The sequence below is a fragment of the Macrobrachium nipponense genome, chromosome 40, assembly GCF_015104395.2.
Source record: "Macrobrachium nipponense isolate FS-2020 chromosome 40, ASM1510439v2, whole genome shotgun sequence".
In the NCBI taxonomy this organism is placed as follows: domain Eukaryota; kingdom Metazoa; phylum Arthropoda; class Malacostraca; order Decapoda; family Palaemonidae; genus Macrobrachium; species Macrobrachium nipponense.
This window is the reverse complement of record NC_061101.1, coordinates 3,347,332-3,406,066: the sequence shown is the minus strand read 5'-3', so window position 1 is coordinate 3,406,066 and position 58,735 is coordinate 3,347,332. Positions and strand designations below refer to the sequence as shown.

Here is a 58,735-nt window from a genome sequence, read left to right as displayed (position 1 = left end):
ACCTACACTAGATAAAATTTGAAGGGATCATAATATCAAGTTAAATTCTCTAGAAAAATTCATACCCTAATATTGATTACAATTCGGCAGTTGCCGTAGGCATTCAAAGAGTGTAATAAAAAATGTGGAAAATTTTAGACACAGGGTGCGGTCATCTTGCTCTCTTGATATCGTCTTTACTTTGTGAAAATCGGGTTTCATCACAAATCATTGACGAAAAAAAGCTGTGTAAGTAAAAATATTTATTACACATAATAACTCAATATGTATGCACAGGCAATTCAATAGTTTATATCGCGGAGATACCTTCAGCCCGCGGCAAAGAAAGGCAGTGTGTATGGCTGTAGAATTACTCGAAACGATTTGTAATGGGAGCATATAGCCAGAAAATCTTTGAGCTGACATGTTACTTTAACCTGAGTAAGATTTATTTTTAAAAGACAGTAGCTTTGTAAACAGGAACTAGCATTCGATCCATGTCAACGTCCAAAGTAACAAAGTGTGAATCTGGTTACGGTTAGTCAGTATCCAGTGACTTGCGCTTTCCGATCGAAGTTCCTAGGGCCCTCCCACATGATAGACAAAAACGCTCGTGCGGATGCAGCTAGATTTGTTCAAATACATTTAGTTGTGTTCGCAACATTGATGCCATGACTGTCAGCTAACTTTAATCGATTTGGATACACAAACATAAGTTGTAGAAACTAAAATAATTGCATTCACCACCTCTACGATGATGCAATTATCCCCGTTCATGAAGCAAAACGAGTAATTTGTCGTCGTGATTCATAGTACTAAAACAGAAATTCACATTCTATCTACAGATCTCTATGAACGAATCATCTGAGAAACTCAATCACTTCGGACATATATAGGGGTCGTTTTAAGTATCTGAACGGTTTTTGTTTGCAGTTTTACTATATGATATAATTTGCAGATATTTTCATATTCCAGAGTAAATTTACCGATATTATGTCTTTCAGTAAAAACAATATGGAAATTGGATGAACGAAAGCTAATGAAAACTGTATCCTTCAGTTTTCTTGTTGAGTGTACTCTCTACATTTGCTCTGTAAAAAAAATTTTCTAGCTTTTGTTGGAGTTGCCCTTTTCCTGAACCATCCAGGTATGATATGCATCGAAGCTTTTACGCTAAGAAATAAACTGTTAGAACCTATTTTATATCATGACTGTGAAAAAGGAAGAAATGAATATCATGAGTTTGTATGTGTGGCTTTATATATGTGCTGAATTCAATCCTGTTCTTTTCTTTCTATGAGTATGCTAAAAAGGGCAGTTATTATTGTTACTTTTATCTAAAAATGAACTGGATTATTGTTATCAAACTATGAGGTGTCATCTAGCAAAAAGTTTCTATTTCATTTTCATCACCTTGCAGGAATAGCAAAAAAATATCATTCCACAATATCTCCATCCGTGCAGTTTTAGGTTAGGGACATAACATTGGGAACTAGATTAGTGTCGAATATTCCTATAGATGTTAGCGAGTATAGGTGTAATGAGGACCCATGGCTACCCATATTCTGTTTGTAAACTCTGTCCCTCAAAAACGTGAAATGAGTCATCACTGACACACAATTTAAACTTCAAACCAAGGGAAGGACGCCTATTTCATGTTGGATTGAAAAACCCTCATTATGTTAGTCTGAAGTCTTGTCATACAGAAGGTTCTAAATATTGTTTGGATTTCTTCGTAATCATTTCGAGTCTTCTGAACTACATATTGTTTTATTCAGCGTCCACTTTGCACGAATAAATTGTTTTTTATTACGAATAAAATCGCAGTAACAAAGTGTATACTAGAATTTGTGTTTATAGAAAAGCAACTAAAGAAAGGGAAAGTATATATGTCACTTTGGAACGCATGAGAAAATGTGTAACAGCCACGAACTGTTTTTAAAATTAAAATACTAAACACGAAATAGGCAGATAAACAGTTATCTCTCTCTCTCCTCTCTGTTTGAAATGTATGTAAAAACCATTTATAATGGAATAAAGAAATTTTACTTTCTTTTCGCCTCTCATGAAAAGTATGTAATATGAATAAATTTCATTGTTAAGTTCTTCTCTCTCCCTATCTCTGTTCCAGTCAATTTTTATTTTAAGGGACTCTGAATTTTTTTCAGCCGTTCCGCACATCAACACACACACACACACACACACAAACCACATATATATATCTATTATATTATATATATATAATATCTATATATATAATTATATATATAGTATGTAGTATATAAATATATATATATATATATATATATATAAATATATATATATATATATATATATATACTATATATTATATATATTATAAATAATTATATTATATAATACTCGGTACGTTCCGTAGCTATTCGTCAGCAGATACGTTGACTCAAAAACACGTGTTCTTACGAAACACCTGTCGTGCCTGAATAAAGCAAGTATGTTTCAATTGCACCCACCACACATGACACACGTGTTACACCAGGGGATGTACGTAAACGTGGCTTTATCTCGACTTAAGGTACGCTACTATCCAGGTAGAGTCAAACACGTCATACAAAGTAATGAACGCCATTGTGTGTGTCTATACTCTGTTTTTTCCATCTTGTCCATCGCCTGTGGTTGGTCGAGATGGTAACACTGCGTCCCGGGCCTTAAATAGTACGCTATGTGTAAGTTTTAGGTAAATTAAAGGATATTAGGTGTACATTTGCAATCCCTGAAAAGTGTTTATAATTTACTGTATGCGAAGTAACACCGTTAATATTCGAAAATAGGATATATTTAAAGACCTGGACTGGACGCCAGTGTTACCATGCCCGCAAACCCACAGGCGGATGGACAGATGGAAAAAACAGAGTATAATTACTCATGTGCTGTGAGAGAAATGTGGGGTTAGTAATTTCATGCACAATACACCCATATATATTACGTTATATATACATGTAATCATATATGCACGGGTTCGGAATCACGAGAGAAGACGAAATCATTATCAGCCTAAAAAATTCCCCTTCGTTAACATATATGAAGTAGGATCAGAGGTAGAGCGAATGGATATTAAAGGCCATTCGTAGCTTAATGCACACACACCACCACAAATGATATATATATACTATACTATATATAATATGTATATATATATATATTATCACATACATATAGATCTCTACATATATATATATATGATATATTTATACATTAATATTTGTGGTGTGTGTGGAAACAAAATGTTTTAGGATCTAGTGCAGAACAAATATAAGAAGGGTAAATATAATTACAAAATGGGAGGGCAAATGGACCGAGAGAGAGAGAGAGATGAGAGAGAGAGGAGATCGACGAGGAGAGAGAGAGAAGAGAGAGACATTGTTAATTTTCCAAAACTGCGGTAACATATATAGCTACGTACAAGCTGTCATAACAGATACAAGTCTAACGTAACACATGTTTTTGACATAAGATTTTTATCTCTCATAGGACCAAAATGAAAGATTATTCGATTATATATTTATTGTAAACAAAAAGCATAAATTCGAGAACATCTATAGCTTGCATATGTAACAACGGGACCTTTTAAACACTAGGCACAAAGGGTTTTTGAGTATCAGTCAAAGTTTTGGCATTTAAATCTAAACTTGAAGATAATAATATAACAATGTGGCTATTGGATATAATCATATCAGCCTATCAGCGCAGAACACGAAAGAGGTAGAGTAAAAAGGTTAGTCTAAAGTCAAGCCACAATATGGCGTTGAATTGCAAAGTTCTATAAAAACCAAGCAACATTTAGATTCTTTCTGTAAGTAAAACAAAGACCATTAAAACCCTATATATATATATATATCTATATATAAATTTTTTAATTATTTTAATTAAAAATTTTTTTTATATATATATATAGATTATTATATATATATATATATGTGTGTGTGTGTGTGTGTGGTGTATGATATATAATATAATAATATAATAATATATATTATTATAAAAATTATATTATAATATATATATATATATATATATATATATATATATATAATGTGTGTGTGTGTGTGTGTGTATCCTTGAGAATATCTTATATCATCCACGGTATAAAGGGAAGCGAAACAGGGACTGGAGGAACAAGTACTTCCTTAGTTATATTCTACTTTCAAGATCACACGGAAGATTAAAAAAAGAAGTGTCAGGGCGTTATATACAAAACCAGAAGAGGTTGGGGGGGGCGGGGGGCTGTTAAAGTGTATTAATCGGACGGTGTGTTCTCTAAGCCAAAAGAGATAATAGGAAAATGAGGATCAAAGGTATAATCCTTGGGATGTAAATTTCTATTGTTGAGTGCCTCATAGAGATGGGTATCCTTTCTGTACCGTGGATATATAATATAGAAGATATATATATATATATATATATATATATATATATATATCTATATATATATATATATATATATATATATATACACCAAGAAACAAACGTCATAAGGAAACATATACACCAACAACAACAGCTTCACTAAAACGTAGTCACCGATTGTGTGGTTTTTACATGTTATCACAGGTCAAGAACAAAAACAACATTATTATTATTCATTATTATATTATTATTATTATTAATTATTATTATTATTATTATCAGGCAGATGAATCCCTGTTCATACGGAATATTGACGTGAAATTCAAGCTTCAAGAGAACACGATGTTCATTTGTTCATTAGGAAGAAGTCAAAGAAAACCAAGGGAAATACATAAAGAAGAGATACCCATCTTTATCAAAAAAGAAAAAAAAAATTCAAAATAATAAAAAGCATGAAAAATGCAAGAAAACGTATTAGGGTCGCCAATGCATGCATTTTCGCTTCACCTTCTGGTATCTATACTCGTTTTTTCCCATCTGTCCACCCGCCTGTGTGTTGCGTATGGTACACTGAGTTCCCGGGATTTTTTAGATAATTACACTGTGTAAGTTTTAGGGATATCTTGGTGTACATTTGCAAACTGAAAAGATTTGAAATTTATTGTATGCGAAATAGGAATTGTTAGTAGTTGAATGTAGTTGAATGTAACTATCTAAGCCCGGGACGCAGTGTACCATACGCAAAACACCACAGGCTGGTGCGACAGATGGAAAAAAACCGAGTATAGTTGATCAACTGCAATGTCTGAATGGATAGTATGCTCTTTGGACAGAACTGATAACTTTGAGAGATTTTAAAGATCTCACATTAAAAAAAAAAAAAGTTAGTTTACAGCGAACAAAGAGTTTTGTACTTACAACAGATAAAGTGAACTGAGTCTGCTGTAGTACGAGAATTCCGATTACCGAAAGTGAAAGTCTTATTTATTTATTATGAATATATGAATACATTTTAAAAAGTATAAAAGTTTTTTTTTTCGCTTTTGCTTAAAAAGTAGATTTCTTCAGCTGAAGATTTACTGCCGGAGTAAGTGAAAGCTGGTGTATATCTATGGAATATATTTCGTCGTGTGAGTATGTCTTCAATCTTGTCTCAAAAGCTGCGACGTGGAAAGCGAATTAGCTAGTTTAATTTAATATTTTTAAGTAATAATAGACAATGACAGTTTTATTTAAAAGCAGATTAGTTTTCTATTTAGCTCTGATTACTCATGACTATTAGCCTTTTTTTTTTTTGCATCAGAATTACATTTACTAAAACTTTAACCTAAGGCAACAGAAGGACTTATAACAATAACTTGCGTGAATATAGAACTTTAACAGAGGCTAGACTTTGATATAATATAAACAGACACCGGAGAAAGATGTAATATATATATAATATATATATATAGATAGATATAATATATATATATATATATATATATAAATCTGTGACGGGTATACTTACTTTTCTCGTACCAGTCTAAAGGTAAACGTGTGCCGTGGAAGGCTGTACTTTGGGGATTTAGCAAAAAAAGGGTTATCGTTTTGGATGAGAAATGAAGATTGATATTTCTTAACAAGTTTTATTCTTCGTGGGGTATTTAAACGTTTTCCACCTTCTGAGGTACTGGGCTTTGGACTGATAAAACTTAATTGGCACTGTTGTAATTACGAGTTATAAGGCCACAGGGACTTTACTGAGTATGTCTTGTCACTTTCACTGTCTTGATTACTTTCGCACACCACACTTTTGCACCTGTTCTTCTTCTGGGGATTCTTCTGTCTTTTACTCTGTTTCACGGCCAGCCACGCAGTTTCCTCCCCTCAGGCTCCCCGGTTGTCTCTCTCTTGGCTCTCTATTCCCTTTTTTCTCTGACTCCCTTTTCGCGCTTGATCTCTCTCTGTCTCGCTTTTTGTTAAGTTTGAAATCTCCTTAGCCCCGCTTTTGGTTTTGGATTTTGGACTGGGTGTGGGCATTTTCTGAAAGACTTCCTTGTGGCCTTAGTGGCTGGAAAAACATTATACAGACCGCCTTCCTGTCAGGTCCTTCTACCAGTAATTCGTAGGCTTTGGATTTGTATACGCTCTCCTTCTCATGTCCTGGCTCTTAGGGGCGTATTCCTTGGTAACCTCATAGTTCATTCGTTGAAACCTTTTGGGCTCGGTCTTATGACAACACTCATGGATTTGATTCGTTCGATACTAGGAGGCTATATTGGGTGGGTGGAGCACTTAAAGAGTTTGGTACTTCCCTATTTCTAACAACGAGGTCATAGAATTCCTTTTTAACGGATGCCAGATGGCTCTCTCTGACCTGTTCACGACAGGGAACGGCGTTAGTCATAGGGCGCTAACTAATGAGAGTAGTTTCCAATTTCTCGAATATGCCTGAGCGATATCTTCGTCGCACCATACTCTCTTGTTGGTCACTAATCGCTGTACGGCAGAGGCTTTTTGGGAGGAGATTGAAAACCAGATGTCTAATGGCCTAAAAGCATAATGTTTGGAGTAACAAAAATCCCTTACTAAGAGAAAAATCATTTATTTCACACCTTTTCTCTTTTCTTCCTCTATATGTCGTTCCGCCTTTTCTTAAGTATTATCTAAGTTATTGTCTTTTGGGAATAAAACGGACACTGTGGCCACACTATTACAGTCTCGGCCCGCTACTGCTGACTCCGACAGCGCGTTATCTAAGCTGAAGCAAAGATATACTACCAATGGAGGACTCATAACTTATGCTTCTTGGAAATCATATTGGAAACTTTAACTCAAAACATCAAAAGTGAATTGTAAACATGAGCAAATCATTGATTCCCAGTAAATTAAGGGCAACAGTCAAAATTGAATGTAAACATGAATAAAATTCTTGAGTAAGTAAACATTCAGAGAAACATAAAAATGAATATGAACAAAATATGATTAAGTAATATTAAAAGGAATCATCAAACTGAATTCAAATATGAGTAAATCACATTAAGAAACATGAAAACTGAATTGCAAACAAAATAAATCACCACAACCAAGAAACAAATGAAAGTTAAAAATACATATAAAGCCCTTAAGTCACAAAAGTTATATAAATGCATGGTAGAAGCAAAAAAATAATGGTAATATCAAGTTTCACCAGTACATGATTGGTTTCAGTCCTCAGTCCTATTCTATTCTAGGTGGATATGTCGTTTTTCCTTTTATGGAAAATAAATTTCGTTCTTCGTTGACGACACTGATGGATTCTTGTTGCTGTGGCGCGGCTTGGCGAGAAAGTCCTGGGAGAAAATTATCCTTGTGTATTTGTAAGCAATAACACAGGTGTGTCCTTGACTTCCTACTGAGATGGTGTTTATGGTGTTTATGCAAAAATTTTATTGGAATTCTACTGTAATTTCTGAAGAACCTTGTACATTAAACAATATAACTGTTACTGCTTGATACTAAAACAAAATGCACCTCGGTTAAAGGAAACCGGTTTAGTTGTTAATACTTGTAGGTTTCTTCTACAGTGACAAACAATTGTAAGTTTTCACCCTATCAATATTCGTGTAGTAAGTTTTCAACAATACTATCTTGATTAATGGAGGTCTTCATCCATTAACGTCTTGTTAGTGAGTCTTCATCGATTAAATATCTTATAGTAAGTTCCATGAATCAAACATCTAATGGATTTGAACAAAGTAAGTTATTAATTACCCCTTCAAAAATCTTGATCATTTCTAAAAAAGAAATTCTCTTATCTTAAAAAACTCTATTAATGTCGATCTAACCCGTCTTATTTATTTCTTTTTACTTCTAAGAATTCGTTCTATGACCGATTTAAAACTTAATAACGTCTTAAAATTTTATATTGCGCATTGAACTGGTTCTTACATACCCAAATCATTTCCCTCAAGTCAAAATTATTTTGAAGTTAGTGCACATAACTCCAAAAAAAATTGCTACAAACCCAACTAATTAAAGTAAGATTGCAACATAAAAGATTATCCTAAGTCGACCGAGGGGCGGGTAACTTAGCAATAAAAGAAATCAAATAAATACATGGGAATAATTGGATGAATTAATGGGTTTTTTCTGTTTCACTGAAAAGTGGGACTATGCTATTTCTTAGGTTATATCTAGTTCCTCTTCTGGAATTTCTTCTGACGTCTCTGTCATTTCGGATTCTTCAACTTCTTTGGTTCTCTTGACCTTGTCCTTTGTTTATCCAAATCTTCTTCTTCTAATGATTCAGCATATGTGGAAGCATTTGGTTATTCATTTCTTAACCTTTATCTTAGATTCTTGTACGTTCTTACGCCTTGTATGGTCCTGTGAATTTTGTGGCTAATCTTATAATTAATACCACTTCTTACTTCCTTCTTAAATATAGAACCCATCTCCTTTTTGTAGTCTACAGGCCTTAATCCTTCTTGATGCTCTCTACTATTCATGCTGCGGCTTCTTCTAGATTCTGTGCAAATTGCTTGTGTATTACTTTAAGTTTACGATCTTATCTCATGATATCTTCAGAGTAATTAGGCTGTATGGCTGATTCAGCATGCATAAGGTAATCTGGCGTTCATATCCCATCAAAGCTTTATGGGAGTTGCCACGAATACTCGTATGATGCCTTGCATTTTAATGATAATGGACTAAAGGTAAATGACGTCCAGTCAGGATCCTGTCCTACTGTGTGACGAATTACGTTCTAAAAACCTACTTGTTATCCTTACTACCAAGGCCATTGCTAGCTGGGTGATACGCTGTATTCGCCTACCGTTTCTACCTTAAAGGCGTTACAAATTTCTTGAAACTAACGAGTTTTTGAACTCGGACCATTATCAGAAATAATGTGCTGTGGGGCAGAATATTGCCAAATATCTTATCGAAGAGTGCGGTTGCACAATCCTGCACTTTACTAGTTAGTGGTACAACCGTATATCTCGTGAGGCGCGTCGATACATACAGTATATTCTTATTCCCCTTTACTGTGGTATGGAGATTTGTGATATAAGATCAATAGATACTCTTTCGAAAGGAGTCTGTGGATAGGATATTTCCCTAGTGGTACTTCCTGTTGTTCTTCCCTTGTAGTGTTGGCATATATTGCAGCTCTTAACATAATTACTAACATACTTTGTGAAATTCCTTCCATGGAAGTTCTTGGATAATCTACTTGTTCATCCCTTCTGGGTGAAGCTTCATGGTCATCATCGTGAATTAGCTCAATGCACCTATTTCTTAGACTCTTAGGTAACAAACCTTTTGTGCAGTACCCTAGAAATTGACCAAAGGGGTCATATTCGTGACACATCCAAATTAATGACGCCATCTATGTCCGTTCGTGCATCTGTTGGGACATCCAACCTTCCTACCTAGTTCTGTCAATTCTTGTTGGCTGTGATTCCTTCGTTTTCTAAGTATTTAAACAGTTCCCTTATATCTCATCTCTTTCTTGTTCTTTATGAAATTTTGCCGGGAAGATCTCTGTATAATGCATGGTGAGTACATACGTCATTGCACATTGTTTCATTTTTTTCTTCTTCATGACTTATCATATTCATACTATCACTGTGACACATATCTTGATAATGCATCTGCTTACCTTATTCGTCTCCCAGGGACATATTTCCCTTCTATATCAGAATCTTGGGGCTGTCTATGAACCACGGGCTCTTCGTCCAGAAAAATAGGGTCTTAGAATTTACTACTGAGCTGAATGATCCGTGAAGACGGTTATCTTGTAACCAAAAATATATATCTGAAATGCTTAAAGCTCTATTAAGCTAGAGCTCGAGGTTCTGTTACTGAGTAGTTCACTTTGAGGGCTTTAATTCCTACTGTAATAAGCTATGCATTATACTTATTATCTTGTCTTTGCATAAACATGCTCCTATACCAATGTGGCTGCATCCGTGGCTAAAAAGGAATTCTTTGCAAAGTCTGGAAGCTAAGACTGGGGGATGTGTTAATCTTTCTTTCAATTCATTCAAATGCTTCTTGCTGCTTGTCTGTCCATACAAATGAAGTGTTCCTTTAAAAGTTCAGTTAGTGGATCTGATATGACTGCAAAGTTTCCCTACGAACTTGCGGGTAAAAACCTGCTAAACCAAAAATGACTTTACGGTCCTCTGCACTGAGGTTTTTTGGTAGGATATCCATAATCGACTTAATCTTGCGTTCGTTTACTTCACGCACTTTTCCACTTAGTGTATGCCAAAGGTTAGTCTATGTTCCTGTTAAGGAAGTTACAGCTTTAGTTTAGCTTTCAGGTGTGGCTTTTTTAATCTCTTTAGGATTCTATGACTAAGTCATGTGTTCCTCTAAGTGTCTGTTGTATTACCAAATCATAATGTAACAGTGTACGTCCTTCCTGTAAATCGGCCCAAAATTTTATCCATTAATCTTACAAAAAGGTTACCGGCTGACTTTAGACCAAAAGGGGCATTTTACATACTGGTATCTGCGTTACTAGTTGGAAAACAAGCGGTCAAAGTTTTACTTTCTTCAGTCTAGAGGGATTTGCAAGAATCCCTGCAATAAAATCTATAGTGGTGAAGTACTTTCTTGGACCTTTTAGTGGCGATAAGATCCGCATTGACGGGCATGGATAAAGGATCATTTTCATAAGTTGGTTCAATTTTCTGAAATCAACAACTATTCTGTAAGGTTTTTGTCCCTTTTAGTTAACTAGAAAAAAAGTGGAAAAGAACATGGGGATTTAGTTGTCTATTATTCTTGCATATTCATTCTTTGTACTTCTATTTCAATGATGCCTTCTGGGATGTGCTAACTCTGTAAGCTGTATGTAAAGGCTTGGTGTTTAATGGAATGTCTAATCCTTGCTCGTTATTTCGCATGTATTTACCAAGGTTGTCGCTGTCTAGAGGCGCGGACTATATCATTATATTCGCCAGTAAGTCTTATGAATTCTTCCTAACATGTTTTCCGTAATGTCCTTTAATGAGATCTTATCTTAGCTTCTCAGTTTTATGTCCTGACGCGTCATTTTCATTTATCCTTTACAATTCTGTACCGTTGCCCTTTCTACAACTCGTATAGTATGGGAGTATACTTTTGCTAGGCCTATCTCTGTACCTGGTGCTAACTTAACCTTTCCTCCTCTGTTATGGTAATCGTACGCTCATTTTGCCCTGTCTGACTTCCATGTAAACTAGAATAAGATAAGTATTCCATTTACTTGCGACTTTTCAGTAAGCGTGAGAATTTCCTTCCCTTCAAAAATTGGTTGGATTTTACTGTACATTCTACACCAAGTACTTCTCCTGGTTTAAGTCTTAATTCCCTTTCTAACTTTAAATAGTGCATTGACTTTGATTATACTAGAGTGTTAATGTCTGTTGTGAACTCGTGGTGCATTGGATATCTTCCCTCTGTCCTTATCCTTATTTAAGATACCTTTCATCGTGGGTTTCTCTGAGGTCGGGGTTCTTGTATTGGCTTGATATTGGTATTCTAGAAATCTCACGGACCGTTTCACTCACTAGTTGTTCTCTAGGGCATCAAGCTGATCCCTGTCTAGCCTAGTTGGATAACCTATCAGGCAAAAGGGCAAAAGCTTAATTGTATATCTCTGGCATACCAGAACATTTCTCTTTAAGAGCAACTCTTTCCTAGCCTAAAGGGAAAATCTAACTGTCCAATACCGTGGATATCATTACCTGAGTCTGTGATTTCTACATCTACCGCTGTGTTCACTCTTTAAGTGAGAAAAACACAACCGATTACCCTTTTTGACATTATATTCTTAGGACTACCGTATTTCCAAAGAATGTAATAATAGTTTATTCTAAACCGACATGGGCGGGAAATAATGGTCTATAATTTAATGTCATTTCTACATCAACTTTGCTAACCTGTTGTAGCTGGGCTTAGCTGACATTCCGCACGTCTCTCTGTTATAGAGGAAGATTCAGTAACAGTAAGCAGAAAAATTTCCATTGCGTCGTTGACATTGACTGAAATGGTTGATACATATACTTGCTGTTTGATTCGATATAATTTCGGGACGGAAATCCTATTTCTCTAGCTAGGCGGAGATTGGACTTTGGTTTCTACCTCTGCCTCTCGACTGAGATCTACCTTAGGATTGAAAACAAATTTATTTCTGCATTTCGACACTAGGTCATGTCTCTTATGGAAAGACCAGAAGGCTATCCCTCGGCAGTCACTGGCATAATGTCCTTCTCTTTCTGACAGTTTAACACGTGAACTGTCGAAAACCTCCTTGAGAAGATTTACCTTGCATCTATTCTGATTTCTAGATGGTGTTCGTAATCTATTTGGAACCCTTCTTTTTGTCCTATAGCGGATAAAGTTCTGTATATAGGATTGCCTTCAGGTCTTCTACCTAAGGATTTTTGTTTATTCCTCTTCAATCTCTGCTACATCATCGGATGTTCTCCCACTTAAGTGTCCATTCCTGTGCAATAATTCCGTAGGCAGGTTCCAACATTATTGCTAGTTGCTAAATATTTTTTAACATGACTCATTAGCATTTTTTGCTTGCCTCCTCTACCTCTATCAAACCTGTGGATTCCATGAAGTTACCCCATCATTCATATTGTTATACAACTGAGAGCTAAACTCTGATAACGTCTTCCGTCTAACTTAAAGTGACGCACTATCCTTGGCAACTAGTAACTGGATCCCTTTCACAACTGCTGGAAAAAACCTTCCTAAAATACCGTTTCAGTTCTCAAATTCTTAAGGATCTCGGTAAGTTCCCGAGTGGACGTTAATCGTCTAAGTCTCCTCGGCTTCAAATAAAGATAACTCTTGCTTCAATAGCTTTTCTCTATCTGTTCCTACGTTATGCTATCTAGGCGTGTCTCCACTGCTCTATCCAGTTCTACTAAGTTACAAGCTAACTGACATCCTTCTTCCACCAAAATTCTAGCTATGTGATTAATTACCTGTTCCCTTATGTGTTCCCATGCTGATGGGCTCGGAATTCGCGGACTGTGTACCTTCCGGCCTGGTTAATTTCCTTGTTTGACTCTCGTTGAGCACGGGGCGTTCAAACGTTCTGATAAGGAGCCGGTCTCCCTTTGACCATCGACTCGTTAATGGAAATTTTTTAAGCACTGAGTATCATTAAACAGTATCAAAGTTATTATGACTGTTAATCATCCGAAAAGAAAATGATAATAACAATAAACTGTTTTTACTTACGTATTCCGATTTACCCCAAAAAAAAGAATTTTCCGAGAAATATTCTCAAAGTCTTACGTTACCGGAGTAAGCGATTCTTAAATAACAACAAAAACCATCTTAACTGTAACTGGTAAAACGATACTGAATGACCATAAAGTTACGATAAACGATGAGACCTCCCTGTGAATGACCTTGTTATCCTAAACAAACAAAATACAAACAAGTAAAACATCATTCGACGTAACGAATAAAAGAAAAAGCAAAATACTAAAACAAAAAAAAAAACAAAGTACAAGAAAATCACAAAACAACCAAAAATCACAAAAAAATAAAACATAAAATGACACAATCAAAATAAAAATAAAATTTAAATTAATTGGTTTAGTAAAATACAAATGTTCGGAAAAGGTTTTAGTAGTGCATTAGTTATAATTATAAAATGACGAAATATAGTTTCGTTGCCAAAAAAATAAAAGGTTAGAGTGAAAATCTTTAATCTTGAAATACCAGAAATTGTCTAATGAAATTTTAATCGAGTAAGTAATTTCCTTTTATAAAGTTTAATGTTATGTTAAGTGTGGGGACATCTTACTTTGGACTTAACCATTTTTTCGTCGTCTTCGATATTATGGGTTACGTCTGACAGCTTGCGTTCGCCTACCAGAGCGTTGAAATGATGTGTTGGTTCCCCCTCTCTCTCTCTTCTTTCCTTCGGGAAAAAGGGACCTCTCTCTCCCTCTTCTTCTCAGAGCAGGATTGCGGTTTGACGATGCGTTTCGGGATTGTAATTTCTTCCTCTGATATTTTTCTTAATGCTTTCGACATCTTGTCTTCTAGTGGAACGACCTGTTCTTGGTCTTCGGAGTGGGAGTTTTTCTTCGCCAAAGTGGGGTGGCTCTTATTGTTGACAGGTCGTTAACTTCTTTGTATTTGGGGAAGCACTGTTAACTGTTCTTTGGGGAGCACTTTCTTTTTGCGCGTGGCGTGAATGAATGGAAATCTCTTATGCCCGACACTAAACTTTTGATTCTGTTCGCTGCGCTGTTTTAAACCTGTCATGTGCTTCGTCTCACGTCGATAATCACAATTCTTTGCTGTGTCTTTTGTCTCTTCCTATCCTTACGCCTCGACAATCAGTTCATCTTGTGACCATATCAATCTTATCTCATCCGTATCCCGTCGCTCTGCCACCAATTAATTTGTTACGATACATCCTTTAATCTCATCGTATCCCGTTCGCTCTGCACCAATTAGACTGTGACGTACATTACTTTCTCGTACACAGCTTAATGTAACGTGTGCCGTGGAGCTGTACTTTGGGGATTTAGCAAAAAGGGTTATCGTTTTGGATGAGAAAGAAAAATGAAGATTGATATTTTCTTAAATAGTTTTATTCTTAGCTGGGGTCAATTATTAAAGTTTTCATTTCTGAGTTACTGGCTTTTGGACTGATATAAAACTTATTTGGCATTTGTTTGTAATTACGAAGTCTAAGGCACGAGGAATTTTCACTGAGATTGATTGTCACTTCACTGTCTTTGATTATTCGCACACCACACTTTCTGCACAACATGTTCTTTTTCTGGGGATTTTCTGTCTTTCTTGTTTCACGGCCATGACACTGCAGTTCCCCTCCCCTCGGCTCCCGGTCGTTTCTCACTATTTGGCTGCTTATTCCCATTTTTTCTTGACTCCTTTTTGCGTGCTCTCTCTCTGTCTCGCCTTTTTGTTCAGTTGAATCTCCTTAGCCCCGCCTTTGGATTTTGGATTTTGACTGGGTGTGGCATTTTCTGAAAGACTTCTTGTGCCTTAGTGGCTGCAAACATTATACAAGACCGCCTTCCTGTCAGGTCTTCTACAGTAATTCGTAGGCTTTGAATTTGTATACGCCTCCTTCTTCATGTCCTGGCTTCTTAGGGGCGTATCCCTGGTAACCTCATAGTTCATTCGTTGATACCCTTTTTGGGCTGTCTTATGACCAAACACTCATGGCTTTTGATTCGTCGATACTAGAGGCTATATTTGGGAGGGTGGAGCACTTAAGAGTTTGGTACTTCCCTCTTTCTAAACAAGGGTCATAGAATTCCTTTTAACGTATGCCAGATGGCTCTCTCGACCTGTTCACGAAGGGAACGGCGATTAGTCATAGGCGCTAATGAGAGTAGTTTCCAATTCTCGAATATGCCTGAGCGATATCCTTCGTCGCCCATAATCTCTTGTTGGTCACTAATCGCTGGTACGGACAGAGGCTTTTTGGGGGAGATGAAAACCAGATGTCTAATGGCTAAAAGCCTAATGTTTGGAGTAACAAAATCCTTCACTAAGAAAAATCATTATCTTTCCCTCTTTCTTTTCTTCCTTATTATCCGTTTCGTGCCTTTTTCTTAAGTATTATTAAGTTATTGTCTTTTCGGAATAACGACACTGTGCCACACTATTACATATATATATATATACATATAGATATGACAACTGAAAAGGTCTTTAAATGACGTCATAAAAAAACAGACGAAGAACCTGGCAGATCAGAAGACGTCACTGACACTGGTAAATGAGTTCCTCCAATTCGTTCATGGGCGGGTGATCGTCATCTCTGGGCGTGGGCGTGTCCAGCGCATGCCCAGATAAGGTGGCTAAGAACGTGGGCGAGTACCCGCGGGCGTTCGTCAAGTTGGTGTCGCCTCCCAAACTATAGAGCAGTCTGGCCTGAAAGTGAGGCGGGAGAAAGAGAGAATAATATGAACGGAGGTACAGTAAAAGGAAAGGAAGGTGTTGCAGCTATAGTAGATTCACATCAGCCGTGCATCTGATGCCTAGGCCAGTCCCTTACGACGCTCCTGATTGGCTGTTGATAAGCCAGTCACAGAGCTGGAAACTCTCAGTCTCTCACGAAAGTTCACATAGGCAGGATGTACGTTCCGCCTCTCCTGAGGGATACTTTTGAAAGAGGTATCCCTCAGGAGAGGTGGAACATACATCCTACATATGTGAACTCTCGAGAGAGACTGAGAGTGTCCAGCCCTGTGATTGGCTTATCAACAGCCAACCACGAGCGTCGTAAGGGACTGGCCTAGGCATCAGATGCACGGGTGATGTGAATCTACTTTAGTGTAGCCAAGGGGACGCCGCAGAGAACCTTATACGTCATGCCTACAGTGCACAGCGTGAGGTGCACTGTTGGTACTAATCCACTAAAGAATCATCCAATCAGTAACTTGTGAAATTTATGACCAAGAAGCATTATTATCAAATCACGGGCCAAATGGTAACACATTTGATCAAGTACAACACGAATGAGAGAATTTGGTATGCTCAAATTATAAGTCTTTTCCCGGATACGTAAAAACTAAATCACTTTACTGATCTGGGGGTGTTATTCAACGTTTTCCTTGTGGAAATTAAGTTTGCTTTACGTTATAGGGGTGTCCATAAGTCCGAGTACCATTGCAAGCTATAAATACTTGTAATGGTGCTGGGACTTTATGGACATCCTGCACGTCTTTCGTTTCACAATTCAAACATTTCTTTGTTCATTCTTTGCGCAGTTGCTTGTGCATCATTCAGACTGTTCGTTTGTTTAATGTACATATATATATATATCTATATATATATATATATATATATATATATACATATATATATGTATGTATGTATGTATGTATGTATGTATGTATGTTTACGCCAACGACACAGGAGTTAAGAGAGTTAAGTCATCAATAATTACTGGATTAATGTGTCTGCTCTTCGATATGTAAACAAACTCTTCTTCTTCTTCCATCAGCGATATAGGAATCCAGAATCGCAGAAGATTAAAAGTTTCCTACAGATGAAGAATTTTCCTTTTGCAGGATTATGAGTCTTAAATACGATATCGCAGAGGCTGATAAAATTCTGCAGAATGTGTTGTAGTTTACTGCAAAAGAAAACTATTACTCCTGCTTTGTTTTCTGGCCCGTGCCGTCAGCCCCTCGAATCTTTAAAAACTACTGCAACTAGATGGCTGCAAATTTGTCTATTGATCATCCACCCTCCGATCATCAAACACACCAAATTGCAGTTCCCTAACCACTGTAGATTTGGTTATATTTAAGGTTAGAGTTACCTATAATCGTACTTCTGGCAGCACTATAGGACCGTGGCTGAGTTTCACGAGCTGAGATGATTCATGAAGACGTATACAACATAAATTTATAAGCAAGAGGCTGAAGAGTAGAAAGGGTCACGGAATATACCTAATCAATAATAAAAATTATTCCGCAGTAACGGAATCATACTGGTGAATGTATATTTAATTTGAATTAGGAGAATAAGTACTGGCCTTCAAATTCTCGGTTTCCTAATTCTTAATGGGCAGGTCTTCTTTGGAAACCGGCCTCACCCTCGCTTACTATGCGAAGCGTCGGTTCCAATCTCACCGAGGACTTGCGTCAGGATTTGGCCATTTGAGATTATGGTCTCTAGTGTTTCTAAGAATCGAGGAAATTGAGATGTTGTGAGTTCACTGAGGATATTACACATACACACACACACACACACACTCACATGCATACATATTTATACACTATATACAAAAACAGTATATATATATATACATATATACAATATGTAATAGTGCATATATACATATGTTTACATAAAGTATGTATATTAACACTCAAATCTGTCGTTTTCGGTTTTTTTCTTGTCACTCCCTTCCCACCCCTCTACAGGGACCCCTCCCCTCACCCCCATCAAGGCTGAGTTTGAACTTGAAGGGCATCAAGGAGTTTCACTATTCTAAGCATTCTTCTCAGCGACCGCGAAAATTATAGATTAGACGCCAATATCTGTCGTTTCCGTCAAATTTTTACATTTCACCCTGTCATAACCAACCAATGTTTTCACCATGACCTTCACTGGTTTGATTTTGATTCCTATTTAAAAAACAAAAAATCTCACCAGAACCGGTCACGAAATGTGGATTTGAAGAGCGTTCGTACACACAGACATTTTCCGGTTCATTTATGAGAGCGGACACCGTTACTAGCATTTTTATCAGCACTTACGAGAGCGTGTCTGTCGAGGCAAGCCAACACGTTGACATCTGCAGTATATACCAGTGATGCCAACCCCTCTAACCCTACGGCCCCTACAGGAGACGAGAAATTACCTTACAAAACTGAAAATGACCCAACATTCAGCGGCTATGATAATAAATAAATCTTTAGATTACATTTATATGCAATATTATGAATACTAATAAGCATATAGATATAAACCTACCTTGTTATAATTACCCTACACTTGAAAACATTGCCCTGCTGTCTAAGATTTTGTCTATGTTACCCTACGCGTAGGGCAATTACCCTACAGTTGGCAACACTGGTACATACTACGTATGCTTCATATCCGTCACCGGTTGTGCGACGTCAGCTGCTCAAAACGTTTTATATTAACTCCGCCATGGCCAACACAGAAAGAATGTGAACAATAAGAAAGGGACCTCACTGACGTATTAAATACATAAATATTCAAGGCTGAAGTGGCTTCCATTTTGGGGGTAAACTGGTCACATCCACATGAGATTGAAAAATTATATATTCAGGATCTGATGACGTCATCAAGAAAAAAATGGAAGGGAGCGTAACCACGGTCACAATGTCGTCTTTGTAACGACACCCAGCGCTCGAAACGTTTTCGCGCGCATTCCTGCTATTTTGGACTCGGTTGCCAAGGCAGTGAGGTCCATTTACTGTCATTCAGTTATCAGGCTCCATACGTACGATAATTATTCACATGTAGATTAAAACAGCCCTTGTACGATGTACGATACCAGATACAAACCTATCGTACATTTTATACGATAATTCTGGCATTTGTTTATTTTTCAGATGATTATTAAAAAGCCTTTTTTTTTTTCAAGATTAAATGTTACTAATTGAAAATTATGAAAATGTAAAGTGGCAATTTCCTTAGGATATGTAGATAACTGTGTTTTAGATTATTGAGATAGGTAGGTTAATTGTATTGGTACCGTGTGTATTTTCTTCACCCTCTACTCAATTACCAATAGCCGAGAGGTCATCTTATCGCTGACCCTTTTAAGAGAGATATGAGATCATTCTCTCTCTCTCTCTCTCTCTCTCTCTCTCTCCGTGGAACGAGGCAATTATGCTGATAATTGTAAACATCCGATCTAATTGATCTGAGTGGGAATAACTTCTTTCAACTGGCAGATTTTGCTCTGTGTACGGTCAGTCATTCCCATTCGAATACTGAATATATACATACATACTATATATATATATATATATATATATATATATATATATATACATATATATATATATATATATATATATATATATATATATATATATATATATACGTATGTATGTATGTATATAAACGATACTGACGAAACTGAGGCTAAGGTCAGCAGACAGTTAGATAGAACACATGAACTGTTTAGGCCCACCATCGGAAGTTCACAGTTGTCAGATCAGCGAGATATATCCATTCGGCCACTGCATTCAGTCTTGATAGCAAACGGTTTTTCTCTTACTTCTGGTAGTAAATATTAAATTCAGCTTGTGACAAGCTAAAATTTCAACTGAAAAATATGCTTGTTTTCCCTCGCTAGCCCTTGGAGGTTGTGTTGGAAATACAAGAAATAAACCTCCAGGCAATTAAGCGGAGAACACAAATGGGTTTTATATGTAGTACAGGAATTTCAGAAAAATCATTTTTTTTTTTTTTTTTGCAGTAAAACTTACTGTCTATTCTATGTAGTTCTCTCTTCTTTCTCTCTCTTTATATATATATATATATATATATATATATATATATATATATATATATATATATATATATATACATATACACACACACAAACATATCAGGTGTCCTCCTTTTTGGAAATTTAGAAATGGCCACCCTACTTAGACGTTTAAAAAAAAATAGTTCACGGCTGTATGATAACGTAGCCTAAAGTAAAAACTTTTCCTATAATTTTGGTAAAGAACATTTTCTTTAATTTGGTTTATTGTTTTTTCACATGCATACGATATATTTTGCGATAATTTTGGCGAAAAAACGATAATTTTTGAACCATCTGTACGATAAGTTGGTAACGAAAATCTGGCAGCCCATTATTATAAGTCTTCTTCGTCATAAACGTGTTTATAAGACTATTTTTTTTCTCTGTAGAACCCAGTACGTTTTATCACACACACACACACACACACATATATATATATAATATATATATATATATATATATATATATATATGTATATATATATATAAATAATATATATATAAATGTATATATATATATATATATATATATATATATATATATATATATATATATATATATATATATGCAGAGTTGCTGTGAACATGTCTTGATAATTAAGACGAAAGCACTTAGCATCTCCAGTGTTTCAATTTTTCCTTCGTGGCTGTAACTTTGTTCGTATAATCATCACGTTTTTTTTTTTATATTTCTTCGTGATTTAAAATCACATATATATGCATGTGTGTGATAAAACGTAGGCTACTGGGTCCTACAAGGAAGAAATGGTGTCTTATAAACGTGTATAAGACGAACAAGACTTATGCATACTTAACTGGTAATGACGGTTAATGGAGCTCAACTTAGCGTTTATTTAAAAAAAAAAGGGAATAAAGAAAACCACCTCGCCGGCCAGAATTCAAAATAGCAAGCTTGCGCGAGAAAACGTTTTTTGAGAGCCGGATCTCTTTACAAAGGCGGTTGTGGTTACGCCCCCTTCCATTGTTTGTTGTTTGTTATTTTTTCTTGATGACCTCAATCACATCCTGAACATATTTTTGTTTAATCTCAAGTGGATGTGACCATTTTACTTAAAGTGGAGGCCACTTCAGTCTTGAATATTCATTTATTTGTTTAATGCGTCAGTGAGATCTCTTTCTTTATGTTCACAGTCTCTCTCTCTCTTTCTCAATCTTAGGGATGCATAAATATACTGGCGAATGTGGGAACCAGCTGTGACTCAAATACAATACCATCAAACTGTTTATATAAATTGCTACTAAAAAAACAAAATGAGATTTTTCTGAAACGGCTGAAATCAAAGCCATATATTACGTTACATTTTCGATATAATGATTTCCGTGGTTTCATTAAGTGTAAGGTCTTTATATAATCTGTAGAGTTTGTTTAAGGGTACGTAGTCTACAACGGCTTGACGTCACTACTACCATTTTAAATTGTTCCTAGTAATTTTGGCAGACTACTGAAAAGAACCGGTTGGTCGATTGTCATCTTAGCGTGAAGAGGAAGTGTATAAGCATTTGTCAGCTGTGCAATTTGATGAATCATCAGGAGCTACAGATCGGTTGCATATTCCCTTGGCAGCTGCGCAATTTGATGAATCATCAGGAGCTACAGATCGGTTGCATATTCCCTTGGCAGCTGCGCAATTTGATGAATCATAAGGAGCTACAGATCGGTTGCATATTCCCTTGGCAGCTGCGCAATTTGATGAATCATAAGGAGCTACAGATCGGTTGCATATTCCCTTGGCAGCTGCGCAATTTGATGAATCATAAGGAGCTACAGATCGGTTGCATATTCCCTTGGCAGCTGCGCAATTTGATGAATCATAAGGAGCTACAGATCAGTTGCATATTCCCTTGGCAGCTGCACAATTTGATGAATCATAAAGAGCTACAGATCAGTTGCATATTCCCTTGGCAGCTGCGCAATTTGATGATCATAAGGAGCTACAGATCGTTGAGATTCCCTTGGAGCTGCACAATTTGATGAACATAAGGAGCTGACAGATCAGTTGCATCCCGAAGACTGCACATGATGATCATAGCAGCTACAGATCAGTTGCATATTCCCTTGGCAGCTGCGCAATTTGATGAATCATAAAGAGCTACAGATCAGTTGCATATTCCCTTGGCAGCTGCGAATTGAGAATCAATTTAAGAGCTACAGATCAGTTGCAATATTCCCTTGGCAGCCTGCGCCAATTGATGAATCAATAAGGAGTACAGATTCAGTTGCATATTCCCCTTGGCAAGGAGGCGCATTTGATGGAATCATTAGAGCTAACAGATTTCAGTTTGCATATTCCCTGGCGCTGCGCATTGATGAACATTAAGAGCTTACAAGATCAGGTTGCATATTCCCTTGGCAGTCTGCGCAACAATTTGATGAATCAATTAAGAGCTTACAGATCAGTTGCATATTCCCTTGGCAGATGCGCAATTTGATGAATCATAAAGAGCTACAGATCGGTTGCATATTCCCTTGGCAGCTGCGCAATTTGATGAATCATCAGGAGCTACAGATCGGTTGCATATTCCCTTGGCAGCTGCGCAATTTGATGAATCATAAAGAGCTACAGATCGGTTGCATATTCCCTTGGCAGCTGCGCAATTTGATGAATCATTAGGGGTTACAGATCGGTTGCATATTCCCTTGGCAGCTGCACAATTTGATGAATCATCAGGAGCTACAGATCGGTTGCATATTCCCTTGGCAGCTGCGCAATTTGATGAATCATCAGGAGCTACAGATCGGTCGCATATTCCCGAACTGTAAACGAGTACAGGATACCTTCCCTGAAAACAGCAGGACGCCATAATCTTAAAAACTAACCATAGAATCTTCCTGGAAATAATCTCGATATGTTTCTCACACCCAAAAATCTCTTTACCCTAACAAACCTAGACATGGCAAAAAGAAATAAAAAAATCTGGAAGTTCACATTTTCTGTTACTATCCTTTTCATGGGACTGTACTTACAAAGTGATAAATAACAATCTTTTGGTTTTTTTGGTAAATCTTTTCTATATAAATTTTGTTATTAAACATTAACATCATTTTTTAGTGGTAGGAAATACAAGAGTGATAATAGGAATGTGATATATATGCCTATACATGCAATGACATTTCTAGAAGAAAAGGTCCAGTTTTGTGAAAAAAAATACCCCCCCATAAAAAAGATTCTGGTTACGGGCCTGAGATGGATACCATAGTAGATTCACATTACCCCGTGCATCTGATGCCTAGACCAGTTCCTTACGACGCTCCTGATTGGCTGTTGATAAGCCAATCACAGGGCTGGAAACTCTCAGTCTCTCGAGAGAGTTCACGTAGGCAGGATGTATGTTCCACCTCTCCTGCTGGATACTTTTGAAAGACGTATTCTTCAGGAGAGGTGGAACATACATCGTGACCTCTCGAGAGAGACTGAGAGTTTAAAGCCCTGTCATTGGCTTATAAACAGCCAATCAGGAGCGTCGTTAGGGCGGACCTGGGGTGCCTAGACATCAGATGCACGGTTGATGTGAATCTACTGTGGCAGTGGTCTTCAAACTTTTTTAATATCATCCACCCCTGGTGGTGATTCAGTAGAAGCGTCCAGCCCCAACCCCGAAGTGGGCCCTCATTTAAAAACCTCATGTTTTTAATATTTAAAGTCTATGTTTCATATCTCATTTCTATGAGTATGGAAGCAGATAAAAGCAGTTTCTCTTATTTAACTTTTACATATTCACCCATATATTTACAACACCTCATTCTCAAACTAAAGAGGCTCAAAATACACAAGATAACTAAAGCATGCCATTCAGACGCATTTTCTTCACTAAAGAAAAATTGCAGACAATGTTTGCTATATTTGGTATGTATCAATAAATAAAACAAATAGTTACCCTTTAAAAAAAATCCGTGGGCTTGGCTGTTGTTGCACTTTGTCTGCTATTAGGTTGAATCGAGGTGTCAGACGATTTCAAGTGCAACTCTTCACAAAACCAAAACTAGAGAACCCTTACTCACACAAATAAGATGTTAGCATCTGTACAAATATGGCTATTGCCTGCTCAGCTAGATCCTTGTACTCTGGAATATCAAGCACTTGGTAAACCCAGAAAAATAACCCATGGGATTGGGCTAAATGTCTTGAAAACTGCTTTTTGTGAATAATCCGCTCGAACCTCCAAAAGAGCATCACAATGATCAGTTCCTTCACCTGTGAAGGGATTAAGCATCCACGTGTTGGAGGTCAGCTGGTCATTCTCACTGTCTGGGAAATAGAAGTCAAGGTTTGTGTGGCATGTGTACCTCCAGTGTCTGCTCTGTTGCCTGCATATACCATGTTCCCAGCCACATCCTCTCATAAATGAGTCAAATCATTCAAAATCAGAAAAGCACCTCTCTACATTGCTTTTCTATTTTTTCACCTTCAGTTTAAATGCATTTATTTTCCCTATACTTGAGAGTGAGTAGGCGTGGTGGCAACTCGATGTATTTGTATGGATTTTAAGAAATATAGGAGAGAGAAGAGAGAGAGTCTCTTGTATATTATACAGACACGTGCAGGTGAGGATCTCGTGCACCCAGTAGTCCACCCTTGACAGCTGTCCACCCCTCACTTAATCTCGTCCACTATAAGGTGGACAGTCCACCACGTTGAATAGCACTGTACTATGGTATCCATCTCAGGCCCGTAACCAGAATCTTTTTTATGGGGGGGTATTTTTTTCACAAAACTAGACCTTTTCTTCTAGAAATGTCATTGCATGTATAGGTATATATATCATATTCCTGTTATCAATCTTTGTATTTCCTACCACTAAATATGATGTTATGATTAATAGCAAAATTTATATAAAAAAGAATTGCCAAAAAAATACAAATGATTGTTATCTATTACTTTGTAAGTACAGTTCAATGAAAAGGATAGTCACAGAAAATGTGGACTTCGAGAATTTTTTTTTTGTGGGGGGTGGGGGCGGTCGTTCGGCACCCCCCGCCCACCCACCTCGATACAGGCCTGCATGACCTCGGGAATTTGCAAAATCACTTACCAACTTTGCCTGATGGAGGGTCAATGCAACGTGCAGGGCAGCGTTCCCTCCAAAACCAACTTGGTTGACCTGAGCTCCTCCTTCGACCAGTGTCTCTATCATCTTTCCGAAATCGTCCTTCTCATTGGTCTCCTTCTTGGCTATTCCACGCATTCTGTCAGTATGAGAGAGAGAGAGAGAGAATGTTGGATTCTGCTTCACAAAAATTTACGTTCATTATTTCAAGAAACTTATGATTTTGACTACCAAAGAGCTTCATATTATTCTTTCGTACCAAATACTACTAAAACTAATAAAGAAAATGCGTAGAAGTGTTTTCTGTACAGCGTATAATGCTGTATGAGAGTCTCAGCCACGACCCAGAAACTTTCAGCCACAGCCCGGTGGTGGCCTGTGTTCTTGCACCTAGTATAGCGGTCCCAAACGCATGGCTAACTTTAACCCTAAATAAAACAGAAACTTCTGAGGCTAGAGGGCTGCAATTTAGTACGTTTGATGACTGGAGAGTGGATGGTCAACATACCAATTTGCAGCCCTCTAGCTGCGGAAGCTTTTAAGATCTGAGGGCGGACAGGAAAAGTGCGGACGGACGGATTTGGCTGGCACAAGTTTTCCTTTACAGACAAATAAGTAGTAACTCATTAGACGATTCTCACCTTAACAGACTTCTGTTTCTGTGGTTATTATCATAGCTATTGCTTCTTATCAGCTACATTACCATAACTATTAGTTCCTCACTGGACGAGTGGGTTCCGTAATTGACTGCCAATCTAGTAGCCCGAGGGTTATTATATATGAATAGGGTTCAGCTACTGAATATAATAATAATGAGAATTTAAATCAGGATCCCTATAGAACGAAAGCTCTTAAGATTTATATTCCCACAACTGGACCATCCAACCTATCAAGTCGTAAGTAGCTGATGAGAACGCAATGTTTACCTCCTTTGTTCCATACTGCCCAACAGAACGCAACCATGGTATTTACCTCGGCGACTTCCTGACGTAAGCAGAGATGACCGCCAGAGAGAGAATCGGATGACCTCCCGCTAGAATTTTGGGGTCAGCCCCCTCTTGCAGTGCCATTGTCACCAGGCCGGTCTGGCATCCGCACACGGCGTAATGGAGCGGCGTTAAGCCGTTCCTGAAGGAGGGGGAAATAGAAGCAGAAGGATTTTGACAAGTTCTTCTGGTTTCGCTACGTGATTTCACCGACATTTGTTCTCTCTCTCTCTCTCTCTCTCTCTCTCTCCAGTTATTTATTTATTTATTAATTCCTCGTTTACCTGTCCGGATGATTCCAAGTGGCTCCCGCCGCCCTCAACCTCCGGGCGAAGTCGCTCCTGCCGAGGTAGGCAGCCATGACCAGGGGCGTCAAGTGGGGGCCTCCCGTCGGAGCTGCCACGCCCGCCCTTTTCTCCACCAGGACTGCCAGGGCGTCTCGGGAGGCCGTCATGATAGAGGACACCAGAGCCGTGTGGCCTTCTTCGGCGACTACGTCTACGCGCTCGATCCTGGCGAAGGAAATGGAATGTCGCTGTCGGCGGAGATTGGCAGATGTTAAAGTCTTTTAAAAATTGTAAATAATCATTCTTTGTTCTTTCTATTGAAATCGTTAGTATCAGTTGTTAAATTTACTGAAAAAATAAATCAATAAATGAAAAAATATAAATACAGATCTAACCTTGTCTGTATCAATTATATTTGTTTACGAACAAATCATAAATGGGAGAAAATTTTTAATTATTAAAAAAATACTTTTATTTCACTCTACAGGATGTAATAGCCGCAAGAATAGAAGGAAAGGAATTTGACGTTGTCTTTATCAACTATTCTTAGCTAATGACAAATAACAAATAAGAGAAAAGATCTAATTATTAAAAAAATAAATAAACAAAAAACCTCAGCTACAAACTCGAGCTAGGATCACCGTGGTCACGGTCTAGGTATAGACCGTGACTGTGGCATCACTTACTGCGAATATTTCGTGAGATCTGCTATGACGTCCCTGACAGCCGTGGCATTATTCTCTTTGACAGCTTCTACGAGGTCGTTCCCGCTGCCCGGGCATTCTGCCATAGAGGAGGAAGAATAAAGGATTTTGCAAGGTATACGTACGTGGGGCCCCACGGTGACGTCGACTTATGATAGAAATGTGTGGATGTAAGAAGAGAGTTATATGTCTTCACTTTTTTTTTTTAACTTTTTAGTGATTTCCACTTGATCGGCAGGACGTAGATGTAGCCACACACACATATATATATATATATATATATATATATATATATATATAATATATATATATATATATATATATATATATATATATATATATATACAGTGGTCTCCCTGTATTTGCGGGTGATGCATACATACCAGACGCCCTTTCCGAATGAGTTTAGAACCCGTGAATAGTTGAAGAACCCCTTGGATATAATAAAGCTTAAAATGGCCTACTTTGTTAGTTAAAACTCAAGAAAAACCCACTAAAAATGTTTTATACCTGTTTTTTAATAGTTCTATCACAAAAAAATGCGTTTTATGATGAAAATTGATAAAAAAAAAACAGGATTTGTGGATATTTCTCATAGAAAAATACAGCAAATATGCAAATTTCCCCGCGAATAACGGGTGGATATGTTCCAGAGAGACATCCACGAATGCGTGAATCCGCGAATAAGGGGGACCCTCTATTATATCGTATATATATATATATATATATATATATATATATGTATATATTCTATATCTATATATATATACATATAAACAAGAATACAGCGAGAACAGTTTATCTTCCACAAAACAATAAAACTACAAAAGACAAGAAATTTTCCTTTCTGAAATTGTTAAGATCTACGAGTTAATTTCCGGCCGATTTCCGCGTCTGTCATCAAAATCACAGCGACGCCAGTCGAAAGAAACTAGTACTCATCACTCAGTCAATCAACTATATACTTCTAGAAGATGGAACAACTGACCTTTAGTTGTTACAGAGAAGAGCGTCCACGGAGATGTACGTTCGTGTTCCGTCACGCTAACTCGGAACTGGACTTCGGATGACGGCTGCAAACCCTCAACAGTGTAGGTTCCACCACTTCCCCTGCGGGAGAACAACTTAGCGCTGAGATTGGCCTCAGTATTTTTCACGACGGGGGACTATCAACAGTTCGGATTTTGGTTTAGATAACAGGTGACAAAGGGAGGCGCTGTTTTCAAGAGGTACTATTGAATCATAGACTGGTTTAATATAACAGAAGGATTAAGGGAATTAAGGTCAATAGACCTGACCTCCCTTTGACTACTCTCCAAACATTGTTTGCGCTTGCACGCACATTCTTACAGATTCTTGACTCATTACGGCATTCTTGACATTTTCATTGACCTAATAAAACAGCTACCTGAATTATCCCACATTCAGCATCTCTCCCTAGATTATTTTAACCTTCTAGTAATTCTCTACATAACTGAACTTCTCTAGATAAGTAACTCATTAGTTAGGTCGACCTTCAGAAAGTAATGGTCTACTTAATTAAGAAAATCACTTGTAAATTGGTGTCCATCCTGTTCTTGCGCTGAACATTTCAACGGTGAACACGACGCGAGGAAGAACGGAGAACACCTCTGTTCTGTCGATCTCTTCCTCGAATGGGCCTTCTTCCATTCCCTGGAATGTGGAACGAAAACAAATGAAGACTACTTTAATATCTTTCCGAAGTTTAAAGGCGTTCTTCCACTCACTAGAATGCATAACATGAATAAATGAACATCTTTAAATATCTCTTTTTAAGTTTAAAAACGGGATTTTGCGCCATGTAATAAATATATTCAAAATTCCTAAATAAAGGACTGCGTGGATTAAATAGTTTTGTGATGCTAATGAAATACGTATGTTTCTATATATTTGAATCTCTTATTTTTTCTAATTCAAATAAATACTTATATTTTGATATGAATAAGAAAAGCGAAATTTTAATTTTATTTCAAATAAAGTCTCATGTTTGATATGAATAAGAAAAAGCAAAATTTTAATTTTATTTCAATTAAAGTCTCATGTTTGATATGATAAAGAAAAGCAAAATTTTAATTTTAATTCGAATAAAGTTTCATGTTTTTCCTCTATCTACGATGTAAAAAATAACAATTTTAAAGTTATTGTTATTTATAAAATGTAGTACGTACAATTTTGTATATGTATATATAAATATAAATGTGTATATGCAGTTTTCCTCTATCTACGATGTAAAAAAAAAAAATAACAATTTTAAAGTTATTGTTATTTATAAAATGTAGAACTTACATCTTCGTCTTGGAGATACCCATCGTCCTCCACTTCTTTGGCATAAGCGATTTCTAAGTAATTCTCGTAGGTGTCATTCACTGCCTCCTCGTCATCTCTGGGATATAGGTACGAAATGACTCGAGGAATGTCGTATTCTTAAGAATATGTAAATGGGAAATCAGTAAATGATTCGAGGAATGTCGTATTCTTAAGAATGTGTAAATGGGAAATCAGTAAATGATTCGAGGAATGTCGTATTCTTAAGAATATGTAAATGGAGAGTCAGTAAATAATTCGAGGTATGTAGTATTCTTATGAATATGTAAATGGGAAATCAGTAAATGATTCGAGGAATGTCGTATTCTTAAGAATATGTAAATGTTAAGTCAGTAAATAATTCGAGGAAAGTCCTACTCTTAAGAATAAGTAAAGGGGAGGTCAGTAAATCATTCGAGGAATCTCCCACTCTTAAGAATATGTAAATGTAAAGTCAGTAAATAATTCGAGGAATGTCGTATTCCAAAGAATATGTCAAACAAATCAGTAAACAGTTCGAAGAATATTGTATTCTTAATAAGTGAATGGGAAAGCAGTAAACAGTTAGAGGAATACTCTATTCTTCAGAATATGTAAATGGGAGAACAGAAAGTAATTCATGGAATACTGTGTTCTTAAGAATATGGAAACATGTACCAGTGGTGTGAGTAAAAATTTTTGTTGATAAGAAGCAATGGACGAATTCATCTCTTAGAGTTCTGATTACTTAAATGGTCCTATAGTACTATAACTACGAGAGAGAGAGAGAGAGAGAGAGAGAGAGAGAGAGAGAGAGAGAGAGAGAGAGAGAGAGAGAGAGAGAGAGAGAGAGAGAGAATAGGGCTATCATTGAATATCACATACTGACGTGAATATAGATAGCTTTAAACTTCAACCTTAGACTGACATTATACAACTATGAAATCACTATAACTCAGCCACAGGATATGATTCCGCTGTTTATATCATTAAAAAACAAACATCTGACATTCAAGTATAAACTGTAATCAGAAACTACATGTAATACAGTTCAAGAAATAAAATCTACAAAATATTTCGGGTTTGCCTAAATCCGCTCAACATCCGTTTTTTTGGAGTCTTGAATTTCCACCAACACAGTTTTCCCCTTTGGGGAGTTACACCCACAGGTTCAACAGTGGTCTAGAATTTTGGTCTACAGAATACGTATTTTTTAAAACATAGCTCTAAAGAATGTGTATTTTTTCAAAACTTAGGTCTAAAGAATATACGTATTTTCAAACCTAGGTCTGAAGAATACTTATTCTTTATAACATAGGTCTAGAGAATTTCCATTGTTTCAATACTTAGGTCTAAAGAATATGCGTATTTTCAAGCCTAGGTCTAAAGAATACTTATTCTTTATAGCATAAGTCTAAAGAATTTGTATTGTTTCAATACTTAGGTCTAAAGGATAAGTATTTTCTAAACCACGTAATTTCTAACATAGGCCTAAAGAGTACTTATTCTTTATAACATAGGTCTAAAGAATATGTTATTGTTTCAAAACTTAGGTCTAAAAATAAATATTTTAAAACCTATGTATTTTTAAACCTGAGTCTAAAAATAATGCATATTCTCGAAACTACAAATTTTCAAACCTGAGTCTAAAGAATGCGTATTTAAAAAAACCTGGGTCTAAAGAATAAGTATTAGTAAAAACATGGGTCTAAAAAATTCTATCTCTTTTAAAACTTAAGGCTAAAGAGTATGTATTTTTAAAAACCTAGGTCTAAAGATACATATTTTTAAAAACAAACCTCGGTCTAAGGATACATATTTTTAAAAACCTAGGTCTAAAGATACATATTTTTAAAAACCTAGGTCTAAAGAATACGTATAAACCATCTGTGGTTATATGACCTTCTTAGGGAAAACAACATTAGCTTACCTAGGACTAGTAGGTCCTATCGTGGACTCCTGACCCGAGTCATCCTGGGATCCAGCCTCCTCTAGACTGGCGCTGGGCTCCTGTAGGCTGAGGTCACCCCATTCCAACTTGACCCAGTGGTGACCCGTTCCCCCGCACCTGACCTCAGGTCCTGAGGGGAAGCAAGGCAGATTATATTTGTCAGTGCTGGTTAAAAGATAATCGTAGTCATCATGGTTGTCAATGCACTTTTATATATCTCACTCTCTCTCTCTCTTTCTGCCTAGTATCTATATAGTGAAACAGTCAAGACCACGTGTATGAGGATTCTCTCTCTCTCTCTTTTTATCAATATCCTGTAACATGATCCTTTCGTTCATCAATTACCTACCTCCCATTGATTCGGGAGATATAATAACATTTCCTCTATTAGCGTAGCAAATTCCCTTCTATTCTTAGTTCATGAAACAATTTCCGAACGTTGGAGGAAAATTTCCACCGACATGCGTCAGTTCCTTCCTGTGAATTCTTCCAAAGTTTCACCACGATTCGCACAAAACCCACAGAGCCGAAACGATTCCCGCCATTTCCTTCCTCCTCCCAACCTTTTTTTTTTTTTTTTTTTTTTAACTCAACGTTCAAAACCGGTCGACTGCTAACTGCAGAAACGTTTCACGCAGTGGACGTTCTTTCCAACGGGGTTTCCTAGCGGTAAAATGTTTCTCCCAGAATGTTCGTTCTTAAAGAATTCCCGGCCACAGAGTTTGTTGACATCTGTTTCTATGGCAACCAAGACGCAGAGGATGTCTTACGACGGTAGCTATCGATTCGATGGCTACTGTGTCTTAAGACATCTACTACGTCATCGTCTAAAATGCCAAAGCACCTTATTTTTGGTTACTTCGGCCGTTGTTGCATTATAATTGATGACTATCTTCACTTATAATAACTTTGCACTTAACTAAGGAATTGAAAATCAAGAAAAAAACTTGATTTAAAAAAAAAAAAAAAAAAAAAAAAAAAGAGGGAAAAAGTAGCTGAATATATCCTGTTTAGTTCCTCTTGAGACAGAATTTAGTGACGGTAAAAAATGCAAATCTATGAACTTTCGGAATAAAATGCACAGAATTTGCATTCGAAGGTCTGATTCTTTATGGAAATGATTCATTATATCTACCAGATTTTCTCATTTTGAGAATAAGGCTTTACTAAGAATATCAAGGGACTTAGGGCGCTGTCACACTAGCGAAATTTCCGTTGACTTTTGAATTTGACGTCGACTTTTCCTGTTTTGACGGACGACTTTCCGGTGTCGTCGTCACGAATTTTGAAAACGGTACCGATCGAATTCAACCCATCGCTACCGTCGACTTATTGTTTGTTTATATTCGGAGAGCGCGCATTTCAAGTTATCAGATGCAAGATGGAGTTCTTGGTACAGTGGACAAGATTGCTAGAAACAGTTTTTGAATAAGAATATGGGGGAGAGTATGATAGTTTTTTGAAAAAAAAGGGTCTTAATTGAAAAAAAATCACCAAGAGATCACCATGCGACTCAGGGAAAATTTCCTGAACTTCCTGACTGATACAGATAAGCATGCTATATCATGAATATCAGATTGTTATATAGCCTATACTCTGTATTTTTCCATCTGTCCATCCGCCGTGTGGTGTTTTTGTATGGTAACACTGCGTCCCGGGCTTTAAATAGTTACGGTATGTGTAAGTTTTAGGGCAAATAAAAGGATATCTGGGTACATTTGCAACTGAAAAGTGTTTTAATAATTTACTGTATGCGAAGTACACCGTTAATATTCGAAATAGGATATTATTATTATTGTTGAATGTGTAACTATGCTAAAGCCCGGAGCGCAGTGTTACCATACGGAAACACCACAGGCGGATGGAGATGGGAAAAAAAAAACAGAGTATAGGTCTGCTCCCATAGTTTTTTTTTTTTTTTTTTTTTGCATTAGCAAATAATATAAACCAAAATCTTTAAAATTTTGCAGTTTCTCTAGCTTAATTTATAATACAAGTCTGACTGCGGTTGTGTAAACAAGGTTATGAATAGCCCAGAGCCGATATATATCTCTCTAATCTACTCTATATACGCTATAATACGTCGAATAGCTATCTAGCTAGGCCTAGCTATTTTTTTTTTAAATAAACTTTTCACATTTTTTTTTAACCAGGGACCGAACCCAAAGACTTTTTTTTTTTTAATTCTATGCAGCATCATTAAACTATGCAAGCACGACCCATAGTTTGATTTGTGTTATAAAAGCATAGTTGTTTTTTATTCCGGGATTAAGTCACAGATGTTTGTTACGTTTTGACGACGACAAACCACGGTATTAAGAAGAACACGTGTGACAACTAGAGTGCGGAATGACGTCGACTTCTTTGGAAAGTCGACGACAAACTCAGAAAAAGTCGACGGAAATTTCGCTAGTGTGACAGCCCCTTAAGTTGTGAGAAAAATCAACATAAAAGTGACTAATACATAATTTAAATAAACCGCATTTTAAAAATAATACATATTCTTTACATATAGTTTTAAAAAACATGTATTTGTTAGACCAAGGTTAATAAAACACTATTCTTTGCTTATCTTTATGCCATTTCACCCTGTTGAGAGCTGAAATAGCTTTCTGGTGAATCTAATTTATTAAAGACGCTGTCACACTAGCGAAATTTCCGTTCCTTGACTTTGAATTTGACGTTTTTTCATGTTTCGACGACGACTTTCTGGTGTCGTCATCACGAATTTTGAAAACGGTACCGATCGAATACCGTCGACTTTATATTGTTTGTTTATATTTCGGAGAGCACGCATCTCTTGTCTCCTCAGAAGTCATCAGATGCAAGATGGAGTTCTTGGTACAGTGGACGAGATTGCCAGAACAGTTTTGGTCGAAGATATGGGGAAGAGACGATGTTTATGGGACCATAAGCATGCTAGTTTTATGAAAAAGGGTCTTAAATGAAAAAAATTACCAAGAGATCACCAGCGACTCAGGGAAAACTTTCCTGAACTTGCTGATCTTTATACAAATAAGCATGCTATAGCTTATCGTGATGAATATCAGATTGTTAATATAGCCTAGGTCTGCTCTGTTTTTTTTTTTTTCGTTTTTTTTTTTTTTTTTTTTTTTTGCACTAGCAAATAATATAAAACAAAAACCTTTAAAATTTTTGCAGTGTTTTCTCTAGCTTTAATTATAATACAGTCTGACTGGTTGTTTGTTTATATGGTGTTACGTTGCATGGAACCAGTGGTTATCAGCAACGGGGGGACTGTGGTTTGTAAATAGGGTTTACGAACAGCCTATTCTTGGCAAGCCCTAGCTTATTTTTTTAAAATAAAACTTTTCACGTCTCTAACTAGGACCGAAACCCAAAGATTTTTTTTTTAAATTCTATGCACCATCATTAAACACATGCAAGCACGATCCACTAATTGCTTTGTGTTATAAAGCATAGTTGTTTTATCATTCCGAGAAGTCACAGCTCAGATGGTTTGTTTACGTTTTGACGACGACAACCACGGTATGAAGAACGTGTGTAACAACCACAGTACGGATGACGTCGACTTCTTTGGAAAGTCGCGACAAACTCGGAAAAAAGACGACGGAAATTTCGCTAGTGTGACAGCGCCTTTAGGCGTATTCCTAGAAGTATCTATCGTTCGCTGGGTTTTTATGTACTTTTTTCCCTAAGTAACGCAACGTACTCAGTGAGATGAGCTCTTTTTTTCCTAGATTTCATTCGAATACTTAGCATTTATGAGGAAAATGTGTCTGTAGGAATATTTTGTTGACAGGAAGTGTGTGATCAAGACCACCGAGATAGAAGGCCTGTTCGATGTTTTGTGACGTAAACAAAGGGTGGTCGGAGCCGCTAGCACTGACTATGCTGCCAGACGAAAGAAATATAAACAAAACCTCGCCAAAATCTATCATTTTTGGTCTGCCAGTTATATTTACTTATTTTCTCGTCGACACTAATTATGTACACCAAATAATACTTACTCGAAACACAAGTTATAAGATTAATATAAAATGCTGAACCAAAAACCATTTGTTTAGTTACCAATACAGTCTATACCAAATAGAATAAACAGCAGTGCATAGGTTTACATCACAAAAAAACATGGTTTTTTTCTACTATATGTAAATGAAATAATTCTCTTTTACATACAGTCATTATTTTGGTACTTAAATTTTCTAACTTTACTTTGGGCTACAATAGTTATTTTCTGAAACAACAATTACTCAATGAAAGGTTAGTAGAAACCCATATTGTTAATTTCTCTTTTTCTGTACTATAACCTTCATCACTTATTGGGCAGCTTATCTATTTACCTTTTGACATTTAAACGTTTAAATTCATGATTGTCAACCAAATGTAAAATTTTGACATTTGAATCCTGAATAAAAAGGGAGTGATTTTTTCCAATAGTTAGTAAAGCTTGAAGGATATATTCATTGGCTATTGTAAAACTCAAAAATGAACATTTTGTTCTCAAAGGTTGTAGGGAGATAATGCTTTTAATGATAGTTTATATGAATGTTCATTGAGTAAACATCTATATCATGAAGTTTACAAAGGGCTGAATGGTCGTAATGAATTTCGTTTTCCAAATTATTGACATCAAACTGAGGTAACTTCATTGTTTTATTTATAACTTTCTGGCCAATTATTCCTGATATATTTTAACAATTTTACTGAAACACACGAAAAAGGGCATTTGTTACTCTGAAATGGGTGAGGATACACTTTAGACAGCTGTGGAATGCTGGGAAAATAGGACATTGCTTTCCCAATGATAGCATTATGATGTTACAATGCAAAACACTGTAAAAAGATTTTTTATAAGCATATAATTACCTGCTTCAGTGTGCAGTGCAGAACATCAGCTTTTATGCTTTAATTGGGATGTGCAACGTAACTTTACCTGTTCAACAGAAAGTAAAATGCACCTGTTGCAGCTTCACTATAGCCAAAGACTGAACCACCAATATTTTTGCCTTTATAATGAAAATGTGGTATTAAGTACGTGAGTTTCACCCACCATCAGTATCACTATTTTGTCATTGGGTAGTAATGATTTACATTTACTCTGAATGTACATAAGAAAATTTGAGTCCTTTTGTTATGTTTGAGAAAACACTCTCCTGATGGTACAGTAACTTTGTGTTGAACAACTATAGGTATAACAAAAACAATATTACCAGCTCTGATGAATAATCAAATTTATTCAGTCATTAACTAGAGCTAACATTATTGCCCAAAATGAAATAGTAACTAGTTTCATAACAGCAATGCAATATATATTGCAGTGTTAGAAATACATTCAGCAGTATCAGCTCTCTGGAGTTATTGAATATCTGCTTAAAGATATTTGTATCATGAACCTCTGTAGGAATCTTGAGATCTCTTAAGTGACGTACCTCAGTGACATGAAAAATGCATGTGCTGTACAGTTTGGCTTAACTGTAGGTAGGGCATTGGGGCATAAGTATGACATTTCATTAATCTGTTCTGAAGTTTTACCTGTGGAAGAAGAAAGATGGTCTTTTAATATTTTTATGTGTATATATGAGCACTGAAACCTAGTAATGCAATGAGGATAGGTTAGGTTAGTGAAATTTCTAATGTAGGCTCCTGTTTTAAACCTGTAACCCTTAGAATACTATACCAGTCTACTTTTTTTCACCCTAACCCATCTAGGCCCAAAAGGTTTGTCCCATGCCTTTGACAATTGTCAATGGAAACTTGCCTATTTCCCCACCACTAGCTAAGCTACACTGGGAGTTCTTTAACTTAGGCTAGCCTTTACCTATTCGACTCTGTTAAGCATTGGTTGACACGAATTCCTACTAAAATTCAATGTAGGCTAAACCAGTCTTTCTTTATATTGCACCTGACCTTGTTGCTCACAACTCCTACCTAGAATGCAGACTGTATTTATATTGCAGTCAAAAGTCATCCAAAGAGAAAAATCAAATAGGTAGTAGCCAGGGTTGCCGTTTTGAGGAATTTCGTCTATTAGTGTGGCTTTCTGGTGACATCTGGCAACCCTCTGTGGCTTTTCCAACCACAGGCCACGGCATGGAAGAAAAAAATTCTTCACTTTGCCTTTTTATGTTTTATTATGTAAATAAAGATATAAAACATATCCTGCTTATTTATACAAATGAATTTTATTGAAATCCTTTATTTTTCTTCATCAAAAATACTTTATATCAAGCTAGTGACATGTAGTTTTCTAATGTCACGGAAAATAATTCTACATCGGAAAATACGCATTCTAACCATTAAATCATAAATAAAGTAAAAAAAAAATCAGATGAACTGCCTATGGTAACACTGCTAAAAGCCAATGTTGTGAAGTAAACACGGCACCACTGCACCAGGGTGACGTCATCGCGTCATGACGTCACATCGAACAGGCCTTCTATCTCGGTGGTCTTGGTGTGATGCGTCTATTAACTGGCGTTAACCATCGAATGAAAACTTATTGCAACACCTAACGTACCAGTCAGTACGTCCTCAATCAAACAAATTTTCCCCAGCAAAGCAAAGCGGATGTAAATTTGAGAACAGAGAAAGGGCTGACTCATGATCCTCTTTTATGAGCTGACGGCGGCATCAGGGCCTGGTCAGCCAAGGTCAGGACCTGTTGACAGATAAATCTGTGACTCTTGCTTGTCAAGTTTCGACTTGTCCGCTGTAACTTCGTGTGATATATTTGTCTGCTAGTTTCATACCTTGCCTTTTATTCGTTTGTTTAACTTCATTCTGTCGACGTACGTTCCTCCGCTCTCTATTAGCCAAACTAATTTAACCTTCAGCCGAATTATCTAATTACTCAGCTACTTATTATCAACTCAACTATCATTTTGCCGATTTAGTATGCTTAGTCTCATATCGTGTAATCAGATTGCTTGCAGGCAAGACGTCTCCTGATACTAGACGTTACTCCACTGGCTGATAAAAGATTTCACTAGATGACGTCTCCTCTTCATCCTAAAATGCCTTATTGATTAATGACGCACTAGTTGCGTAATATTTCGTTTCGTTAGGAAATTATTTCGCAATTCTCTCTCTCTCTCTCACGATTCCCTAGTACCATACTTCAGGGATGTTATTGATTTATTTATTACGACAACTGTGTCATTTCAAGCTGATAGTAACTTGAGTCAGTGGTAGCATTAAATATAAAAACAAAAAAAAAATAAAAAAATAAAAAAACATATTAACGCTTTGGCTACCTACGAACCCACTGAGAAATGTGAATTGACGTAGTCGAAAGGCTCGCTTCAACAGGTCGATATTCGACTCGCCAAACAAATTAAACCTGAGTCATCAATTGAAGTCTTTGTAGTACTTCAGATCCGCCAACCTTCTTTGTTTAGGAGCTTATGAAAACGTTACTGTACAATATTAATAAGCACCAAAGTAGCTATTGAAATTAGGCTAGACTTTCTTTCCTTTGTTAAGTGTGAAACATTATGTTTATAACAACTAATGTTCCATTTTGTAGTAGTTCGGTTAGCCCAGCGTTAGTCTACTCTACACTCACTCTCGCAGCCGCCCTGAACCTGCAAAAGTCAGATGCTCATTCACATACTGCGCATGTCCGATGTCATTTGGACCGATAATTATTAATTTTTTTATTTCTGAATCTCGTTATTATTGTTTCATCATTTTCCTGTTCGTCTATGGTAATAATTCAACGAGACAAGACTGACGGCAACAAAAGCCTGTCACCATTTCTTCAAACTCATAAAATCAAGAGCAACAGAAAACGTGACATGGCAAAATCCGCTTTCGTGACTTTAGATGTTTTTCTTTCGATATCATGAGCATCTCTCTTAATTGATTGATCCTAAAAAAAAGCATTCGCACTTTTTACAAGGTGTCTCTTCTTATTCTTTGAAGTCATTCAGCGCTTAAACCGAAATTGACGGTAAAAAGGTTTGAAACGTGAAACAATTGTTAGGAGAGTGGGAAGTAAGATGGACGAAAGAGAATATGAACGGAAGTACTACAGGAAAACGAATGATAAAGGTTGGAGCTAGGGGCCGAAGGGACGCTGTAAAGAACTTAAGTCATGCCTACAGTGCACTGACGACACTATCTCCTTAAGGATTATATATGCAAATGAACCTAGACTCATTCATTCCGTCAGCTTACTAAGTTTGCTCCCTTTATGATCCCATCCGGTTTAGCAAAAGGTCAAGTCACTGGTCACAGTTCTGGACAGGATGCATACTAATCCAAGAAGAAGTTGCAGTCAGAGATCTTGTTACCAACATAGATCTAAGAACATAACGTCAGATTCACAGCGGAACACCTAGCTGGTTCATAATTATGAATGAGATCATAAAGTATGACGTCATCTTTAAGCTGTATATTATACATACTTGGGCCGTTGTAAGGCTCAGATACACAATACACTCACATTTTAGTCTAACAGATTTACGCAAACAAATCTGAACTTAAGTCTAGGCCTATAAATTCAAGTAGTTTAACGGGAAGTTCACAGACTCGTCTTCACAATCTTTCACTCTTGCAGATTACCGACATAGGTCTGAGCAATGCAATGTCAGAATCACAGAACAACGCCAGATCTAGGATTTGGCAAACGATCACAAAGTTTGACGTCATCTTTACAATAGTATATTTTGTATACAGGAGCCGTTGTAAGGCTCACAAACTTTAAAAGACTCAACTTTTAGGGCTAGAGATACGCGCAAACCAAATCCGAATTTACAGTCTAGATTGACACATTTGATAATATGACAGAAAGCTCAAAGACTTGGTCACACAAACTGACTAGGCCGATGTGTCGTTCTCCAAAAGCAAGGTTCACATCAACCGGTAAATTTCTCGCTCGTCAGAAGTTGCATCTTCACCGGTCATCCGCGTTTCCATTTCTAAAGAAAGCTTGTTGTCAGCGACTTCGTATCCTCCGCGCCCTTGGGTAGAGAAAAAAGAAAATGATTAGTAGATATAGGATGTGTATTTAAAGAGCATGGTACTATTGCTAGGGTACTGCTACAGGAGGAAAATTGCCAGTTGGTGATAACTGGTCGTGTTTCACTGTAGTCATTTCTGTGGCGCAATACTTTATATAAAGAATTTATTCAGAACTGATAGCTAAACTTATATCAAGTACAAAAACACCAACGGTCACATGACAGACGAATGATCTAGATAAAGTCCAACAGCAAACACTGGTGATATTTTTGTCTGCGTAACCTAAGGTGATTCGCTAAAAGAGTAAATTTACGTTGCATTAATATCACCTCAGTAAATATTGATATTAAAGACGTAATTCCGATTAAATACCAATTATCAGTAGGCACTAGCAACTATACTCTACAAAGGAACATAATTACATATTATGAAAGAATTTATCAAGGTATTTGCGTACTGAAAAATGATATGATATCTTGAATCGCCAGCATATCAGATTCAGATGATAACATAAGAACTAACACACATATTTTCCTTTAGGCTTATTATAAATAAAAGCAATCTCATGACTGAATTATATGCATTAAATGGAAACTACCACAGTGACATTCTCTCAATTTCAGCTTATTTTCACATGAAATTAAACAGAAACTGTTCGCATATCAAAGCAGAGAATAACAGCTGGAACACGTACAAGATATACCACTCTCTCGACAGCATCGGTTAATCCCGAAGTTCAGTAAATAGTAGAAAACACAAAAGGCGAAATCGAACAGTCCCATGACCAGGAACATGGAGCCACCGCCTCCAAGAAATATGTAGAGAATGCCTCCAACGCACCCGGCTGTCGATAGGCCTATAATAAATAACAGAACGTGAGACTAATTTGCAATGATAGGAATTAATAGAAAGGTTGGTGTTTTTATGGAATCTAGTAATGTTAAAAGCGACTGGAGAACAATGAACAGTAGCTTCAGTGATTCAAGTTAATTGTCAACATGTTATGACAACATCGAGCAATTGAGGTGACTACTACTGTTATATTTGATATAACACTTCTGCATTTCTAGAACGAATAATACAAAGATTTTTCCTACCATGACTTGCAAGCCATTTGAATGAAATCCTTGAAACTAAAGGAAAAGAGCAAAATAAACCAATAAATCACTGGAGAGCAAATAAACTTACCCAGTGAGAATCCTGCTCTAGTGATAGCTTGCAGAGTGGCCTGCGCTCCTGGAGGAGCCACGTGGCTGGCATAAGACGCCATGACTGCGTAGAATAGACCATAGGAGGGTCCGTTGAGGAGCTCAATGGGCAAGAACCACCACGGATTGCTGACGAAGAAGTACAAACAACACCTAAGAGCCATGGCAGCCATGGAGACTGATAGAACCACCGTGTGGCCTAGACTCAAGATGATAGTACCTAGAAGAAGAATAAGACTGAGTCTGTTTTGGAGCTGTTAGAACAGAAAAATAGTTATTAATAACAATAAATAACATACATACGTAGTTTCTAGGCTAAGCCGATGTTTAGATCGATATTTAGATCCTGAAGGGATATTATGACTAACGTAATAGGCCATGTTCATAATTTCCGTTTTGCATTTAGTTACAAGTTCATATTTAGCTCCATATTAGATACATCAACTATTCAGAAATTTGCGATTGGGAATACATTCTAGTAATCGTTTGATTAGAAAAAGAACTGTATACTGGGATAGAAAACTTTGCACCGTTTCCCGAGTCAAAAGCCAGCAACAGCACCTCCCTTCTCGTCTTACCGGAGAAGAAGAAGAAAGGAATTTCCCCGCCAAAAGTCTCGATGCTCAAGGACAGCCCCTGGAGGAGTTTCAGGTGTTTGAAACCAGAGTTCCATTTCAGCGCTACGTCTTCGATCATCAGCATTTTGAACACCCAGAGCATTCCCAGAGAAGTGCTGATGACGTAAATGGCTACCTGACGGTGAAAAGGACCTTTTGTAAATCCCAGTCAACCTAGTACAGTGTATGACAATTCCGGTTGCCGGTAGACTCACGGAAAATAAGTCACAGTTTTGACAAGGGAAAAAAAACTGAAATTAATTTCTGTTGGCTGGTAATAAAGTTACGGGGGAAAAAATTCAGTATTTCCTGGGGTTTAATATTTTATATGATATTTACAGTCTTTTGTTTGTTTTATACGGAAATCCCCAGTGGGCTTAAACTAAACCCTTGGCGGTAACTATCTCTAGGAAAGATAATTGTGACTTTTTTTTTTTTTTTTTTTTTTTTTTTTTTTTTTACCTGACTATTTTTTTTTTGTGAGACATTTTTTCTTTTTTACCTAGGATCATAATTCCATAGTGTTTCCATGCCATTTAGTTTTCTTTTAAGTTTACGACGGAATTATCTGAAATACGCATGATTTTAGCTGTGATTTCCAATACACACACACACACACACACACACACACACACACACACACACACACATATATATATATATATATATATATATATATATATATATATATATATATATACATAAATATATATACACGCGAGTCTCATCACATCACTGATTCATATATACGCATTAAGCTACAATATCTAATTCGTCCTAACTCGGAATTAATATATTTTCATATATGTTAAACGAAGGGAAATTTTTTAGTTAAGAAATATATATATTGTTTGTTTGTGTGTGTGTGTAAAATCCGTGTCATATTACTACGTTAAGCTTGAATATTCTAAAAAAAAAAAAAATAGCAAAGTCACCATAACAGAATGCTGGCCACGGAAGAACAAATGAAAAACAACGTTGAACAAGCAACGTTTGGACACATCCTCTCGCGTATCTGGGACAAAACCTTATAGGCTCTGTCCTGAAGATACTCACTCACCAGGAAAAGAATGACCTGAGGACGTCGCAGGACGCTCCCTACGTCCCGTATCCTAACTCTGATGTCCTTAGCATAAGGGATGTCCATTCTTGCGACCACCAGGAAGTCTACGGTTAGAAAGACGCCGGCGATGACCACGGCGGGAAAATAGTCTGGCTTGGGGAGATGTTCGGAGAATTTGTCCACAACGGCGCCCACGATGATCGCCATCGCGCCCATGCCTAAGGCTCCCCAGAGGCGCTGTTGGCCGTACTTGTGTCCTTCGGAGTCTGGGGTGGTTGTAGGGTACGGGGAGCAAAATATGAAATACATATAGACCGATTAACTGTTTTCCTAGACTAAGTTAATCTAATTTATTTCCACCTTAGTTTTACTCTGACCTGAGTCATTTGTATCTACTGCGGTTAGTGACAGACGTATATTTCGAAAAAAGTTAAATCTCTTACAGTAGTTTTAAGTGGTTTAATTGCTAGGCCTATGAGATGAAACCTGAAAATGAAAGCAATTTGTCTAACCGTGCTAGACTTTAATGATAATTTACTAACTTTCTATGTAAAGCTATTTTCACAGAAATGGTGGAGTAACACTTATGTCCTTACCCAACAACTGGAAACAGACTGAATCAGCCATCATGATGGAGAGGTTTAGACCAATATGAGCAGCCATGACGCTCAGGAATATCAGCCAAAATTGCGGGAGTCTAAAGAGGTTGGAAAGGTCGAAATCTCTTGAGTTTTCTTCGACATCCTCTTCGTTGTCACCTGCGTTTGTCGTGTTTAGACTAAGCAATCTCACAAGGTCCTTCTCAGTCGCCAGCTCGGGTGTTATTCGCGGAATAAACGGGTCTTTGTTTTCCGTTACGTCGTGGCCTAGAAAGCTCGGGATGTGTGGCAGGTGCGTATCTCTCCTCCTCCTTTCGGGGAGGTTGTCGCTTTCAGTAGCAGCTTCTGCAGTTCCTGAAATGTTTGCCCTTGTGCCCAGGGCACTTAGATAACTCATGTCAGAGCCGGGTATGTCTGGCAGGTAATAAATGGATAAGAAGCCATAGGTTATAGAAACAATGGTGGCAAGGAAGATGATTTTGTGAGCTCTGAAGTAGTCCGCCAAGGTACCAGCTAAGCTGTTGACAAAGAGACCTACAATTGGCAATATCGTAAACACGATGCCAATGCCCTGGGCAGGGACTCCCTTTTGTCGTACGATGAGGGGCAGAACCATTATCATGAAGGCTGAGCCTATAGAAATAATACAACGGATATTAGAAGTGGCATCAAATGGTGGTGACATGATTTTTGAAAGCAAAATATACCAAAAATGCAATGATTTTTACTAAAATTTCAGCTAAAAATCTTTCATGTTTTTTTCTTTATCAGCAATCCTGTCTTTCTTCATGTGATGATCATGTAAAGCTTATACATTAGCTAGAGTACTTATGAACTCATTTACTCAAAGAACGATGAAGGCGGTATGTAACGTCACTTATCGTAATAACCGTTTCCCTCGAAACGATGCAGTGCATATGTGGTTTTCCACGAAAACGTAAATGTAAACCATTTTTAGTCTTATGTCATATCCGTATCATCGTTTTGTCACCGTCGTATTCGTGGAAATGTAGTATTCGTTTAGAACCACATGCGGTTAAAATGACCGACGATATCCGAGTATTTATTTGGTTTGTTGTTACTTTTCGTTGATTTTATTGTCTGAGTTATTAACTGAGTGTATTAGCTCTCACCAACTGATTACAGTTATTTTTAAGCAATTACTAGATGACGTTAAGTAAATCCTGGATAGAAATGTGCACCAATAGGTACTCCTATAGGTGCACCTCACGCAGTCGCTGTAGGTTTTAGGTATACTACTGTATCTACGTTTATATGGGAACAGGCTTATTCGGACCTTGGCTGATTCGGACCATGTACTGGGTCATTCGGACCTTTATCCAGGCTTATTCGGACCTTCATATAATTGGCCGATTTTTCTGTGCAGTTTTACCTCCTGAACAAGAATTTTAAGTAATATTTATTCGGACGACTGTAATTAACCCCCAGGGGCTCGTACTAAACACGGCGAAATACATTTGACGTCCCAATTCCTGGTGGTTTTTGTATTCTCGGGGACGAACGATGCGGAATACTTATATAGAAATACCCATTGCTATAATATAAAATTATTAGTATGGGTCCGAATCAGCCTAGCAAATGGTCCGAATCAGCCAAGGTCCGAATAAGTCTGCATCCGTTTATATATTCTCTTTCTCCCATCTAACTTTCCACCTTCTCCTGGCAGTGTTTCGTAGTGAAACTGCGATGTTTTCCTCCTGTTACATTTTTAAAACCCTTTTCCTGGCCCAAACGCGACATTTCTACTTCTAAAGGTCATCCGGGAAGAGTTGCTTGTAGAACGTAATCTTAAGCACAGGAAGATGACGGACATTCGCAGTATACGAAAGTTCACAGTTTAAAAATAACTAAATAGTCAGTTGTGACCAACAAGTAGATTCGGAATTAGTCTTAGGCCTAGTGCACAGAATACCGATGTTACCAGGAAAGTAAAAATCCTGGAAAGAACCTTGAAAGAAAACAGGGACATTACTCCCCACGAACCAGACAACAAAAATATGGAGGATTCTAACAGCAACCAATAAAGTCCGACCCTTTCCCTCCCTCCTACATAAGCAAACCGCCATCATTAAAACGGAAATTGACAGTGAAAAGTAAGAGGAATGAAATGGTTACAACTAGGGGCCAAAGGGACGCTGCAAGGAACCTTAAGTAATGCTTACATTGCACCGTATGAGGTGCACTGACGACGCTTTCTCACTACAGGAAGGTTGCACAACCAACACGAGGACAGCATTGAAGTTATGGAAATGGAATGTAGAACTAACGTTAGGCCAAGGACAAGCGCCGGGACTGTACGTACGTAGGCTACGAGGTCATTCAGCGTTGAAAGGGAAAGTGAGAGTAGAGGATGGTTTGAAAGATGAAATAGGAGGAAAAAGTTGTGCTACGTGAGGCCGGGTATTCACGAGCAGGATTTCCTGATCTTTACAGGAGAGAAACGCAGAGGTGTATACGAGTACGTTCCAAATATTGCCTATTAAAGAGGTGTCTATTCCCATACAATATCATTAACGAATAAGTATAAACTGAACCAGTTTTTTTTTTTTTTTATGGGATGCCCGGGAAGCCTACTTTCACTAGTAACACCTTTCTTAAAAAGGCATGGCACTTCCTATAGGCCTATACCAGAACGATTGTATCACATGGAAATATATTTCTTTATTGTGTGGTTTAGGCTTACAACGGGCTACAATTAGCGCTGCAGGATCTAACAATGAAATGTATTAGGCCTATACATAGTTTATTCATATTCTGGTCCGAGTGGCTGAGATCCTTCACAGGCGAAATCCAGCGGCGAACTGTCACAAAATCGTTGTTTACCCGTCCAAAGTATAAGGAGAGGCCGGAAATTAAGACGGAAGGAAGATAATATGAACGGAGATACAGTAAAAGGAATGAGAGGGGCTGCAGCTAGGGACCGAAGGTACGCTGCAAAGAACCTTATGTGATGCTCTTGAATAATCATAAATTATGGCAGGCTTTTGAGATAGACTCAATAAAATTAAAGCAAGTTTCAATAAAAAAAAACGCCATGTCATGATAGGGAAATACTCGTATTTCCCGATGCCCCACACATAAAACTGACAAGAAATCATTTTATAACCAGAGGGTTTTGTTTTGACGATTGAATACTGATTTCTGATTCTTGTATGAGGGAAAAGTCAAGTCAGGCACGCACAGAATATATGGTCTATCTAGCTCACAACATTAGGCACGATCTCGAAGGATACTGTGACAAATGACTATTATTTTGATCTCATGAATTCATCATGCATGACTGGAGATGTAAAATCAAGGAATGCATATGAAACTAACTGAGGTAACCAGAAAACTCTTCTGTGTCAAATTATCAATGTAATGACAAAAATAAGAGTATGCAACGCAAGATCAAGCACACATTACAATTTCCAACCGTGTCATTCGTGAGTGGGTCTATATGAGATGTTAATGAAAAAACTATATTGTAGAATATATATTAACATGATAATTGAATCAGGACCCACTTGAAAAATTTTTGCATGGTCATCCGGGTGCTGTTACCTATAAAAATAGAATTAGAAAGCTGCACCAATCAGCGATAAAAAATGAAAAAAAAATAAAAAGAATGAAAATAACGATTGCTTATCAGCTGAGTTTGTACCGATGAAATGCATCAAGCAAAGCTAAATCCAATAATGAGCGTAAACTTGAGTTAGAAATTTGCAACACAAACTTGTATCTAGAATTTGAGACTAATACAAATAACATTCCATAGGATATGTCCAGTTTTTCAGCTGATCCAAATACTTCGAAGTCACTATCTGACGTAATTGAAGAGTGATCTGCGATATATACGTCGGTGGCTACATTGTTAAAAAAAATTCAGTGCTGTATCCTCATTTTGGTCAAAAGATGACTGACCCTCAAAGTGACTAAAGGTTCTGGATCAATAAAATTAACAAGAGTCAACTCTACATGGCGTCTGAACATTTTTATTTACAAATAAGCCTTATGAGAGATTTATCCAAATCCATTCACGTGTAAGAATGCTTGCCTGTGTTGATCTTCGCAGTAAGTAATTTTTTTTCTTCTAAATTTTGTGTCTATTAGGATGAGATACCTGAACGAGAAAATTGAGATGAAAAAGGGTAAATCGTGCAATAAAATAATAAAAAAAAATAGAAGATTAATTTTTTTGTTTTCTTTACTTATTTCATGAAATATATTTTTCTAGTGAATAAATGCTTTGGTGTCTTTAAAGAGTTTGTTTTTGTTTTATGGTGTTTTTACGTTGCATGGAACCAGTGGTTATTCAGCAACAGGACCAACGGCTTTACGTGACTTCCGAACCACGTCGAGAGTGAACTTCTATCACCAGAAATACACATCTCTCACTCCTCAATGGAATGGCCGAGAATCGAACCCGCGACCACCGAGGTGAGAAGCAAACACCAAACCAACCCAGCCACTGAGGCGTTTTTTTTTTTTTTTTTTAAGAGTTTGATATTTAACTACCCTTAATTGTGAAAAAATAAGGAATATATAAAAAAAAAAAAAAACTGGCAACAACATGGGAAATATGGCAACACTCATTCTTTCGTGTGACGTCATGCGCAGGGTAAACAAATCGGCCTATACAAACTCTGGTGTTGACAATAGCGTGGAAATAAGAAAGTGCATTAGAGAACACGAAGACGTCCAGCGAATTATTATTATAGTAAAGATAGATAATGATAAATGTCACTCGCACTATCAATCAGAAGAGTGTATGCTTCCTGCCAAGTGACAGGAATCCTTTCCACCAACGTGACCAACGTATAGCTTCTTGTACGATTTCATGACCAGTAAGTCGGTAACGTTTTCTTCTAAATACCAGCAATCGCCAATGGATTCTGGCTTACATTTACTCTTAACTTTACTCTTTGTATTAAGAACTTACGAAATCGTGAAATTCGTTAATGATTTTCACGATTTTCTGATGACCATTCAGTTTAGTTTTCTTTGCAGACATTATCTATTCCATTCCACATTTTCATGAGATAAACATGTTACTCTTGTCTATACGTATTTTTATAGGCCTATAGTTGGTTCACCTAAGGTAGATTCTTGGGTGAGCCCTATGCCTGCGAGACGTTTGTTTGGCGGCCGCTGATTGGCTGGGAGCTGCCTAGCTTCCGGTACCAGCCAATCAGCGGTCGCCAAACAAACGTCTTGTAAGAATAGGGCTCATCCAAGAATCTACCTTAAGTGAACCAGCTATAGTTTTTTCCCTTCACTTACCATCCCTAAATGTGTAGCTATACGTACATATATGAAAATCATTAACGAATTTCACGATTTCGTAAGTCATCGTCTGTGTTCCACCTATTGATTACTTTACAAAATTAATGGTATCTAGAATAATAATATTATGCAGTGACACTATCTGCGTTAGCAAACAAAGCTGTTTATTTACACTGGTTTTGGACTCATGTGAAATCATTTTTTTTTTTATCCATTCTCTGTATAATGAAATCTCACGTCTTACAAAAACAGTTTTCGTGAAAATCGTACAATAACTACTCACCTGCATATTGAAGGAAGTAATGAGTCTTTATGGGCAATAGTTTTCGATTAACTCTCATTCTAGAAAGACAGTTTGGAGAGCAGCTGGTTTTTTCCGGTGTTAAAATGGTTTCGAAAATTGGAAGTCCCAGCTCTCTCACTCTTCTCTGGTTGGTGAATCTAGAAGTCCACACCAGCTTTCTTATTTCCTTTAAAATAATATGGATTAATGAGTATGAGAAATACAGGAGAGGGGCAAAAGGCGTCTAAATCTATTGTGAGCAGATGGGAAGAGCGCATTTGACTTTAATTATGAAGTAATGAAAGATGTCCGCGCAGTACCTGTTTGAATGTGAAGCCAGTGAAATAACGGTCTCGGTACATCAGCACTTGACTAACCAGTTCCCGAGGTGGCAGGTATTGACTACAGTTAGCCTAAGAGTTCGCTATTTTCAACTTTAAATAGTAATAACTCGATAACAATCAAATGAAAGGTCTTTGGTGATGCTTGATCAAGATGTTTAGTTTTAGGATAGCGTTCAACATCAATAATTTCTTCTTCTTCTGCCAGATGGAGCTGGCCTTTTGCCAGCATTGAAAAAACCAAGTACTGGTAAAATGCCTAATGCGAGGATACAGGAACGTCTAGAAAATAAAATGTGATATATAAAATAGTGACAGATTAGTAATATTTTATTATTTATTTATAAGCCTAAAATACTTATATGAACGATAAGTTGAGAGTTCAGTAACCGAGCAGATCGATGTCACTGACTTTTAAGTAATGGCTTAAACTCATTCTTATCGAATTTCTAATAATGATTCTTGCTGTAATATAAAACTATGGTTTGTTTACTGCTGAAAACGTTACGCTCAAAGAAAGCAATACCAATCATTACACTGGCATTTCCGCTATTACTTGACCGGAGGTCACGCGTGAACGAAAACAGCTGAATACGTGTTCATGACAAGCCCAAATCCTTATCAAACGTGAGTATGAATTTCCAGGGTCCATTTATGGTGAGTCATTTCCCTTTGGCGAATTGCCCCTAGACTCACAGACATGAGGTTTATCCAGTCGTGACTCGGCGAATCTGTTCTTTGTCACTAGACCTATGCATTAGAAATCTGACTTACTTTTATGGCTTGTGCTATACAATTTAAATTAAAGTTTCGTCAGTACAAATAGACTATAATTTTGATGTGGAATAAGTGATGCTGCAGTAGTTTCACATGATAGTTTGTCCTGTCGTCTGTAGCTGCAATAAAGTGAACGAATTTAAATCATTTTCGTGCGGAATCACCTTGATGGCATTTCGTTAATTATTCGAACCAACGTAATAATTTAGAAACCCATTTCATCCTCTATATACACTTATCAGTCGTCACGTCTCTGAGATTTCCTTAAGCGACTTTCCAGTACCGTCCAAATCTTTGTTCGAATTATTGCCGTTTCCAAATTCGGGAATGAATGGGAAAAATAGTAACTGTAGTACTAAGAGTAGTAGTAGGGATATGCCTATGGAACGGCACCATTTACACAACACTGTAACCATGAACCGCTCCGAGTTCTCTCGCTTTCTCTGGTTCACTTTCCAGGAGAAATTTGCCGTCCTGTCTCGAATGATGACTCCTTCAGACTGCCTGCCCTTCCAGTCAGGGCGCCATCACCTTGAAAGTGCCCGGCGGATTCCAGCCAGCAGTGTTGTGATATAACATCCGTCCTCGTAGACCGGTTTGAGGCTATTGTTCTATTTTATTCTGAGTTACTGATTTCGTCTTTTCGCTGATTTTAATGAAGCGTGAGTGGTTCATTAACCCTCCGCCTACGTGTGTGTGTGTGTGTGTGTTTTACAGGGTCTATGTGAAATCGAAATCCCTAGGGCATTATATGAAATAACCAATTCTCTTAGGAACATCTGATCCCAGAGAACTAGTACTGTAGACACGGTGAAACAGTGATTCATCTACACTGTTTCGCCGTCTGTGGTACTAGTCCCTTGGGGGTCAAATGTGTTTCGCCGTGTTCAGTGCAAGCCCCTGGGGATCAAATGCAATCAGGGATATTTGATCCCCCACAGGCTAGTATTAAACACGGTGACTTCGCAGGGGATAGTACTAAACACGGGAAACAGTGTAGATGAATCATTGTTTCACCGTATTTAGTACTATACTTCTTTTTTTTTTTTTTTCATCTGTCCATCCGCCTGTGGTGATTTTGTATGGTAACACTGCGTCCCGGGCTTTAGATAGTTACGCTAATTGTAAGTTTTAGGTAAATAAAAGGATATCTGGGTGTACATTTGTAACTGAAAAGTGTTTTAATAATTTACTGTATGCGAATTACACCGTTAATATTCGAAATAGGATATTATTATAACCGTTGAATGTAAGCTGAATGTAAACTATCTAAAGCCCGGGACGCAGTGTTACCATACAAAAACACCACAGCGGATGGACAAATGGAAAAAAAAAAAAAAACACAAGAGTATAGTCTCCGGGTTGGGTGACTCGTGACGACAAAAGCATGAGCGAATGATTGATTGATTTTTAGATCTGGCGTTGCAGCTAGTATGTCATGAACGCTGAAATATGACACAGAATGAGGCAGGTTTATTTACGGAGCAATCTCTCGGTCTAATATCGATATAAACGCTTAACCTTTGCAAATGATTCTTCTTTCATATTGATTATACTTTCTTCCTCCCTTTCATGACAGAAAGTCTAAAAGATAGATTATTTTAAATATTATTGATCATAAATGGATCTTAAATAAAATAGTACATGATAGATTTAAGACAATGTGAAGGATTTTATCGTGAATGATATAAAGGATAAGTGCTAAGAACCATTAAATTTTTCTTATGACAGCAGCGCAAGTTCGTCAGAATTTGTAGATGGGAGAGTGACAGGTCTGGTGAGAAAGTAGGTCTGAGAAAAGGTTGCACCATTTTTTCTGTGGCTGTTATATATATATATATATATATATATTATATATATATATATATATATATATATATATATATTATGCAAACTTGTGAGATAAGAAACTAGAGCTTGCAGACGATTCAGTATTGACTGGCGCTTGTCGAGGAAAACTGCACGTACGATAGTAGATTCATATCACCCGTGCATCTGATGTCTAGGCCAGTCCCGTACGACGCTCCTGATTGGCTGTTGATAAGCCAATCACTGGGCTAGAAACTCTCAGTCAGTGTTGCCAGATATGGGGAATTTTCCCCAGATTTTGGGTTCATGATGGGGAATTTGGGTTGAAATTTTAGGAATTTTTGTGTTGAGAACAAATTAGTTAGGGAATCGGGAATTTCATCGTCATTCGTAAAAAATTACAAGAATTCACTGGAAATATCTGAAAACATTGTGAAGACTCCATAAATCTGTGGGAAGCTAATATATATATACTATAGGATATTCCCCCAAATTTTTGGGAAAATTTATAATTCTGTGGGAAGTTTCTATATATCTATGGGATAATTCCACAAATTTTGTATGAAATGCCCACTAGTATGTGTAGTTACCAATATTTTTGTGAGAACTTCCGAAAATCTATGGAGCCTGTTGATGATCAGATTCTCACAATTATGTTAATTAACTTTCTTTGACATGAAAATCAACATTTGTATGACTGAATTAACAATGAGAATGTGGTGGCACATTCTCACTGCTAATTCAGCATGCTGTTATAAGAACAGAACCTGACTGACTGTCCATGCAAGTATACGTCAGGAGGGTATAATTATTATGCTATTGGTGATTTTTCAGCTGTCTCCTGACCTAGACTTTCAGTGGTCATTACTCAATGGTCATATAGTTAGTTCCCTTACCACGTCAGTGAATGATAAAGGACTGGTGTAAAGACCTTTACCCACTGATAACGGTCTTGTATCTCATCTAGATTGTAAAGACCTATGTCAAGACCTTCGTTACCCACTATACTCTGTTTTTTTCCATCTGCCTGTGGTGATTTCGCATGGTAACACTGCGTCCCGGGCTTTAAATAGTTACGTCATGTGTAAGTTTTAGGTAAATAAAAGGATATCTGGGTGTACATTTCCAACTGAAAAGTGTTTTAACAATTTACTGTATGGAATTACACTGTTAATATTCGAAAAAGGATATTATTTAAAGCCCGGGACGCAGTGATACCATGCGCAAACACCACAGGCGGATGGACAGATGGAAAAAAACAGAGAATAGTCACAACTTTGCATCTTATGTAGCCAAATAGCAAAAATCACATGTATATGTTTGTATGTAGAATTTCCTGGCCTTACCGCAGATATATAATTCATCAATGTATTTCCATTATGCCCTTTGTGTTTTTCTATGTTAATAAGGCATATAACTTCCCTTGCCCGTTAATTATCAGAATTATTGGGAAATGGGGAATTTTGGAACGATTTGGGGAAATTTTGACATGATTTTCGGGGAATTCGAGGCAAACCAATCTGGCAACACTGCTCTCAGTCTCTCTCGAGAGTTCACATAAGTAGGATGTATGTTCCACCTCTCCTGAAAGATACTTTTGAAAGACGTATCCCTCAGGAGAAGTGGAAAATACATCCTGCCAATGTGAACTCTCTCGAGAGACTGAGGGTTTCCAAGAGTCCAGCCCTGTGATTGGCTTATAAACAGCCAATCAGGAGCGTCGTAAGGGACTGGCCTAGCCATCAGATGCACGGTTGATGTGCTCTAACACCTCAATGTAATACCCGAGAGTAGAACTCGCGCCCACCGAGGTGTCAGGTCAAGACCATACCGATCACGCCACTGAGGCGTTACCAATTATTTATCTATATCATTGCTTATTGTTTATATCCTCCTTTGTTTATGGTTATCTGTTCATCCTTCTTTACTATTTCATTTCATCTCTGCTTATCGACTTCGATTTACAAAACGTACTGTGATTTTGAAGCTTTTGTTAGTGATTAGTGAATATTTTAATTCCACGCTAGTGATTAGCGAATACTTTCATTCTACTCGAGATATTAGCCTATCATGAAGACAGTAATTGTAAAGTTGCTTTCGTGAGTGCTTCAAATAATCAAGTCACAAAATCCTTCCGTTGTTTAAGTGAAATAATTTAAAGGATTTCAAAGATATGTAAATCATCTTCAAAACTTTTTTTTTTTTTGCAATTAAGGAAAATGGAAAGTAAAAACGCGTGATTTTAACAAGGTAATAATTTTATTGTGAATCCAATGATTGACGGAAATGCTGACTAGCATACACATAGGAAACAGCCCTATGGTAAACACCACCAACAACTCCAGCAAATTTTGTTTAGTTAACCTGCAGTATCCTGGTTGCAAGATACCTCAACCTGTCCTTATTCCTGAAAATGTCCTGGAACTTCTTCAGACGCTCGTTCAATTCCTCGTTTTCCCTCTTCAAGGTGTTGACTTCCTGGAGGAGAACTTCAGTGGAGCATCCACCTAACACTGGTACTGGTGACGCTGCTGTCGCCTGGAGGGTATTGGAGGGTTCAGCCTTCACTATCTGAACGTTGGGCAGGCTCCTTACGTCCACCACGCCATTGCATGAAAGAACGACTTGATGCTGTACCGGCCTGTTGTTCCCTGCCGTCAGCTGCGCCTGCTGCGACACGACCACAGGCAAAGTAATAGCCACCTGGACGACCTGAGCAGAGGGAATCACAACTTTTCTCACAGGGGGGGCTGGGTGGTGCCCAGGCGAAGTGTTGTCCTTCCGGCTAACCTTGGCGGTAGAGGTCAGTGATTTGCCCGGGTTTTCTTCCTCTCGTTCCCTCTTCAGGCTTTTACCACCAGTCACAGGTGGTCTGGCGCCAGCAGCAGACGGGGAGGAAGCTCCAAAGAGCGAGGGTACTTTGCTGCTAAGCTTACAAGGAGGCGGTGACGGCTCCGTCACCTGCTTGGTTCTGGACAGAGCGCTGGGCACTGTCCTAGGCACAGGTACCGACGCAGCCAGCGGGGAGACCTTCGAGAGGTCAAGCATGACAGGGTCAGCCTGGCGGTCGTTGCCACTCCCAGGGATGCGCACGAGGGACCTGACGAGGTAACCGGTGGAGTACGGAACAACCATACTTCTCGGAGAGTAACCTTGTGGAGGAGGGGGGGGGGGGGGTCCGTTTGTTAGGAGATACCTCACGGGGGGTACTTATGAACGTTCTTACTTAAATGATTCTGAATTATTTTTGAAATTGCTGCACTGTGCAAGGAAATCTTGAGGGAGGGAAAACACAGAGAAATCCTGTCTCTGTTCACAGCATGAAGTAATTTTCTCTACTGAATAAGTCCAGAAAAATATTCACAAGGACATAGACCTCAGAATATAATTCAAAACTGGCATGCAGTGCTAAGAGTTAGAGTCAATTAAGAGCTGAAATTTGTATCTATGGAGACATTAGCTGTTGTGGCATTACCAGAGAAAGCCAATCTCAGAGGCAACACTGTTCAGCAAAGGAAACTATACTGGAGAGAATGGAATTCAAGAAAGTTATAGGGCACAGTAGCGATTAATTAACTTGTGAGGGGGGGTTCAACTTAGGGACGGTGCTTTCAAAACTAGGGAATAACCCTATACAGTTGCGGCGAAGACCAAAATTGGTGTGACTTCTAGGGAGCACCCCTAGATTACACGATCAATCAGGGAAACTTCTGTGTGGTGGAACAGCGATACCTGGAAAGAGAGAAAGAGGACGATTGTAAGTTTGGCGTCATGAAGGAGTTGCGACTTTATACGTCATGCTTTCTATACTCGAAAAGTGTTAAAGTACGCAAAAATTAATCGTCTAAGACCTCAGTTTGATCTAGGTAAGTGTTCCCTATCAGAAGAGGCTTCAAAAGCAGACGAATCTGTAGGTACTAAGAATGTTGATAGGCCTAATTGCTATCAAGGCTATGAGACTTTTCTTATTTTTTCTTCCTTTTACGTGAAATTGTCAGTCGATTGAATGAGATCACTTGCACATATAGTAATCTGTATCTTATAGTAATAAATTACTAAAAGAGAGAGAGAAATGTAGTGCTAAGGAAAATTATTTTTTCTTTGCTGTTTGAAACCACAAAATTTCTAAATGTTACTTAAGTTAAGCACTGAGCGTTTATATCATAAATCCAAACACCAAACATAGCTTAAATAGTAAAAAATAAAAAGCTTTTTTTTCTAATGAATGCCACATAAATCCTTCAAGAGTTCTTCACATTTCACATCGTAGAATTAAGCACCGCTTCCCTTCCTTTGGTTTGACGCCAGATAACTCAGAATCAATCAATCAATCCCCTTCCTTAGAGTTCAATGAAATGTCGGTTGTATTACCACTTAAATTTCCCCCCAAAAAACACTTAAACTTGCAGAACAAATTTCCACTTCTGTCAGCTAAAAATTCACGACAGGAAGCACTTTCTGGTCTCCAACTTCCACTAAATATTATTTTGTCGAAGATAGTCCAAAGAAATTGTAAACACGAGTATACTGAGGTCCATCGTTGATAGCCGTACCTGCACGGTTCCTGGAGTTATGGAGATGTCTCAAAAATAGCTGGTTAAGCGAGTGTGTTTGCCTGTGTGGTGGGTGCGACGTTAATCGACTGGCAGTGACGTCTCTCTCTCCCTCGTTCAGTGTTTCGCCAGCATATATAGTCTCCACTCCTTGGGACGGTAAAACGTTTCTGTACTGGGAAAAGCAGTGTACGTATCTGGGCCAACCCGCAATCACCACAGCGCAACCTCTCTCTCTCTCTCTCTCTCTCTCTCTCTCTCTCTCTCTCTCTCTCTGTTAAATCTGTCATTCAAATCATAATAATCGAGTCTAGTCGGTGTGGCTATACCTGTAGAACATCTAGCCCTATATGCGTCATTAATAAGAATTTTTTTTTTTTATAGGAAAGTATAGTCTATGAGAGCATTATATATACTTCTTTTATCGACCATCACCATCTTTTGATATGGTAAGTATTATTATTGTCTTTATTATTAATTAAAACAATCCCAGCTCCTCCAAACCAGGAAAAGGCACGAATTGCGCAAGTCATTCGACTCGTATTAGAAGAATTTAAAGACGTTTCTACGTTGCATTCGTGGCGCTATAAGGAAACCACGCACAGAAACACACGCACACATGGGGAGAGAGAGAGAGAGAGAGAGAGAGAGAGAGAGAGAGAGAGAGAGAGAGTTTGGTCTAGTTTGCTTGCTATAAATAGTACACTATTAAATTTATTATAGTCAGTATAGGCCTATTTCTCATAGCCATCCATCTTTCAAAAACAAATAAACCATACGCAATTAGTACTTTTATTCATTCTGCTCAAGAAAAAAAAAACTTCCCTAATTCTCGCACTGATAGATTTAATGATTTAATTAACTTTACGTTTCTGTCTGTTTTAATCCCTATAACGTTCTGTTTTTCCTACTTGCTTCCCATTATTGTGAAAGTTATTTCCCTGTGCTTATAAAAGCTATTTCCTTTGAGCTTTCAGAATGCTCGGGGAAAGTACCGAACTCTTGATTAAACCTGTTTGGATCTGTTGTTTGTCAAACGTTTGGAAATTCTTTGAAAAAATATTGATTAAATAACAAGGCAGACGTTTGTTTTGAGAGTTTGGTGTGAACTGGTTGCAGTTCTTAGAAACGTAGGTACATACGTACCCAAGGTGATGTATAGTACGTACCTTTTCATCAGCGCATTCTCTCTCTCTCTCTCTCTCTCTCTCTCTCGTGTATTCCATTCTTATCCTACTGTATAATTGCGAAAAATTGTATTATATTCCGCATATTTATCGTTTCCACCATAACTTTAAAATCATAGGTTGAAAGTATAACGCCAGTATTTTACTCTTTGGCAACTCTACACTCCGTGATTCGTAACTCCGTATCAGTAGCCAGTAACTGTTTTATTCCTATAAATTTACGTTCATATCAAGCTAAAAGTGGTGGCAGAAGTGACGTAATGTTATTCGTGCTTGCAAAATGTCACTGCAACGAGGCTTTTGGTATGTAGATTTTTTAAAATTATTTATATAATAGATAAACAATTGTCAATAGGGCCTAATGGCAACCAAATACGTATATACATATGTGAATTCAACGAAA

The 58,735-nt window shown here is 37.5% G+C and overlaps 2 protein-coding genes across 6 annotated transcripts; both read right to left on the bottom strand.

The window, feature by feature from the left end:
• Positions 1 to 16,021: 16,021 nt before the first annotated feature.
• Positions 16,022 to 32,371, bottom strand: LOC135212262 (fibronectin type 3 and ankyrin repeat domains protein 1-like). The gene is made up of 10 exons (XM_064245702.1): positions 32,010 to 32,371; positions 31,640 to 31,790; positions 29,713 to 29,809; positions 28,958 to 29,079; positions 28,394 to 28,515; positions 27,388 to 27,484; positions 26,699 to 26,926; positions 26,401 to 26,556; positions 25,414 to 25,567; positions 16,022 to 16,269 (listed from the first exon to the last, which is right to left on the bottom strand). Exons 1-10 carry the CDS (start codon positions 32,014 to 32,016, stop codon positions 16,099 to 16,101), a joined length of 1,305 nt encoding a protein of 434 aa, XP_064101772.1. The 5' UTR covers positions 32,017 to 32,371; the 3' UTR covers positions 16,022 to 16,098.
• A 4,159-nt stretch (positions 32,372 to 36,530) lies between these two features.
• On the bottom strand, positions 36,531 to 51,327 carry LOC135211886 (major facilitator superfamily domain-containing protein 6-like protein A). 5 transcript variants are annotated; one of them, XM_064245109.1, is made up of 9 exons: positions 51,184 to 51,327; positions 49,666 to 49,852; positions 44,094 to 44,729; positions 43,495 to 43,763; positions 42,396 to 42,570; positions 41,798 to 42,037; positions 41,304 to 41,465; positions 40,467 to 40,608; positions 36,538 to 37,177 (listed from the first exon to the last, which is right to left on the bottom strand). In XM_064245109.1, exons 2-8 carry the CDS (start codon positions 49,721 to 49,723, stop codon positions 40,499 to 40,501), a joined length of 1,650 nt encoding a protein of 549 aa, XP_064101179.1. In that variant the 5' UTR covers positions 49,724 to 49,852; positions 51,184 to 51,327; the 3' UTR covers positions 36,538 to 37,177; positions 40,467 to 40,498. The 5 variants fall into 5 exon arrangements, with proteins under 5 accessions (XP_064101180.1, XP_064101179.1, XP_064101176.1 ...); XM_064245106.1 differs by having other exon boundaries at positions 51,177 to 51,318; XM_064245110.1 differs by lacking the exon at positions 41,304 to 41,465 and having other exon boundaries at positions 36,531 to 37,177; positions 51,177 to 51,321.
• Positions 51,328 to 58,735: the final 7,408 nt, after the last annotated feature.

Excerpts from the sequence above, each read along its gene's own strand:
- LOC135212262 (XM_064245702.1), bottom strand. Across the intron at positions 26,557-26,698 it reads ACTTGGAATCATCCGGACAG|GAACGGCTTAACGCCGCTCC; the intron begins GTAAACGAGGAA and ends CCCCTCCTTCAG. Across the intron at positions 25,568-26,400 it reads TACGTCAGGAAGTCGCCGAG|AATGCGTGGAATAGCCAAGA; the intron begins GTAAATACCATG and ends TCATACTGACAG.
- LOC135211886 (XM_064245106.1), bottom strand. Across the intron at positions 42,038-42,395 it reads TCCTTTCTTCTTCTTCTCCG|GTACTATCATCTTGAGTCTA; the intron begins GTAAGACGAGAA and ends TTCTTCTTCTAG. Across the intron at positions 41,466-41,797 it reads TAGAGCAGGATTCTCACTGG|GCCTATCGACAGCCGGGTGC; the intron begins GTAAGTTTATTT and ends TATTTATTATAG.